Genomic DNA, 72089 nt, shown 5'->3' with positions numbered 1-72089 from the left:
AGCAATAAATAAGTTTTTTGTAGCACATCCACAAAGTCATTATTTTCCAGTATACCAAACCTTATTAGTTATTTTTTGTCCTGGGACCACACACACCTTGGAATGAAAGGTGGCAGCTGTGGCGTTGCTCTCCCAGTATTCACGACTTCTTGCTTTCATTGAAAGTCCACTCTTGAAACATTCCTTATTTTAGAAATCAAATCCTAAATTTTTAGGGCGAAAAAGCGTCGCAGTTTGCTGGAAGCCTAGCAGTTGTTTGTCTGTTATTTTCTTCTTCTAATTCTTAAGGGTTAACAGCTGTTGGCAGGTCATGAGCTTTTGATGTATCGCCCCCTGCTGTGAGGCAGAGGTACTTGCTGCCTCATGGCCTGCCTTTTCCCCCTGGCAACAAGCATGTTATTTTAATCAGGAAACACAACATTTCCACGATTTTGACCATGAAAATGATCAAACTATACAGGAACCACACCGACATCACATAGCAAGCATAGACCAAAAGAAAAATATTAAAACGTAATTTATTTTATTACTTCATTTTTGACCTTCTCATGGTTAAGCCGAAGTCCACAGTTTCCAAAAACAATTTGAAATGTGGACTCCCCAGACCGCAGTACACTTTTCCACTTTGCATCAGTCCCTCTTAGATGAGCTCGGGCCTAGCGAAGCGTTTCTGGGTGTTGTTGATAAATGGTTTTGGCTTTGCATAGTATAGTTTTAACTTGCACTTACAGATGTAGCGACCAACTGTAGTTACTGACAGTGGTTTTCTGAAGTGTTCCTAAACTCATGTGGTGATATCCTTTACACACTGGTGTGGCTTTCTGACGCAGTAGCGCCTGAGGGATCCAAGGTGTGTAATATCATGGCTTACATGCAGTGATTTCTCCACATTCTCTGAACCTTCTGATGATATTACGGAGCGTAGATGGTGAAATCCCTAAATTCCTTTTTGAGAAATGTTGTTCTTAAACAATTTGCTCAGGCATTTGCTGACAAAGTGGTGACCCTCGCCCCGTCCTTGTTTGTGAATGACTGAGCATTTCATGGAAGCTGCTTTTTTACCCAATCATGGCACCCACCTGTTCCCAATTAGCCCGTTCACCTGTGGGATGTTCCAAATAAGTCTTTGATGAGCATTCCTCAACTTTCTCAGTCTTTTTTGCCACTTGTACCAGCTTTTTTGAAACATGTTGCAGGCATCAAATTCCAAATGAACTAATATTTGCAAAAAATAACAACGTTTTGCAGTTCGAACGTTAAATATCTTGTCTTTGCAGTCTATTCAATTGAATATAAGTTGAAAAGGATTTGTTGTATTCTCTTTTTATTTACCTTTTACACAACCTGACAACTTCACTGCTTTGGGATTTTGTACATCGGACATTAGCATCGACTGCTGCAATTCTATTGGGCCTTTTGTCTTTTTATTTCCAGATTTATGCAGCTCTCAACATCTTCTTTGGCATGGCTAGCATTGGCCTACTGACCGTGGTGGCCATAGACCGCTATCTCACCATTTGCCGACCTGACATAGGTATCTATTTACCCTGTTTTGTCATTAGAGCAGACCACAAAACATTGTGAGCAACAGACTGTACCTGGTAGTGCAACTGGTTATCGCTGACTGAGGTTATTTATTATACAATTATTTAATATTTGCATTTTGGTTTGTTTTCCTGCAACTGACTGTAAACAATGAACTAGATATAAACACACATTAAGGCTGTCAAAGTTAACGCAATTATAAGTTAACGAAAGTTTCCTTTGACTGCACGCGCACATGTGTGACCCTCGGTCTGTTCCGTAGTGGTCAAAAAGCAGCGGCGTTCCAGCTGCTGTTGAGTCATGGGAGCACATTTAGAGCAGAAATGGACAAAGAAATGGGAACATTGGATGGCAAACTCTTCAAAGACCAAAATTATTTCCATCCACTGGAATTTTGAGTTTTTAGCTGCTAGCTACTTAGCTACTCTTTACGCTTCTTTTTGAACAACAGAGCACAGTGTGCGTTTCTACATGTTTCCTGGTTATAGCGGCGCCCCCCGGTCAACAACTAAGCCAGAGCCCAGACTGACAGAGGAACAATGAACATAGTGGCAGATTTAGCACAGAAAACTCAATTAAAAATCTCATTTAAAATATGCGGTATACGTAAATGTCATGATGGGATCAAAAGTGTCAAAACGTGGACTGTGAGGTGTCTTGTTTTCCCGGAATGCAAAGGAAAGTTGGCGCGGGCAAGGCGTGAAGGTGAGGACATGTTTATTTTTACACTAACAAAAAGAACAAACGAAAAGCGCGCACAAGGCCCGAAGTACAAAAACGTGGCTAAAGAAACGAAAACTTGCACAAAGGCAAAAACTATAAACATGAAATATACAACACTTACTGTGGCATGAAAAACATGCATGGAACAATGGCTTGGAATGACAGGTAGCAGAGGTAGAAAGGATAATGTCACCAGGACGATCAACAGAAAACGACAGGCTTAATTAACAGTGACATGATTAGTGACAGGTGCGCGAGTGCAAAACGTGAGACAGGTGCGTGACATGAGGACAGGTGAAAAATAATGGGTTGCTACGGTGACAAAACAAACGAGAGTGCACAAAGAGTCCAAAAACCAAACCTGAACATAACCAAAACAAAACATGATCACACAGACATGACAAAAAGAGTGCACTGAAGGACTGGCCCTAGGTGGAAAATGTTGTGCGTCTGTGTGTGTGTGTGTCTGTTTGTGACCATTTTTGTGTTGAGCTGTTAAAAAGCATAGTATTTAAGAAAAAAAAACATTTGCATTATACAAATTGTCCAGTCCAATGTTGGGTGTACATTTTAATAATGTACACTTACTAAAGATTTAAACAAACAAAAAATTCTGTTTGCGATTATTTCGATCAATTATGAATTAACTATGGACAACATGTAATTAACCGCGACTAAATATTTTTATTGTCTGACAGCCCCAATACTACTCTCATAGTATTTATTGTTATAAAACATTTAGTCATTAAAAAGTTAGTTTTTTTCTCTGATAGAAGGACAATATAAGATAGCTTATGCAGTGAAAAAAGACAGAAAAGTAAGAAGAAATGAAAGATTAAAGGTGCTCAAAAAATGGTCAAGTAAATTATAATACATACAAAATAATAAACTGCGAAAATAAGGACATTAAAGATGATTGATGAAATAAAAGTAAAAACAGACAGAATATGGCATATTCTATTCTATTTAGTGTAGCATACACTGAAAAAAACAACAATTCATGACTGTTAGAAAAGAATTGATAGATAAGTAGATAATTACAATAGGAATAAACAAACATGTATAAATTAAGAATTTATTTTGTAATGCATTATAAATATTCAAATCAATAAAGAAGTAAACATAGTACGGGATATCAATTAAAAAGTAACTTGTCAATCATTTTTAATGAGTAAAATATACAGTGTTGCTTTTTTTTGTTGCAAGTGAGATACATACAACTTTTGTTGGTATTCATAATTCATTTATTGCCCATTTTCATGTCATAATACCCTTTGCATTTTGGTGAAACAATACACAAATTGATATGAACTCAAGTACAGTTATTTCATGAATATGTTTTATAATGGTTGAAAACAGTCTTATCAAATTCCAATCAATCAATCAATGTTTACTTGTATAGCCCTAAATCACCAGTTGAATGGAATGAAAAGTGAAGCTGATGAAGAAGCTGTAATCAAGCTCAGTAGAATTAAGATTCAAATCGGATTCAAGGTAATAATTATCATGTTACATTATGTTCCCGTTGATCTGGTATCAATGCATTACTATTAAAACTTTATGTCTACTTGAATTGTAAAAGTGTGTGTCCCTTTCCTCTTTCAGGGCAGAAAATGACTGCGCGGTCATACAATCTCCTTACTCTGGCAGCGTGGCTGAATGCCTTGTTCTGGTCCACCATGCCGGTGGTAGGCTGGGCCAGCTATGCCCCAGACCCCACTGGAGCTACATGCACCATTAACTGGCGGCAGAATGATATGTGAGTTGTCAAATTGTTATTATCGCCTCCACTCTTGACTTTGGCAAATAGTGTTATGCGTCGCTGAGGGTCTTGTGCAGGGAACTTTTGGACTTTAACACTTAGCTTGGTGTGATGGCGGTAAGCAAGTAAAGGAACACACACATCAGTGAGTAAGTAAAGAAATGAAAAACAAGGTAATATTCCAAAATACATTGATTGATATCAGCAGGATTCATTTATTAGAGATACAGCCTGATCGAGTAAGATCCAAAAACCACGCGCTAAATAGCATGTGCAAACTATTAGTGGGCCATCTACTCACCCCTCATTGCCACTGCATGCGCAACGGCTGCTGAACGGCGCCCCCACGGAACGTCTTTACCATCCATAATCCACACCGCCGTTGTGATGCGCACGGTGCAGTGACATTTCACAGACTTTTACGAGATCTCACAAAGGGGACTTGTAGTAAAGCGAACCACAAACAGTTTACTCTGGTACATGTGTGGTATATTTCTAGACATGTCACTCTGCCAAGACAGAGGGACCGTGCGATGAGTGGTGAGCCAAGAAGACGCCAACAAGGAATCGTCGAACAAAAAGCTTTATTTGTTTCAGCGAGCCTCAGACTGGAACTGCAGCTTCCAGGAGAAAGAGTATGAGCGTGATTACTGTTATGTTTACTGCAGAGGGAGTTGACGGCTCAGACAGCAGGCAGCAGTATGTTCAATGATTTATTATATATATATATATATATATATATATATATATATATATATATATATATATATATATATATATATATATATATATATATAATAAACAATACTAACGAAACTATAGGATGGAGTGTGTGACCAAAATCCAAGAGTAAGTGGTGTTAGACTATGTGTGTAGTTAGCTGAAGTGTGTGTTACCAAGTGTTGTTGAGAGTGAAGGAACAAGGCAGTCCGTGGGGCAGGCAGATGATCCACGGCAGGAGAGAAGTGACAAGGTCCGTGTCCAGGCGAGGGTCGAGGATAGGAGCGAGGCAGCGTAGTCCATGTCCGAGCAGGGGTCGAGGATCGAGGAAGGCAGGGGAAACAACGGGAGATCACAAAGGGGGAGACCCGGGAAGGCACTGCGGGAGAACAACAAGGACGTCAGACACGAAAAGAAAACGCAGAGAGAAACAGAGAGAGAGAGAGAGAACATAAGGCTTGTCTTCTTACGGTACGCAAAGGTATAATTAAGTTGGGTCCACTGGTCCTTCAAGCAGCTCACCCTCATCAGTCCCAGGTGTGCAGATTGCAGATCATCTGCAGGCTTGTCGCTGCATGGGCATGCTGCGCTCAGCGTGAACAGGGGCGTGTCTGAGCGTGCTGCCAGCAGAGGTGCCGAGGAAAAACCGCGGGTTCGAGTCCGCGCCGTGACAATTACTCTTCTGATGTCCTCTTGAACCACTGTCCTTAAATATCTTTTACACAAAGACCCCTACTCTTTGTAATTCTAGCCTTGGACAAAGCCCAGTTTGTTGTTTGGCCAGTCAATCTATTTCCTGACCTTATATCTCTGCCCAGTTTGAGACGGGTGACCTCCGACCCCTAACCTCTACTCCTACCTGTGGGGGCTCCTACCAGATGTCGCTAATGTGTTTATAATCACTCCTAAAATCCAAGTCTGCATTCCTTTCGGATTCCAATTGTCCTTTGGGCAAGGGCCACCACTCTCTGGATGAGCTGCGATGGACATCTGCTCCCGAAGCTATCTAAGGGCATATTTCCTTAATAGAATAATCCCCTAAAAAATTATGTGACCAAATACAAATCATGCTAGTTCACAGTCATATAAGAAAACGGTACACTGCCTGTTTGCCTCTGCCTTCTCCTTTGCTTTCTTTCTCTCGCTCTCTCACCCGAGATGTTTTCAAGCCGGTTTGGGGCGTGGCATCGGCGGGTACTTGAGGCTGATTGCCTCATCAGCCTCTTAAGCAGAGGGCTTGCAGCTAGGAGACGCCAGTTCTTTCATGCGTGTCTTCTACGCCACTGGCCGTTGCTGTCTTTGGAGATCAGCTTTTCTGGCACTCATTTGGACATCTTAGTTTCTCTCCAGCGTCTCTCCTGAGTAAGGTGCCTTTCAGGCTCGCCTGCAGCTGGACGACTCTCTTAGTTTACTTAGTCCTTTTTCTGTACCATCGCTCTTAGTTGTTTTGCTGCCTTAGTTGTATCACATTGTTGCTTGGAGACTGTTAGAAGACTGTAAAAAACGCTCTTTGCCCTCCGCCTCTTCATTTGGGTTTGGTGATCCTACCAAAACCTAACAGAGAGAACAGGCCAACGAAATGGACCCCACAATTCAGACACCATCAGGCTGGCCCTCCGCAACAAGGCCTCACGTCTCGGTGAATAGGAGGACTGGTTTGGAGCTCTAGGTAGTGGTATTAAGGAGCTGGCAGAGTGACAGAAAGCTGGCTTACTTGAGTTCCACCTTTTATTCACTGGTCTCCGCTCTGCAGCAGAAATCTCTGGTCGCCCCCAGCAAGACCCCTGCCGACACAACACCCCCTACGGAGCAAGCTGCTCAGCAACCGCCTGAGGCCAACTCACCTGCCCTCAGCCCTGAGCTGTCAAGGCTTGAGAGGTCCTCCGGCGACGCTGGTAGGTGCGCTCTTTTCTCGAGCACGGGTGACTTATCTTGCATCTGTCCGGCAAGGCAGCCACACGGTCCACAAGAGAGGGGAGCTGCTGCACAGCCATATGATCCTCCTTCCCCGCCTTTGCGTTTGTAAGAAATAAGCCTGTCCACCTCATTGTGCAGTTAGCTCAGCAAGCTGAACCAGGTCCGTTTCTGAGCTGGATTTGAACCAAAAAAAACCTCCTAAGTGGGCGGCAACTTCTAGTCCAATGGCAATGGAAAACAAAAGCTCAGAAATCCTACACCTCAGTGGCTCTGAAACCGGTGCAGTGGAAAATGGGTATTTGTGAGTGGTTCTCTCTCTATATGGGTCCAGGATGTACTGTAGTCCACCAAAGTCAGCTGAGATAGGCTCTAGGTCTCTATGACCCTGAACAGGACAATTACTAGAACCTGGATGGGTAGTATTGTGTTACAGCAGTACATAGTTTCATTGTGTTTATCATCCCAATAACGTATACAGCCATGTGTTTGATTTTGACAAAGATTACACGAGCACTCACCCGTTCTGTTTTTCCTTTCCAGATCCTTCATTTCATACACCATGACAGTGATTGCTGTAAACTTTGCCATCCCGTTGTCTGTCATGTTTTACTGCTACTACAATGTGTCCGTCACCGTAAACAGACACAAAGCAAGCAACTCCCTGGATCACGTTAACGTTGACTGGTCCGATCAGATGGATGTGACAAAGGTGAAAAGTCATGCATTTGGCACGTGAACAGGCATCAAACCTTATTATGGGACACTTTTTTGTTCAATTGTCACTTACATAATTTACAGACATTCTCAATTAATGGGGTAGATCTACATAACAATGGTGGTAGAGTACACACCCTCAAAAGCAGTGAAGTTGTCACGTTGTGTAAATGGTAAATAAAAAGAGAATACCATGATTTGCAAATCCTTTTCAACTTATATTCAATTGAATAGACTGCAAAGACAAGATATTTATCATTGGAACTGGAAAACTTTGTTATTTATGCAAATATTAGCTCATTTGGAATTTGAGGTCTGCAAAATGTTTCAAAAAAGCTGGCACAAGAGGCAAAAAAAGAATGAGAAAGCTGAGGAATGCTCATCAAAGACTTATTTGGAACATCCCACAGGTGAACAGGCTAATTGGGAACAGGTGGGTGCCATGATTGGGTATAAAAGCAGCTTCCATGAAATGCTCAGTCATTCACAAACAAGGACGGGGCGAGGGTCACCACTTTGTCAACAAATGCCTGAGCAAATTGTTTAAGAACAACATTTCTCAACAAGGAATTTAGGGATTTCACCATCTACGCTCCGTAATATCATCAAAAGGTTCAGACAATCTGGAGAAATCACTGCACGTAAGCCATGATATTACGGACCTTGGATCCTGCATCAAAAACCGACATCAGAGTGTGAAGGATATCACCACATGGGATTTCACCATCTAAGATCTGTATTTTCATCAAACGGTTCAGATAATTTGGAGAAATCACTGCACGTAACATTGGATGCCCGAGACCTTGGATCCCTCAGGCGGTACTGCATCAAAAAGTGACATCAGTGTGTAAAGGATATCACCACATGGGCTCAGGAACACTTCAGAAAACCACTGTCAGTAACTACAGTTGGTCGCTACATCTGTAAGTGCAAGTTAAAACTCTACTATACAAAGCGAAATACATTTATCAACAACACCCAGAAACGCTTCACTGGGCTTAAGCTCATCTAAGATGGACTGATGCAAAGTGGAAAAGTGTTCTGTGGTCTGACGAGTCCACGTTTCAAATTGTTTTTGGAAACTGTGGACGTCGTGTCCTCCGGACCAAAGAGGAAAGGAACCATCCGGACTGTTCTAGGGTGAAAGTGTAAAAGGCAGCATGTGTGATGGTATGGGGGTGTATTAGTGGCCAAGACATAGGTAACTTACACATCTGTGAATGTGTGGTGCAATATGAAGGCTAAAATAGGAGAAGGGAGACAACTTAAGCTGTACATCAAGCAAGAATGGGGAAGAATTCCACTTCAAAAATGTGTCTCCTCAGTTCCCAAACCTTTACTGAGTGTTGTTAAAAGGAAAGGCCATGTAACACACTGGTAAAAATTTATTTTTTGCAGTGTGTGAACATGAAATATCTTGTCTTTGCAGTCTATTCAATTGAATATAAGTTGAAAAGGATTTGTTGTATTCTCTTTTTATTTACCATTTACACAAGGTGACAATTTCACTGCTTTTGTACTTTTGTACATCACAATGGTGGTAAAGTAGATGTAGATGTTCAGGTCAGGATATAGGCGTAGAATAAAAGGCTTTTTGACTGAATATTATTATGAATTGTTCCGTTTGTTTCTGCTTGACAGATGTCTATTGTGATGATTGTGATGTTCCTTGTGGCTTGGTCTCCATACTCTCTGGTGTGTCTCTGGGCATCTTTTGGGGACCCGCGGTCCATTCCTGCAGCGATGGCCATCATCGCCCCTCTCTTTGCCAAGTCCTCCACCTTCTACAACCCCTGCATTTATGTCATCGCCAATAAAAAGTCAGTGTTTGTAGTACCAGGTTACATTCTAGCTTCACTTGTAGTGTGAACGCTGAAGAAACATTTTCTTTGGACGCTCAACTACTTTCTGTTTCTTCTTGCCATTTCTCAATCAATTCAAGCAATTCTAACATCAAACTACTCACCTCAATGGCTATTCATTGGCACACTCCAACATATTCACATTTTCTGTGATGAAATTCTCATTGAAACTGAATTGACCAGATTTGCAAATATTCCTCATCCCCAATTTTTTCTTCTCACGGTATTCCCTATTTTCCGAAACTGGAACCCACTTTAAATTAGGGCTGCAACAACTAATCGATTAAATCGATTAAAATCGAATATAAAAATATTTGGCGATTCATTTAGTTATCGATTCGTTGGATCTATGCTATGTGCATGCGCTGAGGCTACGTTTTTATATGTTTTTTAAATTATTTTTTAAAAACTTTTATTTATAAACTGCAACATTTACAAACAGCTGAGAAACAATAATGAAAATAATAAGGGTGTAACGGTACGTGTATTTGTATTGAAACGTTTCGGTACGGGGGTTTGGGTTCGGTTCGGAGGTGTACCGAACGAGTTTCCACACGGACATATTAAGTAGCGTAACGCACCTTGTGTAAACAATACTCAAAATGCCGGACATTTGAGGCATTTAAGAAACTCCGCCCTGACAGCTCCGCAAAAGAGGACATGTCCGGTGAAAAGAGGACGTATGGTCAGTCTATCCTAGCCCGTTAGCTGCTAGCATGCTAGCAAAAGAGGACATGTCCGGTGAAAAGAGGACGTATGGTCAGTCTATCCTAGCCCGCTAGCTGCTAGCATGCTAGCAAAAGAAGACATGTCCGGTGAAACCGATCGCTGCTAGCATGCTAGCAGCTAACGGGCTAGGATAGACTGACCATACGTCCTCTTTCCACCGGACATGTCCTCTTTTGCGGAGCTGTCAGGGCGGAGTTTCTTAAATGCCTCAAATGTCCGGCATTTTGAGTTAGGGTTGCGAGTATTTTCAACAGGCCTGGCCCTAACCAATCTGGCGCCCTAGGCAAGATTTTAGGTGGCGCCCCCCCACATCGGCAGTGAAGTGTATATACTCACAAGAAACCGAATAGCTTTGTCTTTGACCTTTTTTTTTACTTAAAGAAAGCAAATTAACATATTATATGAGAATGTTATGTTATGATTATCTTTAACCGAATCACAGCAGTGCTCAAATTAAAAAACAGCATTCCCTCTCATGTGATATTGCTTAATTAACATTAATGATGTGCACTTTAACAACTAGGCTTACAACTATACCTAATATATAAAGGGGTGGAAAAGTGACTATTACCTGCAGGGCAAACATTAGCTAACCAGAAGGCAATAGCAATGTCAACAGAAAACACCTGCTTAAAAGATCTAATACAAATGTCCCTGAGGAATGTAAGGTGGGAGTACTGTAATTACCTAAAGTTACATTATTATTTTCCATAACAATTTAGCCCCCTCCACAATATTAACCTGACGTTAAAACAGAACTAGCTATTTATTGATTAGCAATTGCCGAATCATGTAACTATAGCTTAATGCTAAAAAGCCAGGTTACTATCACATTCTGTAACAGACAAATAATTTCATGTAGGCTAACGTTACCTCCCTGCTACCTCTGTCTTTTTCTCGTTTCTCCTCTTCTTTTCTCTTTTTTCTTCCCTGGGCACCTGACAGTTTTGGCCGTTTTGACATCTTGTGTTGATTTTTTGATGTGGTAAGAGTCATGATACGGGAAGGGAGGGGGCGCACCGTGCGGGGGGACGGGGGGCGTGATGTTGTAACAAATAATATTTCTATTAAATAGGCTTTACTTTGCATTTTAATTAACGTGGGATTATTTTTTGTATTTAGAAATAATAGTAGCAACTTTTTTTTCTCTTTTTTTTTTTCTCCAACATTTGTGGCACTGGCGTGGCGCCCCCTGATGGACGGCGCCCTTAGCATTTGCCTATACGGCCTATGCCACGGGCCGGCCCTGATTTTCAATGTACGTTCAGGGTTAAGAAGGGGTTGAAAACAAAACAAATTGTGCCTTGGTGAGGGAGGGGCAGAGACAGAGAGAGAGAGAGAGTTATGATAAACGCGCATGCGTCGCCAGGCTCTGCTTTTTATCCATAGATTTATCACATTTAATTTATTATTATCTATAGCAGGGGTGTCAAAAGTGTGCATTTTTGTAACATTTTCCTTGTTTTATTTGGCAAGTTGAAAGAACATGGCACCAGTATGCTGTTTTTTTTTTCAATAATAATACTGGAAAGGATAGAAATGTAGTTGGTCTCTTTTATCCGATTATTAATTGATTAATCGAAGTAATAATCGACAGATTAATCGATTATCAAATTCATCGTTAGTTGCAGCCCTACTTTAAACTAAAGAATACCTACCTTATACGCATCTTTTATGCGACTGCAACCATTCTATCATCTAAAAGTAAGCGTATTTAAAATATCCAGGCATTTTTTACGCATTCCATAAATCCCGGATTTTCTCAGTATGACACATTTTCTGGCTGAGAAATCTTATTGAAAAGAATGCAATTTTCCCACGTTTCTCCACCCATCAAACCATTCCAGCATCATAACAGAAATCCATCCATTCTAACAAGAGATGGAGCCTTTCAGTTGACTTCGGGCGAGAGGCGAGGTACGCCCAGAACGGTCCGCCAGCCAATCACAGCACACATATCAAGGTTCAAGGTTTTTATTGGCCATTTATGCATAAACTGACCGTTCAGACACATTGGAATTATCTTCGGGTCAACTTGAAATACACCACATGGGCTCAGGAACACTTCAGAAACCCACTGTGAGTAACTACAGTTGGTCGCTACATCTGTAAGTGCAAGTTAAAACTCTCCTATGCAAGGCGAAAACCGTTTATCAACAACACCCAGAAACGCCGTCGGCTTCGCTGGGCCTGAGCTCATCTAAGATGGACTGATACAAAGTGGAAAAGTGTTCTGTGGTCTGACGAGTCCACATTTCTAATTGTTTTTGGAAACTGCGGACGTCGTGTCCTCCGGACCAAAGAGGAAAAGAACCATCCGGATTGTTCTAGGGTGAAAGTGTAAAAGGCAGCATGTGTGATGGTATGGGGGTGTATTAGTGGCCAAAACATGGGTAACTTACACATCTGTGAAGGCGCCATTAATGCTGAAAGGTACATACAGCTTTTGGCATCCAACCAATGTTATCATGGACGCCCCTGCTTATTTCAGCAAGACAATGCCAATCAACGTGGCTTCATAGTAAAAGAGTGCAGGTACTAGACTGGCCTGCCTGTAGTCCAGACATTGAAAATGTGTGGCACCTGCAATAGCAGAAGGGAGACCCCCGGACTGTTGAACAACTTAAGCTGTACATCAAGCAAGAATGGGAAAGAATTCCACCTGAGAAGCTTCAAAAATGTGTCTCCTTGTCATGATCCTGGCTCCGGATCATGTTTGTTTTGTGTTTTGTGTTAGTTTTGGACTCCTTTTGTTATTGCCTGTGCACTTATGAGTTTGTTTCATCACCATGGTTACTTATGATTTTCACGTGCCTCTCTTGTTTGGGACACACCTGTGTCTAATCATCAGAGACTCTATTTTAGCCTGCTTTTCCCGGTCACTCATTGTAGCTCCGTTGTTTGCTGTATGCAACAGTCACGTTTGTTTATCCCTGTTCTTGACTCCTTATTCTTGATTCCGGTGCTAAGTAAGTTTTTGTTTTAGCTTCTCGTGCGAACGGCCCGCTTTCCTTTTGTTTTTGTCTGTTTGTATCCATTTACTATTTATGTTAAATAAACCACATCTTACCTGCACGCTGTCGTCCGGAGTAGTCCATGTAGCATTGGAGGAAGGATCCCGCAGCCAGCTGCAATCCCAACCGTGACACTCCTCAGTTCCCAAACCTTTACTGAGTGTTGTTAAAAGGAAAGGCCATGTAACACAGTGGTGAACATGCCCTTTCCCAACTACTTTGGCACGTGTTGCAGCCATGACATTCTAAGTTCATTATTATTTGCAAAAAAAAAATAGTGTTTATGAGTTTGAACATGAAATATGTTGTCTTTGTAGCATATTCAACTGAATATGGCTTGAAAAGGATTTGCAAATCATTGTATTCCGTTTATATTTACATCTAACACCATTTCCCAACTCAAATGGAAACGGGGTTTGTACATCAATAAAACACTGACTTTTATATGTCAAATCAACTTTTACCTTGAAAATCAACTTTTAAGCTAGCTGAATTCTGATTGGATAAAAACTCTTCAAACTAAAAACAACAGCACTGAATTGAGCATAATATGACATGAAGAGAATATGAATACTTTTAGATATTTACGGAAAGTCAATGAAAAATTACTTTTATCTTTAATTATGATGATGATTTCTGGTTCTGTTAGGCCAGCAGAGAAGTTCTTGCTGGCCCTGATGGCACACCACTGGTAAATCTATTATACGTATATGAGCCCTCTGAACCCTCAACCTCCTGACTGTGAGGCCAACATGCTAACCACAGCATTCGTTTTACACGCTCTAAAATTCCTACTTTTCTAGTATTCTAAATTTACCGTACAGCATTTTATTTCAACTTCAGCTCTTCAGCCTTCACACGTGTTTGCTACAGAAATGGTGTTCTTTAGCTCATTAACGTTGTTCTTTTTGTCCTTTGCAGATTCCGCAGAGCCATCACAGGGATGATCCGCTGTCAAACCAGGCAACAAATCACTATCAACACCCAGGTTGCCATGACAACTTCTCAACAACCTCTGACCCAGTAAAATGCCCAACTCAGAGACGTCTCATCAGATTGAGATTGAAATGGCGTGCCACTGACTACTTGTACAGCATGTAACAAAGTAAATAGTCAATATTTGATGCGTTCGACTCGTCCTTTATTTCACATTTCTCTTCAAACTGCTCGCCTCCCTTCTTTCGAAGTCTGCCTGAATACTTTATATTCCTCTGTAAAATACATTTCAAAGAGCCCGTCCATTTCGCATACTGTAATGGTGAATGAAATTGAGAATACAAAAAACGCCCCCGACTGTGTTCAACCAATCAGAACAGTCCGCCCTCTCAAGGATTCCACGCTACTAAGAACTGTGTGAAAAATCCTCGGCCAATAAATCTGATTCGGATATTTTTGCTGGAGAACTAAATCTATTTTTGGTAGTTTTCGGTGGAAACACAGGTGGAAAAAGCCTCATCTCTCCTAGCTGGGTTGGGAACGCCTTTGGGTTAACTGGGACGAGCTGCACAAAGTAGAGGGAAGTCCCAACCCCGGATAAGCAAAATAAGCTGAATGGAGGATGAACTTCTAAGAAAAACAGACTTTTACACAAACAATGCAGGAGCATTTTTTAATTTGTGTTGTGAGTCAGTGGTATGTGCTATGCCGGTCCTGTGGTCTGTTTTTTCGGGCTCCCGGCCAGTGGCAGCTTCTTGAGAGGCCTTTGCTCTGTGCCCGCGAGAAAGTATTTCTTTAAAGGCCTACTGAAAGCCACTACTAGCGACCACGCAGTCTGATAGTTTATATATCAATGATGAAATCTTAACATTGCAACACATGCCAATACGGCCGGGTTAACTTATAAAGTGACATTTTACATTTCCCACTAAACTTCCGGTTGAAAACGTCTACCGTAATTTCCGGACTATAAGCCGCTACTTTTTCCCCTCGTTCTGGTCCCTGCGGCTTATACAAGGGTGCGGCTTATATACGGCCTGTTCTTCTCCGACACCGACGAAGAGGATTTCAATCAATCAATCAATCAATGTTTATTTATATAGCCCTAAATCACGAGTGTCTCAAAGGGCTGTACAAGCCACAACGACATCCTCGGTACAGAGCCCACATACGGGCAAGGAAAAACTCACCCCAGTGGGACGTCGATGTGAATGACTATGAGAAACCTTGGAGAGGACCGCATATGTGGGTAACCCCCCCCCCTCTAGGGAAGACCGAAAGCAATGGATGTCGAGTGGGTCTGACATAACATTGTGAAAGTCCAGTCCACAGTGGATCCAACACATCAGCGGGAGTCCAGTCCACAGCGGGGCCAACAGGAAACCATCCCGAGCGGAGACGGGTCAGCAGCGCAGAGATGTCCCCAACCGATGCACAGGCTAGTGGTCCACCCGGGGTCCCGACTCTGGACAGCCAGCACTTCATCCATGGCCACCAGACCTATGCAACTCCCCCTCGCAAGGGACAGGGGAGAAGAGGAGAGAAGAAAACAAACGGCAGATCAACTGGTCTAAAAAAAGGGGGGTCTATTTAAAGGCTAGATTATACAAATGAGTTTTAAGATGGGACTTAAATGCTTCTACTGAGGTAGAATCTCTAACTGTTACCGGGAGGGCATTCCAGAGTACTGGAGCCCCAATAGAAAACGCTCTATAGCCCGCAGACTTTTTTTTGGCTCTGGGAATCACTAATAAGCCGGAGTTCTTTGAACGCAGATTTCTTGTCGGGACATATGCTACAATACAATCTGCGAGATAGGCTGGAGCTAAACCGTGTAGTATTTTATACGTAAGTAGTAAAACCTTAAAGTCGCATCTTAAGTGCACAGGAAGCCAGTGCAGGTGAGCCAGTATAGGTATGTATATATCAGTGGAGGCTCCTCCATAGAGGTGGAGGAGGCCTGGCCTCCCCAATAATTTGAGAGAAGAGAGAGATTTAAAAAAAACAATAAATATATTTATTTTATTTATTTATTTTAACAAAAAACATATTTTTTATTTTTTATATTCATATTATTTTAGTTTTGTTCATAAATCTAAATGTTCCCATGGCTAAAACCCAATATTGCAATTGTAAAGCAACAGGCCAGATTTCCCTATCAGTTTGTATTAAGGGAGGCCAGGCCTCCCCTAGGAAATTAGCTTCTCATAGAAGTCAATGTAATGCATGCTTTTTCATGCCAATATGTGATTGGCCAGATCACTGAAAATGGGTGGGCAACGGAGGCCTGGCCTCACCATGCATTGTGTCCAGGGCTGAAAGATTGACATTTTGTTCGTCCAATCACATGCTACTGGTTCATTTGGAATCAATCCTTTCCTTTCCTAATCAACACAGAAGCCATTTTGAGAATTCGCCAGCCACTTCAGTCAAACAAACACTCGCCATAGTGGCTACGAGTGTCCTATCAACTTGTGCTTTTCAGGAAATTTAGAGAACACCCCTGGCTATCATCCGTGAAGTTTATAGCTCATATAGCCAAATACTTTTGCTTAAAACGACCTCGGAAATCGGCGAGATTCTGGCGCAATTTGAGATCTTGGGCTGGAGATAGATATGCGTTAACGTTAAACCCTTCACTCTAGGCATTTCTCCTTGAGTTGACAACATCTCTGAGACAGATTTCGAAAGCAAAAGCTGCTGCTGCTAATCGCTCATTGACATTTATCTCTGTAGTTTGGACATTTTTACAGTTGAAGTTTAGCTCATTGTTTTCCATCCAGTTAGCTGTGTGTGTTCGAGCAAGCCTAGATTAGCCAGGCAAAATGGATGTGAGAGAGGAAAATGTACATGGAACAGGTGCTTGTGGTGGTGGCTTGGGTCCGAATCCAGTGGAAGAGGAGGATGGAGTTCAACCGATGTGAGTATGTTGATTATTATATAAGACTAATTTAGTTTATTCATAGACATCACTGTGTTTGTGTAACATTTAGGGGTGTTTTAATAATATTATTGATGCTGTGTTGTCAGAATGCTACGAGCTAACATCTCCCTGTTAGGGATAACATTGCTGCTGCTAATGTGGCTAGCTCATATGCCATTGTTGAAATGCAATATATTATGTCTCTAGTATTTTACTTTGAGCATATATATAGGCATATATATATTGTTGTTTAGTTAAATGACATACATGTTTATGGGTGTTTGCTTGTGGTTTACACTCCAAATAGTATGCCTTTGGCCAGCACAAAGACAGATAAGAGAACAGGGAACATTCCATCGCGAGTGAAGTGAGCAAGCGGAAAAAAATGGCCTCCTCAATTCTGGAAGTCACCAGCCTCCACTGGTATATATATATATGTATATATGTATATAAAGGTATATACAGTATAGGCGTAATATGATCAAACTTTCTTGTTTTTGTCAAAAGCCTTGCAGCCGCATTTTGTACCAACTGTAATCTTTTAATGCTAGACATAGGGAGACCCGAAAATAATACGTTACAGTAATCGAGACGAGACGTAACGAACGCATGAATAATGATCTCAGCGTCGCTAGTGGACAAGATGGAACAAATTTTAGCGATATTACGGTGGTTTTAGTACGCAGGAGGAAGACGATGACACAATGATTAAAGACTGACTTTTCATATACCGGTAGGCTGGTTATTTTGATAACGTACAGGCGAGCACTTTGTATTACTTTGCAGCGTTGTATTATTTGTACTCTGCACGAATGCTGTTCGCCATGTCAAAGATGTGAAAGTTTGATTGAAAGATTGAAAGATTTATAGTTAATAAATGGGACGCTTTGCGTTCCCAAACAGTCATCTCTGTCCCGACAATCCCCTCCGTGGTAGCAGGAACCCCGATATACTACGCTAATTACACATCAAAACCCTGCGGCTTATAGTCGGGTGCAACTTATATATGGAGCAATCTGTATTTTCCCCTAAATTTAGCTGGTGCGGCTTATAGTCAGGTGCGGCTTATAGTCCGGAAATTACGGAATGTATGATGACGTATGGCGTGACGTCAATAGTTAAACGGAAGTATGAATCCAATACAAAAAGCTCTGTTTTCATCTCATAATTCCACAGTATTCTGGACATCTGTGTTGGTGAATCTTTTGCAATTTGTTTAATGAACAATGAAGACTGCAAAGAAGAAAGTCGTAGGTGGGATCGGTGTATTAGCGGCTGCAACACAAACAAGAGGACTTTGAGGTGGATAGCAGACGCGCTATCCGACGCTAGCCGCCGACCGCATCTGTGATCGGGTGAAGTCCTTCGTCGCTCCGTCGATCGCTGGAACGCAGGTGAGCACGGGTGTTGATGAGCAGATGAGGGCTGGCTGGCGTAGGTGGATAGCTAATGTTTTTAGCATAGCTCTGTGCGGTCCCGTTGCTAAGTTAGCTTCAATGGTGTCGTTAGCAACAGCGTTGTTAACCTTCGCCAGGCTGGAAAGCATTAACCGTGTAGTTACATGTCCATGGTTTAATAGTATTGTTGATCTTCTGTCTATCCTTCCAGTCAGGGACTTATTTCTTTTGTTTCTATCTGCAGTTAAGCCCGATGCTATCACGTCAGCTCCGTAGCTAAAGTGTAACTGTGAATGTCCATTTCGCGTTCTCGACTCTCATTTTCAAGAGGATATAGTATCCGAGGTGGTTTAAAATACAAATCCGTGATCCACAATAGAAAAAGGAGAGAGTGTGGAATCCAATGAGCCAGCTTGTACCTAAGTTACGGTCAGAGTGAAAAACGATGCGTCCTGCACTGCACTCTAGTCCTTCACTCTAACGTTCCTCATCCACGAATCTTTCATCCTTGCTGAAATTAATGGGGTAATCGTCACTTTCTCGGTCCGAATCGCTCTCGCTGCTGGTGTAAACAATGGGGAAATGTGAGGAGCCTTTCAACCTGTGACGTCACGCTACTTCCGGTACAGGCGAGGCTTTTTTTTATCAGCGACCAAAAGTTGCGAACTTTATCGTCAATGTTCTCTACTAAATCCTTTCAGAAAAAATATGGCAATATCGCGAAATTAACAAGTATGACACATAGAATGGATCTGCTATCCCCGTTTAAATAAAAAAAATCATTTCAGTAGGCCTTTAAAGCGAGCGATATTGTCACTTTTTAATCACATCCCTTTCACCTAGTCGTTGGTGGCCACTCCTCCTGTGGAACGAGCCAAATTTTTGTGGGAGACGGACAGGATAGGATAGACTGTATTCATCCCACAACAGGACAATGTGGGTGCAGCATAGACACAAAAAGTAAAGTAAAAACACGTGAAAACAAAAGGGAAACATGAGAAAACACTAATAATGTAAAAAAACAAAACATGAAATGAGCACATGATGCAACCAGCTGCCACTTCATGCCATCGTCTGCTGGGGTGAGGACAGGAACAGACCCAGCACAACAACCAAGAGAGCTTACTCCGTTCTAGGCTGCCCACAAGCCCCTGGTCAATAGCTGCGTTTCCATTACCCTTACAAATGCACAAAACCTAAATAAAGCGGTAAAAAAATGGTAATGGAAAAACCTTGTGTCAGATTCAAACACTGATGACATCTATTAAACAAGACAAGAAGCAAAGAATTAAACAGAGACAGAATTACATTTGGCTCAGTTTGAGGGGAGACGCACGGACACTGTACCCTTGCACGGTGTCTCAGCACGCCTCCTTTTTTATTTGAGCTTGCCCTGACCACATGGCAACAGCTGCTTCCAAAGGGACGTGGGTCGTAAACAGAGTTGCCTTTGGTTACAGAACAGTTCAAAAGAAAAGGTCGTAAACACTTCACAGAAAATGTAAAACAGTTGAAAGAAAGGTTCGTAAAAGAGTTCAAAAAAGCGATGTCTGGAACTTGGGCAGACACTTAGGAATTTTGTTTCCATCCTATTTTTATCGATATTTCAATGAAAAAAACCCGGAAGTGATATTTCTATGCTAATATAAGTGTTTCAAAACGTCGCTTTTCTTGCGGGATTTTTGTCGCAGGCCTGTAAGAGGGCAGTTTCAGTGTTGTGAGAGCGGGGCAACCAGACTGGGACGCTTCACGGAGGCCGTTCCGGTTCAAACGGAAATGTAGTCAGAAACAATGTTTGGGTCATATTGGCGCCCCCGAGGTATGTTATTACCAAGCTAGGCGGCGTTTCTCTGCAGCCACGCGCTAATCTCATTCTCGTTCCTGCGAATCCATCGAATGTTGTTCTTGACGGTCTCCAGGGCCTGCTGCCTGGACATCTCCCCGGCACCAGCGTCGGGAGTCAGAGTGAAGAAATGCTCCATCTGCAAGATCGGAACACACAATAATATCTTCTAACTCCTGCAGTATCAAATCAAATCAAATCAACTTTATTTATAAAGCACATTTAAAATTGACCACAGGGGTAGCCAAATGATCTCATGTACAATGGGCAGGTTAAAAATAATACATGAACCGAGCAAACACAACACAACACAAACAGAACACGATAAAAAATAAATAAATAAAATAAATAAAACATAAAAACAGGTTCACAGCAGGTGTATTATGGAGCGCCATTGCAGGATGGATATCACTCAGTGTTAAAAGCCATGGAAGAGGTAGGTCGTTCCAGAGCTTGGGAGCAGCAGCAGCGAAAGCTCTGTCACCTCTAAGCTTCAGCCTTGTGTCTACACGCCATCCAACTACCAACACACACACACACCATCTCATTACTTTTTGATAAAGAAGACGTTTTGCTGTGTCAGTAACAAATGCTAAGGATGTTTGGTGTAGGATCTCACCTGGTGCCAGTGTGATGGTGGGGGTCTGGTTTTGGATATTTAAAAACAACACAGAGTGCTTGATTGTGTTCTCATGACGTGGAATACAACAAGTGTCAATCAAGCATCTCCCGCCCACTTATTTCCTATAGCTGAATATTATATAATATATTACAGCTGTCCAATTAATTTTGGAATTTGGATTCATCTAAGACAGGTAATTACTCGCTTGCGTAATAAAACAAATTGCTTAAGAAAAAGACCCAAATATTTGTGCAAAAATGCAATTTTATCGTCAGAATGTCACCCAGTGACGTTTTACTAGAATGTCATTTATTTGCACCGAACTTGGTGACGCTTGCATCTAAAGTTTTTTCATGCGATATTTTGACGTAAAACTTGCCAGCGAGAACACGCTGGGACGGCGTGGCGCGGGTTGGGAGAGTGGCCGTGCCAGCAACCTGAGGGTTCCTGGTTCGATCCCCAGCTTCTACCAACCTAGTCACGTCCGTTGTGTCCTTGAGCAAGACACGTCACCCTTGCTCACCCTTGTGTGAATGGGTGAATGTGGAAATAGTGTCAAAGCGCTTTGAGTACCTTGAAGCGATGTTCCCTCTAAGGTGCGCGCCTGTGCAATTGTGCACTGCTCAAGCGTCCTCTGCGCACGGCAAATCTATGCCACGCACAAAATCAAATAACAAAATAAGCGCATAACAATTTTCGACACGACACGGACACGACAGAGGAAACAGTTTTCGTCATCCTTGTTCAAATATTGTAACGTCTGTCGAGACACTTTGAGGACATGAGTTCCATCCATCACTTTACTGAGCAAACCTCTTTATTGTCGGCCATAAACACATCACCAAAACATTAGTAAAAAAAATGATATCTAGCAAAAGTGGTCATTTTCTGCAGTACAAACCAGACCAAAAGTTGTTATATCAACAGCACCCACTCGCTCTTTCTCACTTGCGCCAACACATGCACATATGGCACTTAGCCGGTGATGCGTTTACAGACACACAAAAAGTGGGACAACTCCAACACCACACATAAAGTGTCATTCCAGGTCGTTACACTATGATTTATGTGTGCTTATTCTAGTGTCATTTATTAGGAATCTTCATTTGTAAATATTAATCATGAAATGCTGTTAGTATATTAAATAAATACTAATAAAAGTATATATTTTACAGACAGGAAGTTGCAGGAATGTACAAATGATCCCCTGCTTACATCTCATTGTGCAACATGTGAATGTTTTAATGGGAACTAAATGCAATGTCTGAAAGGGGTACACATTTTACCATTTACCACCAGTCAGAATCTCCTTACTCATCTTACAACTGACGTATGCATTGATCTGATGGATCGTATAGCAAAGGGGTGTCCAAACTTTTGACTCGGGGGCCGCATTGGGCTAAAAAAAATAGTAAAGTAACTATACGTATATATATATATATATACAGTGGTGGTCAAAAGTGTACATACACTTGTAAAGAACATCATGTCATGGCTGTCTTGACTTTACAATCATTTCTACAACTCTTATTTTTTTGTGATGTAGTGATTGGAGCACATACTTGTTGCTCACAAATAACATTCATGAAGTTTGCTTCTTTTATGAATTTATTATGTGTCTACTGAAAATGTGCTGGGTCAAAAGTATACATACAGCAATGTTAATATTTGCTTACATGTCCCTTGGCAAGTTGACCTGCAATAAGGCGCTTTTGGTAGCCATCCACAAGCTTCTGCTTGACCACTAAATTGCTGCAGTTCAGCTAAATGTTTGTGACGACCGGGTGCGGGTGTTCGTTCTCCCAGGGATGCAGATCGGGCTTCGGACACAGCTTGCAGGTAAGCAATGATTTATTAAAGCATAAATCAGACAGTAACAAATAAACACGTGCTCGTAGCACTAAAAGTACAAAACAAAAGAGCTAGCGTGGGAGCTAGAGTAAAACACTAAACAGAGCCTTTAGCGTGGAAGCTAGCAGGTTACCAGAGCCTTTAGCGTGGAAGCTAGCAGGTTACCAGAGCCTTTAGCGTGGAAGCTAGCAGGTTACAGAACAGGAACAGAAGTCGTCAACTGTCGTGCGAACACAAACTACGATGCAACACAGACTGAGTGAAAAGGCAGGCTTATATAATGAAGACAATAATGAAAAACAGGTGCGCGTCGGGAACACCCGCGGCAGGTGAAAGTAATCAGTTGCTATGGTAACAAACTCAGGTGCATAAACAGATACTAAAAAGGAGTCCAAGACTAGCAGAAAAAGACAAATGACTAGAAAACGTAAACCAAAATATGATCCGGGCAGCGGATCATAACAGCTTTTCTGACATGGACTTGTTTCTTCAGCATTGTCCACACCTTTAAGTCAGCACTTTGGGAAGGCCATTCTAAAACCTTCATTCTAGCCTGATTTAGCCATTCCTTTACCACTTTTGAGGTGTGTTTGGGCTCATTGTCCTGTTGGAACACCCAACAAGACCCAACTGTGATGTTTTTAGCTTGTCCTGAACAATTTGGAGCTAATCCTCCTTCTTCATTGTCCCATTTAAAGCAGCAGTTCCATTGGCAGCAAAACAGGCCCAGAGCATAATACTACCACCACCATGCTTGACGGCACAAAATAACACGGTTCAACGTCTTATTGACTGCCTGCACGACATCAAAGCCTGGCTTTCAGCTAACTTCCTGAGCCTAAATGAAGACAAAACAGAAGTTATGTTGTTCGGTCCAAGTCGCTCCCCCTCCCCCAACGTGGATCTCGGCACTCTGACCCCGTATCTCAGCGACTGTGTCACAAACCTGGGGGTAAAGTTCCACTCAGATTTTAAATCCGAAAAACAAATCAGCAGCGTCGTTCAAAAAGGCTTTTATCAATTACGCCAAATAGCGAAAGTGAAACCGCTTCTATCAGGACATGATCTCGAGAAATGAATCCACACCTTTACCTGGACTGGTCTAGACTACTGTAATGCCCTGTATGTAGGCATTAGCCAGGCCTGCAGCTCGTGCACAACTCTGCTGCTCGTCTGCTAACACAGACCCACAGACGTGAGCACATCACCCCTATATTAGCGTCCCTTCACTGGCTCCCTGTGCGTTACCCAATCAACTTTAAACTCCTTTTATTTGTTTTTAAATGTCTAAACAACCTCGCGCCAACATATCTCTCCGACCTCCTTCAGCCTTACTGCCCCACCCGATCCCTAAGATCAGCCGATCAGCTGCTACTGACGGTCCCGGACACAAGGCTGAAGCTTAGAGGTGACAGAGCTTTCGCCGCTGCTGCTCCCAAGCTCTGGATCGACCTACCTCTTCCATGGCTTTTAACACTGAGTGATATCCATCCTGCAATGGCGCCCCATAATACACCTGCTGTCAACCTGTTTTTATGTTTTATTTATTTTATTTATTTATTTTTTATCGTGTTCTGTTTGTGTTGTGTTGTGTTTGCTCGGTTCTTGTATTATCTTTTAACCTGCCCATTGTACAGCACTTTGGCTACCCCTGTGGTCAATTTTAAATGTGCTTTATAAATAAAGTTGATTTTATTTTATCTATGCTTGACGGTAGGAATGGTGTTCCCGGGGTTAAAGGCCTCACCTTTTCTCCTCCAAACATATTGCTGGGTATTGTGGCCAAACAGCTCCATTTTGGTTTCATCCGACCACAAAACTTTCCTCCAGAAGGTCTTATCTTTGTCCATGTGATGTCAGATGGAACAACAATGTAGCCGTTTGGCCACAATACCCAGGCTAGAATGAAGGTTTTCGAATGGCCTTCCCAAAGTCCTGACTTAAAGGTGTGGACAATGCTGAAGAAACAAGTCCATGTCAGAAAACCAACACATTTAGCTGAACTGCACCAATTTTGTCAAGAGGAGTGGTCAAGTGGTCAAGCAGAAGCTTGTGGATGGCTACCAAAGCCCGCAACTGTATACAGTTTGAAATGTTTCCAGAGTGTAGTAACCCCGGCCGGGTATGTACGTAGTTGAACTTAGTCTTACCTTCCACAGCTGCAAGTCTGTGCTGTAGCTGCCTGAGATTCTAGTCAGAAGGCGTCCGAGGTTCCTATCATTGATGGTGTATCTGCGTGAGGAAAAAACCAACACATTACAGGAAAAGCACACCCATGTGACGTACCAGGGTGTGTCTCGCAGTAATTGATAATAGTATCCAATATGCTAAGACACTTTTACTAAAGACAGAAATGGTTGCATGTCAGTTTTGTGTTGGCATCAACTATTCACTAGTCTGAGTATGTGATGCTTTCTTTGTTGTTATAAAACTAAATAATTAGAGTTGTTTTGTTTAATGACATTACTTTCAGAATGAGAAGCAGAGCACTAGGAATGGATGTCAAGTCTCTGATCTGTGCCTCGTAATCATCGTAAAGTTGTTCCATTTCTGTATTCCCTGAAAGCTTTTCAACCATCGTGTTGACGAGGAGGTCCTCCATGGGACATAAAAACACAAGAAACATTATTTTCTAAACGTCAACTGCCGAGCACTGACCTGTTGACCAGGTAGTCCCAGTTGAGTGTGGTCCAGTCCCAGGCCATGGTCTGACCCAGAGGGTTGTAGGACACGTATGTGACTAGGGTGAACAGATCCTGGCTCCTCACAACTTGCTCATCTTTCGAGGCTTCAAGGAGTCTGTTAGTCAAAGGATTGCTTCTTTATTAGCATATTGTCTTTTCAATCTTCATATTGCACACAGTTCCCCATGAAGTACTTGTTTCTACTTGTTTCTAACTTGTTTCTAACTTGTTTCTACTTGTTGCTAACTTGTTTCTACTTGTTTCTAACTTGTTTCTACTTGTTTCTAACTTGTTTCTACTTGTTTCTAACTTGTTTCTCCTTGTTTGTACTTGTTTCTACTTGTTTCTACTTGTTTCTAACTTGTTTCTCCTTGTTTCTACTTGTTTCTAACTTGTTTCTACTTGTTTCTAACTTGTTTCTACTTGTTTCTCCTTGTTTCTACTTGTTTCTAACTTGTTTCTACTTGTTTCTAACTTGTTTCTCCTTGTTTATACTTGTTTCTAACTTGTTTCTACTTGTTTGTAACTTGTTTCTAACTTGTTTCTCCTTGTTTCTACTTGTTTCTACTTGTTTCTAACTTGTTTCTACTTGTTTCTAACTTGTTTCTAACTTGTTTCTACTTGTTTCTAACTTGTTTCTACTTGTTTCTACTTGTTTCTAACATGTTTCTAACTTGTTTCTAACTTGTTTCTACTTGTTTCTAACTTGTTTCTACATGTTTCTAACTTGTTTCTAACTTGTTTCTTACTTGTTTCTAACTTGTTTCTAACTTGTTTCTACTTGTTTCTAACTTGTTTCTAACTTGTTTCTACTTGTTTCTAACTTGTTTCTTACTTGTTTCTAACTTGTTTCTAACTTGTTTCTAACTTGTTTCTACTTGTTTCTAACTTGTTTCTACTTGTTTCTAACTTGTTTCTACTTGTTTCTAACTTGTCTTTCCTTGTTTCTACTTGTTTCTACTTGTTTCTAACTTGTTTCTCCTTGTTTCTACTTGTTTCTAACTTGTTTCTACTTGTTTCTAACTTGTTTCTACTTGTTTCTCCTTGTTTCTACTTGTTTCTAACTTGTTTCTACTTGTTTCTAACTTGTTTCTCCTTGTTTATACTTGTTTCTAACTTGTTTCTACTTGTTTGTAACTTGTTTCTAACTTGTTTCTCCTTGTTTCTACTTGTTTCTACTTGTTTCTAACTTGTTTCTACTTGTTTCTAACTTGTTTCTAACTTGTTTCTACTTGTTTCTAACTTGTTTCTACTTGTTTCTACTTGTTTCTAACATGTTTCTAACTTGTTTCTAACTTGTTTCTACTTGTTTCTAAGTTGTTTCTACATGTTTCTAACTTGTTTCTAACTTGTTTCTTACTTGTTTCTAACTTGTTTCTAACTTGTTTCTACTTGTTTCTAACTTGTTTCTAACTTGTTTCTACTTGTTTCTAACTTGTTTCTTACTTGTTTCTAACTTGTTTCTAACTTGTTTCTAACTTGTTTCTACTTGTTTCTAACTTGTTTCTACTTGTTTCTAACTTGTTTCTACTTGTTTCTAACTTGTCTTTCCTTATTTCTACTTGTTTCTACTTGTTTCTACTTGTTTCTAACTTGTTTCTTCCTTGTTTCTACTTGTTTCTAACTTGTTTCTACTTGTTTCTAACTTGTTTCTACTTGTTTCTAAATTGTTTCTCACTTGTTTCTCCTTGTTTCTACTTGTTTCTAACTTGTTTCTACTTGTTTCTAACTTGTTTCTCCTTGTTTCTACTTGTTTCTAACTTGTTTCTACTTGTTTCTAACTTGTTTCTAACTTGTTTCTCCTTGTTTCTACTTGTTTCTAACTTGTTTCTACTTGTTTCTAACTTGTTTCTAACTTGTTTCTACTTGTTTCTAACTTGTTTCTACGTGTTTCTACTTGTTTCTAACATGTTTCTAACTTGTTTCTACTTGTTTCTAACTTGTTTCTACATGTTTCTAACTTGTTTCTAACTTGTTTCTTACTTGTTTCTAACTTGTTTCTAACTTGTTTCTACGTGTTTCTAACTTGTTCCTAACTTGTTCCTACTTGTTTCTAAATTATTTCTACTTGTTTCTAACTTGTTTCTACTTGTTTCTAACTTGTTTCTACATGTTTCTAACTTGTTTCTAACGTGTTTCTTACTTGTTTCTAACTTGTTTCTACGTGTTTCTAACTTGTTTCTAACTTGTTCCTACTTGTTTCTAAATTATTTCTACTTGTTTCTAACTTGTTTCTACTTGTTTTTTTAACTTGTTTCTAAATTGTTTCTAACTTGTTTCTACTTGTTTCTACTTGTTTCTACTTGTTTCTAACTTGTTTCTACTTGTTTCTACTTGTTTCTACTTGTTTCTAACTTGTTTCTACTTGTTTCTACTTGTTTCTAACTTGTTTCTAACTTGTTTCTACTTGTTTCTAACTTGTTTCTACATGTTTCTAACTTGTTTCTAACGTGTTTCTTACTTGTTTCTAACTTGTTTCTAACTTGTTTCTACGTGTTTCTAACTTGTTTCTAACTTGTTCCTACTTGTTTCTAAATTATTTCTACTTGTTTCTAACTTGTTTCTACTTGTTTTTTTTAACTTGTTTCTAACTTGTTTCTAACTTGTTTCTACTTGTTTCTACTTGTTTCTAACTTGTTTTTACATGTTTCTAACTTGTTTCTAACTTGTTTCTAACTTTTTTCTTACTTGTTTCTAACTTGTTTCTAACTTGTTTCTATGTGTTTCTAACTTGTTTCTAACTTGTTCCTACTTGTTTCTACTTGTTTCTAACTTGTTTCTACTTGTTTTTTAAACTTGTTTCTAACTTGTTTCTACTTGTTTCTAATTGTTTCTAACTTGTTTCTACATGTTTCTACGTGTTTCGAACTTGTTTCTACTTGTTTCTAATTGTTTCTAACTTGTTTCTACTTGTTTCTACTTGTTTCTACTTGTTTCTAACATGTTTCTACTTGTTTATAATTGTTTATAACTTGTTTCTACTTGTTTCTAACTTGTTTCTACTTGTTTTTTAACTTGTTTCTAATTGTTTCTAACTTGTTTCTACATGTTTCTACTTGTTTCTAACTTGTTTCTAATTGTTTCTAACTTGTTTCTAACTTGTTTCTACTTGTTTCTACTTGTTTCTAACATGTTTCTACTTGTTTATAATTGTTTAAAACTTGTTTGTACTTGTTTATAACGTGTTTCTAACGTGTTTCTACTTGTTTCTAATTGTTTCTAACTCGTTACTACTTGTTTCTACTTGTTTCTAACGTGTTCCTACTTGTTTGTAATTGTTTCTAACTTGTTTCTAATTGTTTCTAACGTGTTTCTACTTGTTTCTAATGTGTTTCTACTTGTTTCTAATTGTTTCTAACTTGTTTCTACTTGTTTCTAACTTGTTTCTACTTGTTTATTTATTTCTAACTAGTTTCTACTTGTTTCTCACTTGTTTCTACTTGTTTGTAACTTATTTCTAACTTATTTCTAACTTGTTTCTACTTGTTTCTAATTTATTTCTAACTTATTTCTAACTTGTTTCTCCTTGTTTCTAACTCGTTTCTAACTCGTTTCTAACCATCTGGCAGGCATATCTTTCTTTCAGCTCAAATGTCTAACTATTAAACAGGCCTTTAAGCCCACCTGGGCTCCTCATAAACCTCCGCCCCCACCTGGGCTCCTCAGACCATCTATCTGTGATGCTAAGTCCTGCAAACAAGCTCTGCCAGCAGTTTAGAATGCAATATTTCAGTTACCTCCAGAGGAGCTGGACATTCTGCACAGATGTCAGTCCGTACAGCAGCTTGTCCTTCTCCTGAGCCAAGGTGCTACTTTTGTACCTCTCCAACAAGATGTTCCATTTTGGCTCCGCATCCTCGGAGTTCTTCATGCCGTAACGATACACCAGCAACCTCAAGTTCACTGCCACATCGCTGTGGACAACAATGACATCATGTTGCGTTATTCATGACGACTGCTCTTGTGATATATTGTGACTCAGACAAAGCTTACTTTGATACATCATTGTAGAAACCCCAAAAGCAGTGAAGTTGTCAGGTTGTGTAAAAGGTAAATAAAAAGAGAATACAACAAATCCTTTTCAACTTATATTCAATTGAATAGACTGCAAAGACAAGATATTTAAACTTTTGCAAATAATCATGAAGTTAGAATTTAATGGCAGCAACACATTGCAAAAAAAGTTGTCACTACAGGCAGGCCAGTGTAGTACCCGCACTCTTTTATTACAAATCCACGCTACTGTAACACATGCAGAATGGGGCTTGGCATTGTCTTGCTGAAATAAGCAGGGGCGTCCATGATAACAACATATGTTGCTCCAAAAGCTGTATGTACCTTTCAGCATGAATGGCGCCTTCACAGATGTGTAAGTTACCCATGTCTTGGCCACTAATACACCCCCATACCATCACACATGCTGCCTTTTACACTTTCACCCTAGAACAGTCCGGATGGTTCTTTTCCTCTTTGGTCCGGAGGACACGACGTCCACAGTTTCCAAAAACAATTTGAAAAGTGGACACGTCAGACCACAGAACACGTTTCCACTTTGTATCAGTCCATCTTAGATGAGCTCGGGCCCAGCGAAGTGTTTCTGGGTGTTGTTGATAAATGGCTTTGGCTTTGCATTGTAAAGTTTTAACTCGCACTTACAGATGTAGCGACCAACTGTAGTTACTGACAGTGGTTTCCTGAAGTGTTCCTGAGCCCATGTGGTGATATCCTTCACACTCTGATGTCGGTTTTTGATGCGGGATCCAAGGTGTGTAATATCATGGCTTACGTGCAGTGATTTCTCCAGATTCTCTGAACCTTTTGATGATATTACGGAGCGTAGATGGTGAAATCCCTCAATTCCTTGTTGAGAAATGTTGTTCTTCAACAATTTGCTCAGGCATTTGTTGACAAAGTGGTGACCCTCGCCCCGTCCTTGTTTGTGAATGACTGAGCATTTCATGGAAGCTGCTTTTATACCCAATCATGGCACCCACCTGTTCCCAATTAGCCTGTTCACCTGTGGGATGTTCCAAATAAGCCTTTGATGAGCATTCCTCCACTTTCTCACTCTTTTTTGCCACTTGTGCCAGCTTTTTTTAAACATGTTGCAGGCATCAAATTCCAAATGAGCTAATATTTGCAAAAAATAACAACATTTCTCAGTGTGAACATGAAATATCTTGTCTTTGCAGTCTATTCAATTGAATATAAGTTGAAAAGGATTCTCTTTTTATTTACCATTTACACAACGTGACAACTTCACTGCTTTTGGGGTGTGTACAACATACAATACCTCAGACTTCCACTAATCCACTGGTCAAAAATGTTGGATGCTTCTTTCAGTGTATCAGGATCTCCCATTTTACAAGCAATGCTGAGCACAGTCTCCCGCAGTAACCTAAAAGATATCAAACCATAACTTGACAAGCACTAGTCGGGTGATGTTGGTGTAGTAACCATAGCTGGGTTGCATATGACGTCACAGTTGTTTTTCTTCTCAATTGACACGATGGTCAAGCACTAAAATAAGTGCGAGTCAGTCTAGAGTTTGATCAGAAAATGTCGTATTGCTGTTCTGTACTTGGCTGTTCCAGTCGTTCCAATAGAGAGATAGGACATATCTTTCATAGAGTCCCCAAAGAAGTGCTTCAGAAAGGTCATAAAGTGCAACGAAGGAAACATTTCTCAAAAATATCACTTTCATTATCTTGTAGAATACAATCGGACCATACTTGTGTCTGCAGTGATCACTTTGTAAAATGTTTGTTTGAACATTTGATTTGTTTGACAATCTTTCTGTGTTCCTCAACTATGTTTGTTTTGACTGCTCGAAGAAAACTACATCTTAATCTACATTTTGACTCCCTCGAATGGCCTTGATGCTATCAGGAACAGGCTGTTCTGAAGAACTCCCCCGAGGACTCCTCAACGATGGACGCTTTTGACCTTCCTTTTTTTCAATAACACCTGGTGTCAAACTTTGAGATCGGCCCCAGTCCACAAAAAACATTTCAACATCTCACCCAAGTTAATTGGGCATACATGCACGCACCCGCCCCTCCCCCAATCAACGCCTTCACCCCTGCTTAATTCCTCCGGGGTTGTGGATGGCTGAGTAGCGCTTTATAGCGGCAGCCGGCCTCCAGGGCCCCAAATCCCCCCCCCCTCCCCCCTGTTGCGAGTTGTTGTGATTACATGTATCATGTTTATGTGTGCCATGCCATGTGAGGTTTTTTCCTCAGACTCAGTCTGGACCCCTCCTGAGGGTCCAGCCTTAGACTGATATTTTTTTTTTACTCTTCCCTCTTTCCCAATGTCACCTTTTTCCCACCTTTTTTAAGGAGCGCCGTAAGTGGCTGATCCGTTGGCGGTCCCGTCTTGTCCCCTTGTAATGTATGTCTGCTCTTAGTGGGACTGTGCCCAAAATGACATTTCAGTTCTTATGTGTCTTGTACATGTTAAAGAATGGACAATAATAAAGCATCTTGAATCTATCATTAGCGACACGATCGCTCGTTTTGGTAGTTAGCGATGCACCAATAAGTCCAATTGTGGAGGGGGGGCGTGGTCGGCGCGCTTTCTGCAGGAGCGGGGTGTGCCAGGGCCGGCTTTGGAACACAGCTGACAGGTGATTAGATTGCCCAGCTGGGGCTAGTTGTCTAATCACCTGTCATTCTTATCAGTAGCGGCCGGGAGCAGGAGGAGGAGGAGGGCTTGGAGAGACGGAAGCATGCGGAACACGGAGGAGTTGGACTGAAAAGTCGAGTGTCGTGCTAGAACTTTGACGCAAAATAAAACTTTGTTAAACCCGGAACGCTGGTCTCCAGCTCACGAGTGTGATCAGCAAGAACCATACTTGCCAACCTTGAGACCTCTGAATTCGGGAGTTGGGGGCGGGGTTTGGTGGTAGCGAGGGTTTATATTGTAGCCCGGAAAAGTTAGGGCTGCAAGGGGTTCTGGGTATTTGTTCTGTTGTGTTTATTGTTGTGTTACGGTGCGGATGTTCTCCCGAAATGTGTTTGTCATTCTTGTTTGGTGTGGGTTCACAGTGTGGCGCATATTTGTAACAGTGTTAAAGTTGTTTATACGGTCACACTCAGTGTGACCTGTATGGCTGTTGACCAAATATGTTTTGCAGCCACTTACGTGTGTCTGCAGAAGCCGCATACAACATGTGACTGGGCCGGCACGCTGTTTGTACGGAAAAAAAGCGGACGCGACGACAGGTTGTAGAGGACGCTAAAGGCAGTGCCATCACGGCACGCCCTCAATATTGTTGTCCGGGTGAAAATCGGGAGGAATTCGGGAGAATGGTTGCCCCGGGAGATTTTCGGGAAGGGCAACTGAAATTCGGGAGTCTCCCGTAAATTGGCAAGTATGGCAAGAACCCACTGGGAGGCAACCTCCACACCAATATTGTCTTTAATGTTTCATTTGTGGACCCCTCAGATGTCAAGACCAATCTTTTCCTCTCTAAATCCTTGTCAGTGTCAAAGGAAGTGAAGTCGAGGCGAGTAGTGAAGTCTTGGTGATTCTTCTAAAAATTGATTTTCTTAAGAGAGTATAAATCCACTCCATCCCTTTTGAATATTTTTTTGTGGATCACTTAATATTTGCCTCTAAACCTTTCAAAGTACACCCAAATCTGCACTGACGCACGTAAACAAACATTAGCCTAGTGGGACTTAGACCATTGGCTGAAACCCAGAAGTGGCTCCAAGTCACGTGACTGCAACCCAGCTATTGTGCTACCCAGGCCCGGCCCTAACCAATCTGGCGCCCTAGGCAAGATTTTAGGTGGCGCCCCCTTACATCGGCAGTGAAGTGTATATACTCAGAAGAAACCGAATAGCTTTGTCTTTGACCTTTTTTTTCACTTAAAGAAAGCAAATTAACATTATATGAGAATGTTATTTTATGATTATCTTTAACCGAATCACAGCAGTGCTCAAATTAAAAAACAGCATTCCCTCTCATGTGATATTGCTTAATTAACATTAATGATGTGCACTTTAACAACTAGGCTTACAACTATACCTAATATATAAAGGGGTGGAAAAGTGACTATTACCTGCAGAGCAAACATTAGCTAACCAGAAGGCAATAACAATGTCAACAAAAAACACCTGCTTAAAAGATCTAATACAAATGTCCCTGAGGAATGTAAGGTGGGAGTACTGTAATTACCTAACGTTACATTATTATTTTCCATAACAATTAGCCCCCTCCACAATATTAACCCGACGTTAAAACAGAACTAGCTATTTATTGATTAGCAATTGCCGAATCATGTAACATTAGCTTAATGCTAAAAAGCCAGGTTACTATCACAGACAAATCATTTCATGTAGGCTAACGTTACCTACCTGCTACCTCTGTCTTTTTCTCGTTTCTCCTCTTCTTTTCTCTTTTTTCTTCCCTGGGCACCTGACAGTTTTGGCCGTTTTGACATCTTGTGTTGATTTTTTTGATGTGGTGACGTCCAAAAAGAGTCATGATACGGGAAGGGAGGGGGCGCACCGTGCGGGGGGAGGGGGGGGGGGGCGGGCGCAATGCTGTGTTAACGCGGGATTATTTTTTGTATTTAGAAATAATAGTCTTGCAAATCTTGCAAATAGTTAATAATTCTATTAAATCGGGCAATTTCCCGAAGGCTTTCAAAACTGCAGTCATTAAACCTCTTCTAAAAAAGCAGAGCCTAGATGCCTCTGTTATCAACAACTACAGACCAATTTCAAATCTACCATTCATAAGTAAAATAATTGAGAAAGTTGTCCTCCAACAACTAAATCACTTCTTGGCTTCTACTGGCTGCCACAACAACTTCCAGTCAGGATTTCGACCTCTTCATAGCACAGAGACGGCCCTTCTTAAAGTTATAAATGACATCCGTCTAAACACAGACTCTGGCAAAACTTCAGTATTAATGCTTTTGGACCTCAGTGCTGCATTTGACGCTGTCGACCACTCAATACTTTTGGACAGGTTGGAAAACTGGGTGGGGATCTCAGGCACAGTTTTAAGCTGGTTCAAGTCATATCTACAAGATAGGAACTATTTTGTTTCCATTGGTGACTTTGTATCAGAACCAACCAACGTAACGTGTGGATTCCCCCAAGGTTCAATCTTGGGGCCGACTTTATTTAACATCTATATGCTCCCACTAGGACAAATCATGCAAAATAATAACATTGACCATCATTGCTATGCCGATGACACCCAAATCTATGTAGCGCTATCACCAAATGACTATCGCCCCATAGATCTTCTGTGCCAGTGCATTGAGCAAGTCAAACACTGGATGTGCCAACATTTCCTACAACTAAATGAAGATAAAACTGAGATAATTGTTTTTGGTGCTAAAAAAGAAAGGTTTAAAGTCGTCCAACACCTTCAATCACTGTCCCTGAAAACCTCAAATAAAGCCAGAAATCTTGGGGTTATTTTAGATTCTGATTTACATTTCGACAGTCACATCAAATCAGTAACAAAATCGGCCTACTATCACCTCAAAAATGTAAAAAGACTTAGAGGGCTCATGTCAGCTCAAGACTTAGAAAAACTTGTACATGCCTTTATTACCAGTAGGCTAGACTATTGTAATGGTCTCCTTGCAGGTCTTCCCAAAAAAAGTGTCAGGCAGCTACAGCTTGTTCAGAACGCTGCTGCTAGAGTTCTAACAAAGACCAAAAAATGTGAGCACATTACACCAATTCTTAAATCCTTACATTGGCTCCCTGTACATCAGAGAATAGATTTCAAAATCCTCCTGCTCACATATAAATCACTACATGGTCTAGGGCCCAAGTATATCACTGATATGCTCCCACTATATACGCCCTCTAGATCACTAAGATCTTCTGAGAGCAATCTGTTAGCGGTTCCAAGAGTAAACTCAAATCAAGGGAGATCATCATTCAGTCACTATGCAACAAATAGCTGGAATAAACTTCCTGAAGATGTCAGACTCTCCCCAACTCTCACTACTTTTAAAACTAGACTGAAGACTTTTATGTTCACCTTAGCTTTCAGCTAAATCTTTTAATCTTTTAACTTTTAACGTCTGCACTGTTTTTATTTTTATTGTCTGCATTTTAATTTTGCTTTTATTTTCTTTCATTTCACTTTGTTGTCTGTGAAGCACTTTGAGTCTGCCTTGTGTATGAAAAGCGCTATACAAATAAAGTTGCCTTGCCTGCCTTGCCTAGTACCAACTTTTTTTTTTCTTTTTTTTTTTTCTCCAACATTTGTGGCACTGGCGTGGCGCCCCTTGATGGACGGCGCCCTTAGCATTTGCCTATATGGCCTATGCCACGGGCCGGCCCTGGTGCTACCTCTACTACTGAATGTCAACAAACGTGTTGTGTCGTACCTCTCCGTCTGCGTTCCTTCATCAGTCCAACCAAGCCGAGATGAAATGTTTTTGACATGATTGCGAAAAACTTCCTGGTAAAAAAGTAAAAAAAAGAATGATTAAAAAGTCACAATTACACTTAAAATGATACGACTTTCATCGTCAATTCTGCATTTGAACTCGGGTTTTTTTTCTGCGTTCAAAGTTGATTGATATCAATCAACACAGCGTCAAGCTCTGGCTGTACTGATTGCGCGATTGATGTCCCTTTGTGGCAGCTACCTATTTTAACTGCAGTTGCAGTGTTGCGCCACTACGGAGGCGCTATATCGATAGCAGTGCACCGGATAGACCTGAAGCAGCTACCGAAGAAGAAACAGATCGAATCGTGTTTTTTTCCGCCGTAACATGTGGATTTCTGCCATACGGGGCACGATACCGAAGGATCACTGGACTCCTATAGAACACTCCAGACTGTGCTGTGAACATTTTGTCTCTGGTAAGTCAACACAGCTCGTAGTGTTAGCTTCAACTGGTTTGCAAAAAAACAACAAAGCAAAAAAAAAACATTTAAATTGTTAAAACATTTCCGCAAAGACTGGCACCCACCACCTGGCGGTCGGTCACTTCCACAATGGAGGCACGGAGTACAGCCCGTTTGGACTCAATATCCTCCAAGCTCTGCCAGAGGTGTGAGTTGAAGACTTCATGACATTTTCCAGCACACCATCTCACTAATCCAACTCATCACCAAGGGAGGTGGTCAGTTCGTACGTCCCAGTTTTAGTATTATTTCGGTACGGTCGAACAATTTGACCCAGTATATGTCCGCATTGCCGGCAGTAAGTCGGACCCGTTTCCAGTGAGTGTTGGACTCCGCCAAGGCTGCCCTTTGTCACCCATTCTGTTCAGAACTTTTATGGACAGAATTTCTAAGCGCAGTCAAGACGTTGAGGGGATCTGGTTTGGTGGCTGCAGGATTAGGTCTCTGCTTTTTGCAGATGATGTGGTCCTGATGGTTTCATCTGGCCAGGATCTTCAGCTCTCACTGGATCGGTTCGTAGCCGAGTGTGAAGCGACTGGGATGAGAATCAGCACCTCCAAGTCCGAGTCCATGGTTCTCACCCGGAAAAGGGTGGAGTGCCATCTCCGGGTTGGGGAGGAGATCTTGCCCCAAGTGGAGGAGTTCAAGTACCTCGGAGTCTTGTTCACGAGTGAGAGAAGAGTGGATGGTGAGATCGACAGGCGGATCGGTGCGGCGTCTTCAGTAATGCGGACGCTGTATCGATCTGTTGTGGTGAAGAAGGAGCTGAGCCGGAAGGCAAAGCTATCAATTTACCGGTCCATCTACGTTCCCATCCTCACCTATGGTCATGAGCTTTGGGTTATGACCGAAAGGACAAGATCACGGGTACAAGCGGCCCAAATGAGTTTCCTCCGCCGGGTGGCGGGTCTCTCCCTTAGAGATAGGGTGAGAAGCTCTGTCATCCGGGAAGAGTTCAAAGTAAAGCCACTGCTCCTCCACATGGAGAGGAGCCAGATGAGGTGGTTCGGGCGTCTGGTCAGGATGCCACCCGAACAGGCACGTCCGACCGGTAAGAGGCCACGGGGAAGACCCAGGACACGTTGGGAAGACTATGTCTCCCGGCTGGCCTGGGAACGCCTCGGGATCCCCCGGGAGGAGCTGGACGAAGTGGCTGGGGAGAGGGAAGTCTGGGCTTCTCTGCTTAGGCTGCTGCCCCTGCGACCCGACCTCGGATAAGCGGAAGAAGATGGATGGATGGATGTATGGATGTATGGATGGATGGATGGATGGATGGATGGATGGATGGATGGATGGTTGGATGGATGGATGGATGGATGGATGGATGGATGGTTGGATGGATGGATGGATGGATGGATATATGTCCCTAATAAACAGTGGTGTGCCGTCAGAGAAGGCGAGCAAGGAACAAGGGAGGGGTGCCAGACGTGATGCTTACTGTGAAGATTATCTACGTTCTGGCAAATGTTCCTTGGGTCCGCTGGTCTTTATGCCGCTCCCTCTTGTTAGACCCAGGTGCGCTGATTCCCGATTGCCTGCAGCCTTGTCGCTGCGTGGGCGTGCTACGCCCCGCGTGAGCAGGGGCGTGCCTGGACGCGCTGCCAGCGGAGGTGCGGGCAGACCCAGCTGCCGGGGAAAAGCGGGTTCGAGCCCGCGCCGTGACAGATGCGGTTTTATTGATTTTTAAACCCGTTTTGTACGCTGTTGATGTGGGTCAATGCCCAGTAAAGGTGTTTCTGTATAGTATCTCTCCAGCAATGGTCATGTGGTGACATCATTGATGGTATTTTGAGAGGTCATCATTGAATTCGGACATCACCGAAGGCCTAAGTGGGAAACGCACGGCCCGCCACTGCTAATACAGTACACATGCCGTCACAATGACGTATCTGCTTACCCACCTGAAACTTTGGATAGATGATGGCATTTCCTGACAGCATATCTCCAACATATTCAATAGAAGAGGCCAGGCGACTCCATACAGTGTAGTGAGTCTCATGCTGGAGATACCTTGTCAGGTTGAAGGCGTGGCCATAGTCTATGACGTCTGCCCTGAACCGTTACATACACGGGGACATTTTATGTTAGTCAACACAACACAAATTGCACCGTAGTTCTCATCTAGACTTTACCTTGCAAGAGCAAACACATCATCAATGTAGCTTGTGCGGTCTGCTGAACCAAACTCCTGTTGGAACAAGACAATAAAGACACATTTACAATAATACAGTCATATATTGGACAAATATTTCATTGCAATCTAGTCCTGAATCTTACAAAAGCCAAAAGCAGTGAAGTTGTCAGGTTGTGTAAATGGTAAATAAAAAGAGAATACAACAAATCCTTTTCAACTTATATTCAATTGAATAGACTGCAAAGACAAGATATTTCATGTTCACACTGAGAAACTTTGTTATTTTTTGCAAATATTAGCTCGTTTGGAATTTGATGCCTGCAACATGTTTCAAAAAAGCTGGCACAAGTGGCAAAGAAGAGTGAGAAAGTGGAGGAATGCTCATCAAAGACTTATTTGGAACATCCCACAGGTGAACAGGCTAATTGGGAACAGGTGGGTGCCACGATTGGGTAAAAAAGCAGCTTCCATGAAATGCTCAGTCGTTCACAAACAAGGACGGGGCGAGGGTCACCACTTTGTCAACAAATGCCTGAGCAAATTGTTGAACAACAACATTTCTCAACAAGGAATTTAGGGATTTCACCATCTACGCTCCGTAATATCATCAAAAGTTTCAGAGAATCTGGAGAAATCACTGCACGTAAGCAGCTAAGCCCGTGACTTTCGATCCCTTGGGCGGTACTGCATCAAAAAGTGACATCAGTGTGTAAAGGATATCACCACATGGGCTCAGGAACACTTCAGAAAACCACTGTCAGTAACTACAGTTGGTCGCTACGTCTGTAAGTGCGAGTTAAAACTCTACTATGCAAAGACATTTATCAACAACACCCAGAAACGCTTCCCTGGGCCCGAGCTCATCTAAGATGGACTGATGCAAAGTGGAAAAGTGTTCTGTGGTCTGACGAGTCCACATTTCAAATTGTTTTTGGAAACTGTGGACGTCGTGTCCGCCAAAGAGGAAAAGAACCATCCGGATTGTTCTAGGGTGAAAGTGTAAAAGGCAGCATGTGTGATGGTATGGGGGTGTATTAGTGGCCAAGACATGGGTAACTTACACATCTGTGAAGGCACCATTAATGCTGAAAGGTACATACAGCTTTTGGAGCAACATACTGTATGTTGTTATCATGGACGCCCCTGCTTATTTCAGCAGGACGATGCCAAGCCATGTGTTACAACAGCGTGGCTTCATAGTAAAAGAGTGTGGGTACTAGACTGGCCTGCCTGTAGTCCAGACATTGAAAATGTGTGAAGGCTAAAATATGAGAAGGGAGACTGTTGAACAACTTAAGCTGTACATCAAGCAAGAATGGGAAAGAATTCCACTTCAAAAATGTGTCTCCTCACTTCCCAAACCTTGACTGAGTGTTGTTAAAAGGAAAGGCCATGTAACACACTGGTAAAAATGCCTTTTTTGCAATGTGTTGCTGCCATTAAATTCTAAGTTCATGATTAATTGCACAAAAATAAGTTTCTCAGTGTGAACATGAAATATCTTGTCTTTGCAGTCTATTCAATTGAATATAAGTTGAAAAGGATTTGTTGTATTCTCTTTTTATTTACCATTTACACAACCTGACAACTTCACCGCTTTTGGCTTTTGTACAAAGTGACAAAACGCACTTTACCCCATTCACGCCACAACCAATAAACACTTATCATCCTGATAAATAAGCGATGACAAGATCCTAGTTTTTAGTTTGGTACATGAAGCAAACAATTTCCACAATTCACTGACTTCATTTTAAACAAGCATGTGCATATGCAGATTTTGCAAAGAAAGAAGTACCAGGTGGTTGTTTTGAAGCTGCTGGCTAATAGCGTCCCACATGTGGTCTTCGTGGTTGACTCGGTAGAACCCGATGTGGTCTTTGTTGATCTTCAGCAGGCCGTCCACTGAAGGTGAGTAGCCACTTAAAACATGATCTGCAAAACAAGATTATGCCTTTAAAAAAAGATGTGAGTGAAAGATAAAAGTCAAAATACGGTGAAACATGTTTCTATACATTAGTGTCTAGTAATTGTTGTATATTTTTGATGGTCGTGTGATGGGTGATGAGCCAAGAAGACGCCAACGAGGAATCGTCAAACAAAAAGCTTTATTTGTTTTAGACTGGAACTGCAGTTTCCAGGAGAAAAAGTATGGGCCTGATTACTCTTCTCCTGTCTTCTTGGACAACTGTCCTTAAATATAACAACTTTGTTGTTCTAGCCGGGGGGCCGGTCAGTCAACTTATTTCCTGTGATCGGTTTGATCGGTCCTCTACTCCTACTTGTGAGGGCTTAGTATTGTCTTTCTTCATACTTTCTTCATACATTGTCATTTAGTCCTTAAATAAAATAGTGAACATACTAGACAACTTGTCTTTTAGTAGTAAGTAAACAAACAAAGACTCCTAATTAGTCTGCTGACGTATGCAGTAACATATTGTGTCATTTATACACCTATTATTTTGTACACATTATGAGGGACAAACTGTAAAAATGGATTATTCATCTACAGGATCACACATTGGTCATATTCAAAGTCCTCATGTGTCCAGGGACGTATTTCATGAATTTATATACATAATATACATTTTTTAAAAACGAAAAATGATTTTTTGATGCTTAAAAACATCGATGTAATCATAGTAGTATCGACTAGATACGCTCTTGTACTTGGTATCATTACAGTGGATGTCAAGGTATAGATCCATCCATGGCATTTGTTTACATTGTGACGCCGGTGAGCTATTGTATCCTCCTATTGTATTGTAGTGAGGCATGTTTAGCTATTCCTCGTCCTCCAGTGATAATGCTACTGTGGAGAGAGAGTGTGATCAGCGCGCCTACAGGAGCAAAGGTCACCGCCTCTGTCCATGGTGCTGAAGACAGAGCACCATCAGACGGGGGCGTGGCATGTGCTGACGGCGAGACACAGCTGGCAGGTGATTAGATTTCACAGGTGGTACGTGTTAATCGAATCATCTGTTGTCTTTAACAGTAAGCGGCCGGAAGCAGAGGGGGAGGAAGATACGGACGTGGCTGAAAAGTCACGTTCTAGTAGAGAAAACTGTTGTTGGAAAGAAAACATTCATTAAAACCTTGTTGAACCTGCACGCTGGGCTCTTGTGCCGTGGGAGGAGACTTCCACAGGTACTTTTCAAACAGAGTATAGTACAATTTTTGAGCTCTCGTACTTGGTATCATTACAGTGGATGTCAGGTGTAGATCCACCCATGGCATTTGTTTACATTGTGACGCCGGTGAGTTATTGTATCCTCCTACGGTGTGTAGTGAAGCATGTTTAGCTATTCCTTGTCCTCCAGTGATAGTGCTTCTTTTCAAACAGAGTATAGTACAACTTTTGATTCATTAGTACCGCGATACTATACGAGTACAACCCTAACACACCCATAAACGACACCTGGAGTCGAACTTTTGCTTGCATGCAGAACGGCCCCAGTCTATGAACATTACATCATCACACCCAAGACAATGGGCACATACACACACACACACACACACACACCCCTCCCCCACCCCACACTTTCACCACCGCTTGTTTCCCCTCGGGGTGATGGACGGCTGGCAGCGCTTCATAGCAGCAGTCGACCTCCAGGGCAGCAGTCGACCTCCAGGGCCCCAACCCCCTCCACCCTCTGTGCGAGTTGTCATGATTAAATGTAACGTGTTTATGTGTGCATTGCATGGAGGTTTTTTCCCACTCCAGACTAGCCCCCCTTAGAAGCCCAGTCTAGATTGTATTTTTTTACTCATCTTCTTCCCCGGCGTTTTACCTTTTTCTTATCTTTTACAGGGCGCCTTTGGTGACCCATCAGCGTTCCTGTTCGGTAACCCTGTACACTGTTTGTTTGTCTCATCTTGAACGGGTTTGTGCTGAAAACATAGTTTCGTTGTACTCGTGCAATGACAATAAAGTCCTATCCCTATCCCTATTAACTCACAAAGTAAGTACAGATAACTAGAATGAGGAATGAAGTGGGGGACATCCTACCTGGGCTGCTCTTGTCAAACATGAGTGACATGTTCTTGTCACTCGTCACCGAGTGCCATTTGACGGGAATAGTCCACCTGTAACTGTGGTGGGGAAAAACAACAATTCAATGCACAAATTGATTTGTATTGTTTGGCTGGTTCCTGGAAATAATTGTGTGTAATACTCAAAGGATACCTAATATTAGGTGCATGAAAGTACTCGGGATGGTCCGACTAGATGGTCTGTATTAGTGTACTAATATTTTACTTTAATAAGAAAGTAGAAAAAAGACATCAGAATAGTATTGTGTAAATTATTCAACTTCATTTGACCCACCGAACATCAACCAACAAGACTTGATGAAAGCATTCAAACTAGGGTTGATCATGTATGCAGTACTCCCGCCACCCCACACGGGGCAACAGTGAGGAATGTGTCACAATGAAGCAGCAGTAGGGTGAGTAGAAGAAGACTACACATTCAAGCCTAGTAAAAAAAAAAGTAAATAAATTGCAAAAATCTTGTTTTTTAACAACGAGTGGACAAAAAGTATGAATGTTCTACCCTGACCAAGTACTTGAGTCATTGTTTCCTGGCAGACCTTTTAAGTGACGGACACATTGATCCATACAAGAAAAATCCCAGTGTGTAACTTCGTCACAAATCTTGGTCAAACATTTGTAAGGGGATTTAATTTGTGCATGAAGTTGATGTCTTTTGTATTTGTGGTCGTGTTGTTTTTCTTGTCCGAGAGTAACGATCCAACCTTGTTGAATACGTGTAGTGCTACATTTGACCAGTAGAGGGCGACAACGCTAATAGTGACAAGTCACATACGATGTTTAATGTGAGAATGTTGTGTCATTTTTATATGTGTAAATATTTGCAGTTTATTGTGTGAATATATATATATATATATATATATATATATATATATATATATATATATATATATATATATATATATATATATATATATATATATATATATATATATATATATATATATATATATATATATATATATGTATATATATATATACACTTGACCTTCTATTTTATTTATGTAGCATACTCAATGGACATTATTTATTTAAAATACACAATGGACGTTATACTTTTGTTATGTGTATTCTATGTTGATATTTTCAGTTTTACAAAGCTAAATGAAGGGAGAAGTGTAAAGAAATACAACTGAGTAAGGAAAATAATTCAAAAGAAGGAACATCAATCCTCAACAAAAACTGGATCTTCTGTTTCTTCATACTGCTAACTATCTGCACACGCTGGTAACGAGCAGTGAGGGCAGATTAATGCATTTATTGACAGCGCAGTGTGGAAGCTGATGTGTTTACTGTCACGACGTGGTTTTCGCAGCTTACTGCGGGGTCGTTCTCCCAGGAAGGCAGACAGACTACTCCGGACAAGGCGTGCAGGTAAAAACATGATTTAATCATCAAAACTCAAAGAGGTACAAAAACGGAAAACAAGGCGAAGGCACAACGCGCTGATCGCACTTGGAGCTAAACTAACACTTAGCATAAACTATGGGCAAGGAAAACTTACGTTGACCGTGGCATGAACCAAACAAATCTTACGTGGACCAGGCATGAAGCGAACAATGACGCCAGGCCGGCTGACCGGCAAAGGCAGGCTTGAATAATGCCTCTGATTAGTGCTCGGGCAGCAGGTGAATGTGCCGAACACTAATCAGAGGCAGGTGGAAATAATAAGTAACCATGGTAACTAACAAGGGTGCACAAAAACAGGAACTAAGGGAGTCCAAAACTAACAGAACATAACAAAAACATGATCCGGACCACGGATCATGACATTTACTTTGTAATTAAGTAAACAGTCTCAAAGGAATATAACCTGACCAAACATCCACATTTCCGTGTCCGGCCCCTGAGACCTTGGGCTCTTGAAACTGCGGCCCTTGTCATTATGTAGTTGAATAGTCCTGGTATACAACGTTGTAGTATTGGTATCAGTTGTACAATATTAAACCATCTCCAGTTGATACTAGTATGTTTTGGAGGTATTGAATTCAACCAATTAAAGCAAGTGTTATTTTGGTATTTCTTACCCAAGGGGCGAAGGAGGCTGGTCGGCATCAGCTTTTGGGTCCAGGAGGAAGCGCCTTTGGCTCAGTTTGGCATTTGTTTCAGTGACAGTCAGATCCACCACTGGATAACCCATCTGCCTGGTCCACGTGTCCATGACTTCTGCGATCGGCAGCCCGCTCACCTATGCAGATGGGAATGTCTGTCGTGTGAGGATCATAGTACAGTTGCTGGGTTCTACGGGACATCATCCATCCATCCATCTTCAACCGCTTATCCGGAATGGGGTCGCGGGGACAACAGCTCCAGCAGAGACCCCCAGACTTCCCTCTCCAGAGCAACATTAGCAACTTCCTCCTGGGGAATCCCGAAGCGTTCCCAGGCCAGAGAGGAGCTGGGGGTTGAACCAGGAACCCTCAGGTTGCTGGCACGGCCACTCTCCCAACTGCGCCACGCCGTCCCTATCCGTGATGGTATGGGGGTGTATTAGTGCCCAAGGCATGGCAAAAATACGGTTAGGTGCATGTGCCTCACAATACGAAGGTCCTGAGTAGTCCTGAGTTCAATCCCGGGTTTGGGATCTTTCTATGTGGAGTTTGCATGTTCTCCCCGTGGCTGCGTGGGTTCCCTCCGGGTACTCCGGCTTCCTCCCACCTCCAAAGACATGCACCTGGGTATAGGTTGATTGGCAACACTAAATGGTCCCTAGTGTGTGAATGTTGTCTGTCTATCTGTGTTGGCCCTGCGATCAGGTGGCAACTTGTCCAAGGTGTACGCCGCCTTCCGCCCGAATGCAGCTGAGATAGGCTCCAGCACCCCCCGCGACCCCGAAAGTGACAAGCGGTAGAAAATGGATGGATGGATGGATCTGATTCATGCGCCCACCATTTGTGGTGTAGCATAAATAGATAGATAGATAGTACTCCTGAAGGAATCAATAAAGTACTATCTATCTATCTATGCTACACCACAAACTGCTGTAGTTGCAATAGAAAGTGGTCACCAGACATAAGTTTAAACACACATTTGCAAGAGAAGCCCAGAAGTTGGCCGTCTTGGCGTTCTTGAAGTAGTAGTCTTTTAAATATTTCTGTTGGAACAAGAGAAAAGGCTACATCAGGTCAAATCTGAGAAGAATGCATTTGTAGTTATTTTGAGAGAACTTACTCGGCAGCCATCTCTGAACATGTCTCTACCCATCCAGTCCTCCAGCATCCTGAGGATTGATGCGCCCTACACAAAGTTCAAATGTAATCAAAATGTTTTCTTTCCCCAGACAGACACTATATTGACAAAAGTATTCGGCCACCCATCCAAATGATGAGAATCAGGTGTCCTAATCACTTGGCCCGGTGTATCAAATCAAGCACTTAGGCATGGAGACTGTTTCTACAAACATTTGTGAAAGAATGGGCCACTTTCAATGATTTCCAGCGTGGAACTGTCACAGGATGCCACCTGTGCAACAAATCCAGTCGTGAAATGTCCTCGCTCCTAAACATTCCAAAGTCAACTTTATTCTAAGAAAAGTGAAGAGTTTGGGAACAACAGCAACTCAGCCACCAAGTGGTAGGCCAGGTGAACTGACAGAGAGGTCAGCATAGTGCAAAGACGTTCTGCACAGTCACTTGCTACAGAGCTCCAAACTTCATGTCACCTTTCCAATTAGCCCACGTACAGTACGCAGAGAGCTTCATGGAATGGGTTTCCATGGCCGGGCAGCCGCATCTAAGCCATACATCACCAAGTCCAATGCAAAGCGTGGGATGCAGTGGTGTAAAGGACATCACCACTGGACTCTAGAGCAGTGGAGACGCCTTCTCTGGACTGATGAATCACACTTTTCCATCTGGCAATCTGATGGACCAGTCTGGGTTTGGAGGTTGCCAGGAGAACGCTACATTTCAGACTGCATTGTGCCGAGTGTGACATTTGGTGGAATTATGGTGTGGGGTTGTTTTTCATGACTTGGGCTTGGCCCCTTAGTTCCAGTGAAAGGAACTTTGAATGCTCCAGGATACCAAAACATTTTGGACAATTCCATGCTCCCAACCTTGTGGGAAGAGTTTGGAGCGGGCCCCTTCCTCTTCCAACATGAAAAGCAAGGTCCATAAAGACATGGATGACAGAGTCTGGTGTGGATTAACTTGACTGGCCTGCACAGAGTCCTGACCTGAACCCGATAGAACACCTTTGGGATGAATTAGAAGGGAGACTGAGAGCCAGGCCTTCTCCACCAACATCAGTGTGTGACCTCACCAATGCGCTTTTGGAAGAATGGTGGAAAATTCCTATAAACACACTCCGCAACCTTGTGGACAGCCTTCCATTAAGAGTTGAATCCATAATAGCTGCAAAAGGTGGACCCACATCATGTTGAACCCTATGGGTTAGGAATGGGATGGCACTTCAAGTTCATATGTGAGTCAAGGCAGGTGGCCAAATACTTTTGGCAATATCGTGTAAGTCATTCTTTGGTCTGCCTTTAGTAAGTTCAACTAGAACTAGGTTTATTTCCCATGTTGCAGTGTGCTTTTGCAAAGACCAACCTTGCTGTATGAAATGGCATCGAACACGGAGGTGATTTCTGCTGGCGTGGACACATCCACGATTATTGGGTGGGACGAGAGGAGGGCATCGTTCACCATAACAGGAAGTACGTCAGCGATGATCATGATGTCCCGCTGCATACCGCATGGAGGAGACAGGAGCGTCCTAATTAGTCTCTAGTGTGGCCCTTCTAGTTTTTATTTTGGGTGGAACTCACCATACCCCAGCTGGGCTCCGCTTTCTCCACCCCGATGTACTCGAAGAAGCTTGCAAAGCCTTCATTAAGCCAGAGGTCATCCCACCAATCCATAGTCACGATGTTACCAAACCACTGCAAAGAAAAAAACACATCTCAAAACTTTGGGGCTGCCAGTCTGTTGTGTCTGTCACTAGCACTTTTTCAAAGTCTATGACCTTCATCTAAAATGTAATTCTCCACAAAGAGGTGATACCAAGACAAAAAGACGGACAGTAATGAAAATGGACAGTTTTTCAGTCAATGCATTCTTTTGTATCCCCAGACCCTGTAGCCTGAGCTCAGATAAACCAGATGTCCACCTTGTTCAAATCATTGTGGATGATCACCATCACCATCCATCTATCCATCCATCTTCTTCCGCTTATCCGAGGTCGGGTCGCGGGGGCAGCAGCTTAAGCAGGGAAGCCCAGACTTTCCTCTCCCCAGCCACCTCGTCCAGCTCCTCCCGGGGGATCCCGAGGCGTTCCCAGGCCAGCCGGGAGACATAGTCTTCCCAACGTGTCCTGGGTCTACCGGTCAGACGTGCCCTAAACACCTCCCTAGGGAGGCGTTCGGGTGGCATACTGACCAGATGCCCGAACCACCTCATCTGGCTCCTCTCCATGTGGAGAAGCAGCTACTTTTCTTTGAGCTCCTCCCGGATGACAGAGCTTCTCACCCTATCTCTAAGGGAGAGACCCACCACCCGGCGGAGAAAACTCATTTGGGCCGCTTGTACCCGTGATCTTGTCCTTTCGGTCATAACCCAAAGCTCATGACCATAGGTGAGGATGGGAACGTAGATCGACCGGTAAATTGAGAGCTTTGCCTTCCGGCTCAGCTCCTTCTTCACCACAACGGATCGATTCAGCGTCCGCATTACTGAAGACGCCGCACCGATCCGCCTGTCGATCTCACCATCCACTCTTCCCTCACTCGTGAACAAGACTCCCAGGTACTTGAACTCCTCCACTTGGGGCAAGATCTCCTCCCCAACCCGGAGATGGCACTCCACCCTTTCCCGGGCGAGAACCATGGACTCGGACTTGGAGGTGCTGATTCTCATCCCAGTCGCTTCACACTCGGCTGCGAACCGATCCAGTGAGAGCTGAAGATCCTGGCCAGTTGAAGCCATCAGGACCACATCATCTGCAAAAAGCAGAGACCTAATCCTGCAGCCACCAAACCGGATCCCCTCAACGCCTTGACTGCGTCTAGCAATTCTGTCCATAAAAGTTCTGAACAGAATGGGTGACAAAGGGCAGCCTTGGCGGAGTCCAACCCTCACTGGAAACGGGTCCGACTTACTGCCGGCAATGCGGACCAAGCTCTGACACTGATCGTACAGGGAGCGGACCGCCACAATCAGACAGTCCGATACCCCATACTCTCTGAGCACTCCCCACAGGACTTCCCGAGGGACACGGTCGAATGCCTTCTCCAAGTCCACAAAGCACATGTAGACTGGTTGGGCAAACTCCCATGCACCCTCAAGGACCCTGCCCAGAGTATAGAGCTGGTCCACAGTTCCACGACCAGGACGAAAACCACACTGTTCCTCCTGAATTTGAGGTTCGACTATTGGGCGTAGCCTCCTCTCCAGTACACCTGAATAGACCTTACCGGGAAGGCCGAGGATCACCATCACATCTGCATATTTGTATTTACTGAACCACAGAAGCGTACACACCCTATATTGTACCCTCATACATGTCAAGCCACATGTTACAGCACCTACTTTTGTATCATACCACCAGCCTAAAATATGAGAAGGGAGACTGTTGAACAACTTAAGCTGTACATCAAGCAAGAATGGGAAAGAATTGCACTTCAAAAATGTGTCTCCTCACTTCCCAAACCTTTACTGAGTGTTGTTAAAAGGAAAGGCCATGTAACACAGTGGTAAAAATGCCCCTCTGACAACTTTTTTGCAATGTGTTTCAAAATAACAAAGTTTCTTTGCGGTCTACTCAATTGAATATAAGTTGGAAAGGATTTGTTGTATTCTCTTTTTATTTACCATTTACACAACGTGACACTAAACAGTTCATTTTAGTTCATTGACTTCTTTACGACTTCTGACCTTCACTTTTATCGCGGCTGCTATCTTATTCCGCAGACAATAAACAGTGCAAATTACAAAGAGAGGACGGACAAAGTGTGAACTCTTGCTGTGAACATGTGACCATAATAAATAAGATGTGTCCGCGCCCGTGTGACAATAAGTCCCAACTAGTCAGATCAAGGTTTTAGATAACAATTAGATAACAACATAACCATAAAGATAAGACTTCCTATGTAACAGAACCCAGAGGGAATCAGCGGTAGAAAATGGATGGATGGATGGATGGATGCTTGCTCGTCAGGGGTGTCCCGATTTGATATTAATACCAAATATCGATACGATATCAACCTTTCTGTCGGAATTTCCTGTACGGACGCTCTTGTTCTGTTCGGCGTAGCGATGTTTCATTAGCCTATTTCGCTACAAATGACGTCAGCAACCTCCACCCTTGCTTGACTTTTGTAGTTTTCATAATCGAAAATCGAGTTTTCAGAAGAAAAGGAATTTTAATATTCATTATTAAATGAGAGGCGTTCGGCGGGAACTTAGAAATTTCCTTCGGATAAAAGTGCAAGACGGTCTGGATAAAAAATGTTGGAGGCCCGCTACCCAAACCAGGGGTGACCAAAATGCGGCCCGTGAGCCAATTTTGGCCCATGGTTTTGATTGATTGATTGAGACTTTTATTAGTAGGTTGCACAGTGAAGTACATATTCCGTACAATTGACCACTAAATGGTAACACCCGAATAAGTTTTTCAACTTGTTTAAGTCGGGGTCCACTTAAATTGATTCATGATACAGATATATACTATCATATATACTATCATCATAATACAGTCATCACACAAGATAATCACATTGAATTATTTACATTATTTACAATCAGGGGTGTGGAGGGGGGTGGGGGGTAGGATATGGACAGCAAGTAGTGGACATAGAGAGAGAGAGAGAGAGAGAGAGAGAGAGAGAGAGAGAGAGAGAGAGAGAGAGAGAGAGAGAGAGAGAGAGAGAGAGAGAGAGAGAGAGAGAGAGATCAGAAGGCATGAGAAAAAGTATCTGCATTTGATTGTTTACATTTGATTATTAACAATCCGGGGAGGGTGTTAGTTTAGGGTTGTAGCTGCCTGGAGGTGAACTTTTATTGTGGTTTTGAAGGAGGATAGAGATGCCCTTTCTTTTATACCTGTTGGGAGCGCATTCCACATTGATGTGGCATAGAAAGAGAATGAGTTAAGACCTTTGTTAGTTCGGAATCTGGGTTTAACGTGGTTAGTGGAGCTCCCCCTGGTGTTGTGGTTATGGCGGTCATTTACGTTAAGGAAGTAGTTTGACATGTACTTCGGTATCAGGGAGGTGTAGTGGATTTTATAGACTAGGCTCAGTGCAAGTTGTTTAACTCTGTCCTCCACCTTGAGCCAGCCCACTTTGGGGAAGTGGGTAGGAGTGAGGTGGGATCTGGGGTGGAGGTCTAGAAGTGGTTGATTGATTGATTGAATTGATTGAAATTTGTATTAGTAGGTTGCACAGTGAAGTACATATTCCGTACAATTGACCACTAAATGGTAACACCCCAAAAAGTTTTTCAACTTGTTTAAGTCGGGGTCCATGTTAATCAATTCATGGTATTCATGGCTTATTGTAAAAATAGAATTGTTTATTAATGATATGTAGTATTAGTTATTACGTTGTCATCCACAATACGAAGCTTCTAGAGCTAACAATACAATATACCCGACTGGTTTTAGAAGCTTTATAAATTCACGGAAATCTTTATCGTTCATGTTTTTGTGCTTCTTTGTGCCATTATGTATGTGAAATGGGTCTTAAATTGTCTTGAAAAAATGTCTATTCTTAAAAAAATCTTTGACAATTTTCAAGACCCTGACTACAAAATAGGTCGTACACGTATGAATGATTTGTGCTGATATCGTATGGCTGCAATAACAGTGTCGTATCGGAGTTCGGGACGCGGGGACAAGCGAGAGCCAGCATGGACTTGTAAATAAAGCAAGACTGTTGAGTAACTCAAGGGTTGGAATTGGGGGTTAAATCACCAAAAAAGATTTTCGGGCGCGGCCACCGCTGCTGCTCACTGCTCTCCTCACCTCCCAGGGGGTGATCAAGGGTGATGGGTCAAATACAGAGAATATTTCGCCACACCTAGTGTGTGTGTGACAATCATTGGTACTTTAACTTGAACTTTACCTAAACGACCTGCTGGTGTTAATGTGTATGGTCATGTGTTGCTGACGTTTGGCAATAAAAGTTAAACATGGTGTCGTACTTTGTGACTTCTTACGACAACACAACAAGCTGAAAAACAACACTTTCAGTTATTATTTCTTAAGAGGGCACAGAGATATAAATCACACAATATCCGTTTTCATGCAAATGTTCAATCACTAAAGTCTGCTGTCCTGTGCCTGTTCCGGAAGCTTCTTGCACTGCGCAGTAGAGTGATGAATGGGCCCGGTTGTGTTCTGCAAAACTAACAATAAAGCAACCAGATTGTCACAAATCGGCGGTCTCGTCATTCTGACGTGAAAGTGGAGCTTAGCAGACCCATTGACGGGTAATGTGAAGTATGTTAACCCCCGAAGAAAACATGGACCCTGAAAGGAACGTCTGCCATGTGCTCCTCTTCTTCGGTCTGCATCGGAGCCGAACAGCAGGACAGGTGTAACAACATCATTGCCTGTCACTCTTTACACTCCTTGTGCAGATCTGAATGCTTATTATTTAAATGTTTACCTAAGTTTGAAGCAAAGGTGCTAATACTAATCACCACATTTGGTGAGGCGTGCTTTAAAGCAACTTTGAAGCGCGTCTCTCACCTTTACCGTTAGTTTTGAACCCACATACCTCCATATTGTACTACACCACCCTCTTTATTAACCAGTAGAATTGTCCTTTTTTTGCCATTCCTCCTCTCCAAGATGGTATTGCTTGTATGCACTTTGTGTGTACGTTTTGACACACCCGACATCATGCGCCTCGGCTCTGTAGTCACCGCCACACAGTGGAGATTATGATGAAAGGACGGTACCGGTACTTTTCAAAGGCAGTATAGTACCGATTTCAATCAATTAGTATCGTGGTACTTTATTGGTACCAGTATACCGAACAACCCTAGTTCAAACAAAGTGTTACTCTTCAAACTGTGTGTAATGTTACAGTGAATATTAAATATAACTGTTAATAAAAACATCTGCCTTGTTTTTAAAGAATACTGTATTTTAATGTTGGTAGTTTTTTCTGAGGTGGTAATTGGTTTAAAACGTTTGAGAAACACCACCTCAGTCAATGATAATCTGGCAATTACCTGGTGAACCAGCTCATGGGCGATGACACTGGCAACTCGTTGCTTGTTGTAGGACGACGACTGGTTTGGATCATACAACAAGTTGGTCTCCCGGTAGGTGATGAGGCCCCAGTTCTCCATTGCACCAGTCCCGAAGTCAGGGATGGCTATCTTGTCTTGACAAAACACACACAGAGACTGACTTACTGTGGACTCCATTGAAGTCATTGCTTACAAAGTATTCCCGTACATTTTCAGGAAGTTCATACCTTGAACGGACTGTGGGAAAACGATCACATGGTCACATGACTAAGAAAAGCAGTGTTCCCTTTTTTAAATGTGGAGGAACTTTGATGTTTTTTAACATACCAAGTTTTGAGATGGAGTATGTCATATTGAAGTAGTCCTCAAAGTAATCAAAAATGACCTTGGTCGTTTTGGCCGCGAATGTGGCGGTTGATAACTGACTTGGCTGGGCGTAGATTCTCAACTAAAAGATAGAAAAGTTCATCAATTATTGCACTTGATTGTAAAATCCAGGACTTATTTACCAATATAGAAATTATTGCTGTTGTTTGTCTTAAACTTACAGGAATTCCTCTGGCGGATATTTCTTCCACATGACCAAACTGGTGCACAGCAAAACATACCAAATAGGTACTCATTGGAATGGACTTCTGGAAAGAGGTCCTCTTCTTGTTGCCAGGTAGTAGTTCCGGGGCACTCTGAGGGGACAGTGGAAAGGACTAATGTTGGCTAATGTGCATGTCACTCAGCCTGAGGAGCTGGGAACATTCCCCGGACCCCCGAAACAGAGGCAAGGGATTCATTCAGCTGTTAGCAGGCAAAAGTGTTCCTCCTTGCATTGCACCGTGTTGTCCTGTCCAGAATCCCATCACTGCAGAGACGTGGGCCCCCGGTCTGGAGGGAAGCCCGCTGACACGTCTCCACGTAGCTAGCTACCAACTGTTACCAGAAACGCAGAGCCGCAATGCATCCACCCTTTTACCCAGCAGCCACAAGACATTGAAACAACACTGAGAGCTTGTTGACTTAGGTCCTGTCATTGGGCAACTCAAACATAAATGTTGAAACAACATACTACATGACGACGTTTAATCAATGTCAGGTTGTGACCTTGATTTGACATTGAAATTTGGTCATTTCCCAACCAATATTCTACAACACAAATACAACGTTGAAACAACATGCTTTTTGACGTTTATTCAATGTCAAGTTGTGACGTTGATTTGACATTGAAACTTGGTCATTTTTCAACCAATAAAATATTGTAGCGTGTAAGGAGAGGGGTCGTAAGAGAAGTGTACTGGGGGAGTAGACGGCACAGACCACAAGGGGGCATAGTTAAACTATGATTTATTATATAAATATATACACTTATATATATAATAACAAACAAAAATAATATTAATCAACAAAACATGCACCTGGGGATAGGTTGATTGGCAACACTAAATGGTCCCTAGTGTGTGAATGTGAGTGTGAATGTTGTCTGTCTATCTGTGTGGGCCCTGTGATGAGGTGGCGACTTGTCCACGGTGTACCCCGCCTTTCGCCCGAATACAGCTGAGATAGGCTCCAGCGACCCCCCGCGACCCCGAAAGGGACAAGCGGTAGAAAATGGATGGATGGATATTCTACAACACAAATACAACGTTGAACCAAGATACTTTTTGACAATGTTTATTCAATGTCGGGTTGTGACGTTGATTTGACCATTGAAATTTGGTGGATCCAACATTAGACATCAATTTACAAATACAACTACTTTACAAGGTTGTTTCAAAGTCAGTTTTAAAGGACATGTACGTGTAATCAACGTTGTATCAATGTCTTGTGCCTGCTGGTTTCCTCTCTTGTGTTGTTTGTTTGTAATAATGCAGTTACAGGTAACAGGTGTTTCTAATTAACGTCCGCATACACTTAGTCATCACATAAAACGCTCTAACCTAATGAATCATACCTCTACCACACGTGCCAGACCTATGAAGTTTTATCACAAAAGTCTTGCAAAATCTACTTCTGAAGGAATTAATTGTAATAAGTAATTGTGTCAATAATAATAATTATGTGTACAAAAAATAATGATAATAATCGACTTAATTTACACGACATTAACATGTCATTTGAAGGTTGTGTGGTGTAGTAGAAAGTAATGATTTAAATAGTGCTGATTGGGGGGGGGGGGGTCACCCACATCTGCGGTCCTCTCCAAGGTTTCTCATAGTGATTCCCATTGACATCCCACTGGGTTGTGAGTTTTTCCTTGCCCTTATGTAGAATCTGAGCCGAGGGTGTCGTTGTGGCTTGTGCAGCCCTTTGAGACACTCGTGATTTAGGGCTATATAAATAAACATTAATTGATTGATTGATGATATTGGCAGCCATGACTGCGGTGTGGCCCTCAATGAAAACAAGTTGGACACCCCTGGTCTTGTGGGACAGGTCAAAGTTAAGTCGGAGAAAACTTTTCAGTGTTTCTGTCCGGCATGGTAGCAAATGCGTCACGGACCGGTACCGGTCCCCGGACCGGTGGTTGGGGACCACTGCCATAATGGGTCTGATAAAGAGTACATGATCGGATCAGTTTGGTTTGGATCAATACAAAAAGTTGCATAATCGCCCAGCTCTAATTGAATGTACTCATCAGCATACTTGCCAACCTTGAGACCTCCGATTCCGGGAGGTGGGGGGTGGGGGGTGGGGCGGGGGCGGTGCAGGGGTGTGGTTGGGGCGGGGGGCGTGGTTGGGGGCGTGGTTAAGAGGGGAGGAGTATATTTACAGCTAGAATTCACCAACTCGAGTATTTCATATATATTTCATATATATACAGTATATATATGTATGAAATACTTGACTTTCAGTGAATTCTAACTATATATATATATATATATATATATATATATATATATATATATATATATATATATATATATATTTATTTTATTACACATATAAATAAAATAAAAACTTGAATTTCAGTGTTCCGGAGGCTATCCAGTAGATGGCAGTATTGTCCTGTTTAAGAGTGTCACAACATTGCTGTTTACGGCAGACAAACTGCTTTACGGTAGACTAAACGTGACTGCTGTTGTTGTGTGTTGTTACCGCGCTGGGAGGACGTTAAAGAAACTGCCTAACAATAAACCCACATAAGAAACCAAGAACTCGCCCTCGATCATTCTACAGTTATAACGTGATTGGGCAGGCACGCTGTTTATATCGTGGGAAAGCGGACGTGAAAACAGACTGTCGCCGCTGTCCCCACTCAGGTCCGCATTGAGCTGGAGGGGGCGTGGCCTCCAGCTCCGGCTGAATTCCGGGAGTTTATCGGGAGAAAATTTCTTCCTGGAGGTTATCGGGAGTGGCGCTGAATTCTGGGAGTCTCCCGGTAAAACCGGGAGGGTTGGCAAGTACGCTCATCAGTGGTGTTTTTTTAATAAAACATACAGAGTATATCTGCTATTCAATGCAGCGTGACAGTGCTACATATTTCACGTTCAGTTCAAATTGGTTTTGAGCACATTTATTTGCAGTTTCTTCCCTTTTGGAACTTAGCTCAATGTTGAAAATTGCACATTTGTGTCGGTCTCACCTACCTAAACTGGCATGTTGGACAGTGCACCGTGTCGGTCGCACCTACCTCGGCTGCCATGTTGGACAGTGCACCGTGTCGGTCGCACCTACCTCGGCTGCCATGTTGGACAGTGCACCGTGTCGGTCGCACCTACCTCGGCTGCCATGTTGGACAGTGCACCGTGTCGGTCGCACCTACCTCGGCTGCCATGTTGGACAGTGCACCGTGTCGGTCGCACCTACCTCGGCTGCCATGTTGGACAGTGCACCGTAGGCCGCGTCGTGAATGATGGCGATTTTAAAGGTGGCCTTCTGGTTGGGTTCATCCAAGCAGGGAAAGGATTTGCGGGCGTCCGTTGGCTCGTGATCAGTCGCGGCAACCTTCCTGAAAATTCGATGAAATTAAAACTACTCGGGGAAACTGCAAAGGGAAAAGGGAAACTGCGCATTTTTGGAAATTTGCCCATCGTTCACGATCAATATGGTAATGTATAGTACGCATTACATACTATACATTACCTTTTGCACTATATTCATTTATATTATGTGTTGTCAACTTTGTACTTTTTTATGTCATTGCCTGAAATAAATAATTAAATGAAATGAAATAAATGCAATATGAGAGACAAGAGGACTTTTAACTCCTAAATAATTTATTCCGCCCATAAAGCCCACTAAATCTGCAGTGACTGTGTCAGAGGTGGACATGCATTCTACTGAGGTGGCAAATTATGATGCGTTCAGTTTATCGCAGCACCAAGCAAACAATCTGAAAATTCCCGTCATATCAATTCCTAGATATGGTTGAAACTATTTAAAGTGCACTACGCATAATAAACGCAACATTATTAATATTGCTACTACAGATAATTTCAACAAAAACTCATCAAAACAGCCTACTACCTATAATATGGGCTTTTTAAACATAAGATCATTGTCTCCCAAAACATTATTAGTTAATGAGGTCATTAGAGACAACAATCTTAACGTCATTGGTCTTAGCGAGACCTGGCTCAAACCAGACGATTTTTTTGCGCTAAATGAGGCATCTCCTCCTAACTATACGAATGCACATATTGCCCGTCCCCTTAAAAGGGGTGGGGGGGTCGCACTAATATACAATGAAAACTTTAACCTTACCCCTAACCTAAATAATAAATATAAATCGTTTGAGGTGCTTACTATGAGGTCTGTCACACCGCTGCCTCTCGACCTGGCTGTTATCTACCGCCCCCCTGGGCCCTATTCGGACTTTATCAGTGAATTCTCAGAGTTCGTTGCTGATCTAGTGACGCACGCCGACAATATAATCATAATGGGGGACTTTAATATCCATATGAATACCCCATCGGACCCTCAGTGCGTGGCGCTCCAGACCATAATTGATAGCTGTGGTCTTACACAAATAATAAATGAACCCACGCATCGCAACGGTAATACGATAGATCTAGTGCTTGTCAGGGGTGTCACCACCTCCAAAGTTATGATACTAAAGTAATGTCCAATCATTACCTTATAAAATTCGAAGTTCTGACTCATTGTCAATAAGCTAATAATAATAATAACTGCTATAGCAGCCGCAACATTAATGCTGCCACAACGATGACTCTTGCTGACCAACTGCCTTCGGTAATAGCACCATTCCCAAATTATGTGGGCTCTATTAATAACCTCACTAACAACTTTAACGACGCCCTGCGTGAAACCATTGATAGTATAGCACCGCTAAAGCTAAAATAACTTATAAACGCATGCTTACCTTAGCTAAAGCTAAATATTACTCAAATCTCATCCGCCTCAACAAAAACGAGCCTAAATATTTGTTCAGTACAGTAGCATCGCTAACCCAACAAGGGACTCCTCCCAGTAGCTCCACCCACTCGGCAGATGACTTTATGAATTTCTTTAATAAGAACATTGAACTCAATAGAAAGGAGATTAAAGCTACAACTGGGTTCTATTAACACAGATAAGACTGTATATACGACGGATATTGCCCTCCAAAATAGTCTCTCTCTTTTTGATGAAATAACATTAGAGGAATTATTACGGCGTGTAAGTGGGATAAAACAAACAACATGTTTACTTGACCCACTTTCTGGGAAACTTATCAAGGAACTGTTTGTATTATTAGGTCCATCAGTGCTAAATATTATAAACTTATCACTTTCCTCCGGCACTGTTCCACTAGCATTCAAAAAAGCGGTTATTCATCCTCTACTCAAAAGACCTAACCTCGATCCTGACCTCATGGTAAACTACCGACCGTTGTGCCTCGTCAATTAATTCATCTGTAGAATTAGTGAGGAGCGATAGTGAAAAGGCAAGAAAAAGCCTTGTCCCAAACCAGTCCAAATTGTTTGTGCTAAGATTGTGCTGGTTTGTGCTGCACACATTTTTGGTTTAACTATTGTAGTTTTTAAAGATTATTGTTATTAACCTGTAATAATGTGTTATTAATAATAACTAGAGCACCCCCCATTTATGTCAAAATCTTCACAAACTTGTTCCGTTCATTTGTGCTGGTTTGTGCTGCAAAAAATGTTTGGTCTAACTATTGTAGTTTTTAAAGATTCTTGTTAATTACCTGTAATAATGTGTTATTAGTCATAAGTAGAGCACCTCCCCTTTATGTCAAAATCTTCACAAACGTGTTCCGTTCATTTTTGCTGCAAAAACTATTGGTCTAACTATTGAGTTTTTAATGACTTGTGTTATTAACCTGTAATAATGTGTTATTAATCATAACCAGAGCACCCCCCAACTATGTCGAAATATCCACAAACTTGTTCCATTCGTTTGTACTGCAAAAATGTTTGGTGTAACTATTGTAGTTTTTAACTATTTTTGTTATCAACCTGTAATAATGTGTTATTAATCATAACTACAGCACCCCCCCTTTATGTCAAAATCTTCACAAACTTGTTCCATTCATTTGTGCTGATTTGTGCTGCAAAAATGTTTGGTGTAACTATTGTCGTTTTGATAGATTATTGTTATTAACCTGTAATAATGTGTTATTAATCATAACTAGAGCACCCCCCAACTATATTGAAATCTTCACAAACTTGTTCCATTCATTTGTGCTGGTTTGTGCTGCAAAAACTATTGGTCTAATTATTGTAGTTTTTGAGTTTTTAATGATTTTTGTTATTAACATGCAATAATGTGTTATTAATCATAACTAGAGCACCCCCCCTTTATGTCAAAATCTCCACAAACTTGTTCCATTCATTTGTGCTAGTTTGTGCTGCAAAAACTATTGGTCTAACTCTAACTATTGTAGTTTTTGAGTTTTTAACGATTGTTGTTATCAACCTGTAATAATATGTTATTGATCATAACTAGAGCACCCCCCTTTATGTCAAAATCTCCACAAACTTGTTCCATTCATCTGTGCTGGTTTGTGAAACACCCTCAGGAAGAGGTACTTTAAGACATGGCTAACATCCATCCACGGTGTTTTAGCTACTTCTAAATCACTAATCCTTGTCTCCATGGCGACAAATAAAGTATGTTTCTTACAGGTACTATTATCACTGGAGGATAAGGAATAGCTAAACATGCTTCACTACACACCGAAGGACGATACAATAGCTCACCGGCGACACAATGTTAACAAACGCCATGAATGGATCTACACCTGACATCCACTGTAATGATACCAAGTACAAGAGTGTATCTAGTTGATACTACTATGATTACATCGATATTTTTTATCGTCACAAAATCTTAAAATTTATATTATGTTTATAAAATCAGGAAATATGTCCCTGGACACATGAGGACTTTGAATATGACCAATGTATGATCCTGTAACTACTTGGTATCAGATCCATACCTAAATGTGTGGTATCATCCAAAACTAATGTCAAGTATCAAAGAAGAGAAGAATAAGTGATTATTACATTTGAACAGAAGTGTAGATAGAACATGTTGAAACAGAAAATAAGCAGATATTAACAGTAAATGAACAAGTAGATTCATAATCCATTTTTACAGTTTGTCCCTCATAATGTAGACAACATAATAGAATGATAAATGACACGCACAAAGCAAAAACAAATGGGACACGTTTTAGGGAGACTTGGACAAGGTGTTGGGGCGACCTCCCACAGGTATTAGTTCAATATAATAATTCTACAAATTTAAATATAACTTCTAATAGGAGGGAATTCAAAAACTTACTTGAGGACTCCTTCTTCCGTGTAGACCACTCTGTAAAATCCCACCACAGAGCCGTTCAGCCAGCCTTGGAAGTCCAAAGTCAAGACGTAGGTCTCCCCAGGCCCGGTGGCAGGCAGCTCCTGCGTGGCCTCCACCACCACGTACTCCTGAGGTCGGTACTCAAAGCAGCTCCTGACGGACACCTGTTCCTGACGCCCCTTCCCGTCTTGCAGTCGCAGCCTGGGCTTCTCACGGACGAATGTATCCCTGATGTGGAGCCACAGATGTCGGCTTGGCTTGCTGACTTCCAAGTAGATCTCCACGGTGCCCGTGTAGGTGTCATCATCCAGATCTGGTTCCAGCAGCAGGTCGTAGTGAACGGGTCTTACATAGTCAGGTAGCCGGAAATTCTTCCAGTCCCCGCTGGCATCATTAGAAAGCTTGCAGGGCCCCCTGCCGGGTTGGGGCGCCTGTGTGGGCTCTGGCGTGGGAGCTGGTGTGGAATTCACAGGGGTGGCAGTGGTCTCAGACCTGGTGAGGCCCACCCCGAGACCCACTGCTAACGAACAGACCACAACTGTCATGCAGATGATGACAACGTGCTTGCCACGGATGCAGTAGTTCTTCTTCTCCTGATCCAAGTCCATGCTGGCCAGCGCCATCGCAAGATCGGGTCTAGGAACTGGCTCGACTGCGCCAAGGTCAAAACCTTCAACTTCTAACTGAAGACTGAGTCTGCCGGAGTGTGTATTTTAGTGTGGGGGCTGGTCCAAGAATTAGAGGGTGGGAGGACTTCTGTGGCAAGACTGGCTATGAGCCCGCCCACTCTTGTAAATCCACAATCTGCCAGTCGGTCAACAGCTGAACTTCAAGTCCATGTGTGGAGCTTGTAAAAACCAAGTCCTACCTGCGTGTTACCACCTTCCTGTTGGGTAAGTGACAGTGCAAGTGAATGTACCATCTCTCAGTTAGCTTTGGATCATGGTTTGAATCCCAGTCTGGCCATAAATTTAAATTGTAGTCAACTGTGGGAGAAGTGCCTGATGACTCTTCTCACAACACTGAAATATTGACTAATCACAATAGAATAGCGGTATTAGTAGTACCGCCATACTAATGAATCATATTGGGTACTATACCGCTCGGTAAGTTTGCCTCCTGGAAGATAGGTATCAATCCCAAACAAACAAACAAAACAAAAGATGCAAGCGACAGGGAGAAGTCATTTCATCGGAAAGAATCGTTCTAAAAAAATGAGATTGCCCCTGGATGGTATCGATAACCACAAATATCGAATTGAATTGAATTGTAAATCGAATCATTACATCCCTATTGAATATAAATGTGAAATCTAAATGGTAAATCTAAATGTTGAATCTGAAAGGTAAATATAAATGTTAAATATTAGGGGTGCAATGATTGATTGATATTCCTAAATTTCAAGAGTATCGATCTGTGCTCGGCAATTTGCCTCCCGGAAGATAGGTATCGATCCAAGATCGTTTAAAAAAGGAGACTCGATAAATTTTATCGATACTGGAAAAAGGAAAACCAACAAAACAAAAGATGCAACCAACAAAGCGGAAGTGACAGCGGAGCACGTTAGAGCGACGCACCTTCTGGAGCACGAGGAGAAGTCATTTCATCGGAAAGAATCGTTCTAAAAAAATGTGATCGCCCCTGAAACGTATCGCTAACCACAAATATCGAATCGAATTGAATTGTAAATCGAATCATTACACCCCTATTGAATAGAGATGTGAAATCTAAATGGTAAATCTAAATGTTGAATCGAGATCTAGTCTAGAAACAGTGGTCAAATCTGGACTAGAGGTGACCAATGTAAGTCTAAGACTAGATGTAACAATCTAAGCCTAAGACTAGATGTGACCAATGTAAGTCTAAGACTAGATGTAACAATCTAAGTCTAAGACTAGATGTGACCAATCTAAGTCCAAGACTAGATGTGACCAATCAAAGTCTAAGACTAGATGTAACAATCTAAGTCTAAGACTAGATGTAACAATCTAAGCCTAAGACTAGATGTGACCAATGTAAGTCTAAGACTAGATGTAACAATCTAAGTCTAAGACTAGATGTGACCAATCTAAGTCCAAGACTAGATGTGACCAATCAAAGTCTAAGACTAGATGTAACAATCTAAGTCCAAGACTAGATGTGACCAATCAAAGTCTAAGACTAGATGTAACTATCAAAGTCTAAGACTAGATGTAACAATCTAAGTCTGAGACTAGATGTGACCAATCAAAGTCTAAGACTAGATGTGACCAATCTAAATATAAGAATAGATGTGACCAATGTAAGTCTAAGACTAGATGCAACAATCTAAGTCTAAGACTAGATGTGACCAATGTAAGTCTAAGACTAGATGCAACAATCTAAGTCTAAGACTAGATGTAACAATGTAAGTCTAAGACTAGATGCAACAATCTAAGTCTAAGACTAGATGTAACAATGTAAGTCCAAGACTAGATTTGACCAATCAAAGTCTAAGACTAGATGTAACAATCTAAGTCTAAGACTAGATGTAACAATCTAAGTCGAAGACTAGATGTGACCAATTAAAGTCTAAAACTAGATGTGAACAATCTAAGTCTAAAACAGATGTCACCAATCAAAGTCTAAGACTAGATGTGACCAATCTAAGTCTAAGACTAGATGTAACAATCTAAGTCCAAGACTACATGTGACCAGTGTAAGTCTAAGACTAGATGTAACAATCTAAGTCTAAGACTAGATGTGACCAATGTAAGTCTAAGACTAGATGTGAAAAATCAAAGTATAAGACCAGATGTAACAATCTAAATCTAAGACTAGATGTGCCCAATCTAAGTCTAAGAATAGATGTGAACAATCTAAGTCTAAGACTAGATGTGACCAATCTAAGTCTAAGACTAGATGTAACAATCTAAGTCTATGAACATGAACTTTTGAAGTCTGCTCGGCTGAGAGTCTTCTAAGACAAACCTAGTTTAGTTGTGATGATTGAATACCCTGAGAGGACACGGACCTGACGAATGAGAACCTTCATAGACTAACTTATACTGTACTTACCTGGTAGCTGATACTGACCCCAGTACATCATTGTTTATGTTTATGTGATGTTTCTCACTCAAGGCGAGAGGCTACCGACAGACTCGAGTACAGAACAGATTGTGATGAGGTTCATAAACAAACTGTACGATACAATGATACTATGCAAAGTTCTTTGACACTTGGACGACATCTCTTCATGCTGAACTGATACACCCCTTCAAACTGTACGATACAATGATACTATGCAAAGTTCTTTGACACTTGGACGACATCTCTTCATGCTGAAGTGATACACCCCTTCATGACCCCGAGTTTTAAAACAGCCCCTGAGTCTTATCTTCTTTCTGAACTTTGGACGGGATTTATTGCATTGCATCCACTTTTTATCTAAAGCGACACTCCAGGTCATGACTCTGAAGTTTATAGTGTGACTGTCACATGATCAGTGACTATTTCCAGTTGGGGATGAGTGAGCAAACTCAAAATGATGCTTGGGAGTGACCCCGCTGGAGGAAACTTCGCCTCTGCCGTTATTGTGGGAGTCCAGACCATCACGTCTCCAAATGCTCCATCAGACCTCTGAGGCGGACAGCGCTCACATCCTCGGGTCGTCCGGCTTCTTCTCACCTTGCTGGGGTTAGCAAGCAGCTAGCTACCCATTCCTCGTATGAGTACCCCTACGCTTCTGCACCTGAGAGGAGACTTCAGCTCGCTGGGAGATTGTCGGCGGGGAAACGGTATTAAAGTTGTGATTTTGATTGACTCTGGGGCTGACAATGGCTTCATTGATGCAAACTTTTCAAATAAATACAAGATGACTAAAGTCGAACTCAGCTCCCCTAAGGATGTCCACTTTTTAAACTGAATCGTTGTCCTTACAGTTATCTGGTAATTACCAATCTATCCATTTTTTGATTCCCCCGTGCCAGTAGACTGTCTGTCGTTTAGATTGTGGCTTAAATTCCACAATCCTTGTATTGATTGGGCAGAACCACCATTCCTAACTGAGGTACTCTCTGCCATGCTAACAACTGTCGTACCCACCACGGTTATGCTGAGCAGGGTTGAGGAGAGCATTCATCTCTCAGGCGTTCCCACCAAATACCACAACCTTAGACAGGAGTTTAGTAAAGACCGTGCTCAGTCTCTTCCTCCGCACGACTGCTCTGTCAAACTACTTTCTGACGCATCTTTATCTGTTGCTAGGCAAAACTCCTTTGTATACTCTAGCCTTGAAATAGACACCTTTTTAGACCAGTTGATCTGCTGTCTCTCTTTTCTGCTCTTTCCCCCTCTCCTGCGTGGAGAAGTTATCAGGTGACCACAGATGATGCGCTAGCTGTTCAAAGTCGAGACCGACTCATCTATGCATCAGTTGATGACATCTCTGCGCTGCTGACTTGTTTCCACTCAAGATGACCCCCTGCTGGCCCCACTATGGACTGGACTATCTCACTATTATGTTAGATCCACTATGGACTGGACTCACACTATTATGTTAGATCCACTATGGACTGGACTCTCACTATTATGTTAGATCCACTATGGACTGGACTCTCACTATTATGTTAGATCCACTATGGACTGGACTCACACTATTATGTTAGATCCACTATGGACTGGACTATCTCACTATTATGTTAGATCCACTATGGACTGGACTCACACTATTATGTTAGATCCACTATGGACTGGACTCTCACTATTATGTTAGATCCATTATGGACTGGACTCTCACTATTATGTTAGATCCACTATGAACTGGACTATCTCACTATTATGTTAGATCCACTATGGACTGGACTCACACTATTATGTTAGATCCACTATGGACTGGACTCTCACTATTATGTTAGATCCACTATGGACTGGACTATCTCACTATTATGTTAGATCCACTATGGACTGGACTCTCACTATTATGTTAGATCCACTATGGACTGGACTATCTCACTATTATGTTAGATCCACTATGGACTGGACTCACACTATTATGTTAGATCCACTATGGACTGGACTATCTCACTATTATGTTAGATCCACTATGGACTGGACTCACACTATTATGTTAGATCCACTATGGACTGGACTCTCACTATTATGTTAGATCCACTATGGACTGGACTCACACTATTATGTTAGATCCACTATGGACTGGACTATCTCACTATTATGTTAGATCCACTATGGACTGGACTCACACTATTATGTTAGATCCACTATGGACTGGACTCTCACTATTATGTTAGATCCACTATGGACTGGACTCTCACTATTATGTTAGATCCACTATGGACTGGACTCTCACACTATTATGTTAGATCCACTATGGACTGGACTCTCACACTATTATGTTAGATCCACTATGGACTGGACTCTCACTATTATGTTAGATCCACTATGGACTGGACTCTCACTATTATGTTAGATCCACTATGGACTGGACTTTCACTATTATGTTAGATCCACTATGGACTGGACTCTCACACTATTATGTTAGATCCACTATGGACTGGACTCTCACACTATTATGTTAGATCCACTATGGACTGGACTCTCACACTATTATGTTAGATCCACTATGGACTGCACTCTCACTATTATGTTAGATCCACTATGGACTGGACTCTCACACTATTATGTTAGATCCACTATGGACTGGACTCTCACTATTATGTTAGATCCACTATGGACTGGACTCTCACTATTATGTTACATCCACTATGGACTGGACTCTCACACTATTATGTTAGATCCACTATGGACTGGACTCTCACTATTATGTTAGATCCACTATGGACTGGACTCTCACTATTATGTTAGATCCACTATGGACTGGACTCTCACACTATTATGTTAGATCCACTATGGACTGGACTCTCACTATTATGTTAGATCCACTATGGACTGGACTCTCACTATTATGTTAGATCCACTATGGACTGGACTTTCACTATTATGTTAGATCCACTATGGACTGGACTCTCACACTAGTATGTTAGATCCACTATGGACTGGACTCTCACACTATTATGTTAGATCCACTATGGACTGCACTCTCACTATTATGTTAGATCCAATATGGACTGGACTCTCACTATTATGTTAGATCCACTATGGACTGGACTCTCACACTATTAACTAGATCCACTATGGACTGGACTCTCACACTATTATGTTAGATCCACTAAGGACTGGACTCCCACACTATTATGTTAGATCCACTATGGACTGGACTCTCACACTATTAACTAGATCCACTATGGACTGGACTCTCACACTATTATGTTAGATCCACTACGGACTGGACTCTCACACTATTAACTAGATCCACTATGGACTGGACTCTCACACTATTATGTTAGATCCACTAAGGACTGGACTCCCACACTATTATGTTAGATCCACTATGGACTGGACTCTCACACTATTAACTAGATCCACTATGGACTGGACTCTCACACTATTAATTAGATCCACTCCACATCCATTGCACCGGTCGCCCGGACTAGTGCTAGGCAGCTCGGGTGTGCTGATACATCGATTCTTTAAGCAAATGTTCCGAAATGTAATATTTTCCATGACAGTGAAACCACATGAACACAACCTCACCACCCAGAAGTTGAAAAAAGCTGTCTGGACCTGAAGGGACATTCCTATTTTCTATGTGGTTCATAATAAGGCCAGTTATAGGTCATCATGTAGATTGGTGTGTGCGTGTAGGGGTATTGCGGTGTCTAGTCTAAGGATGACAAGGTGTTTCCATCAACAATTGCTTTATTGCAAAACTGGCTACTATCGGCCATAACAATGGCAAAGCTGGATCAGACAGCAGAAAAAGAACATTCCATTCCTGGGACCAACAAGAAGGTTTTATTCAATATAATATAATATAACAGTATTTGTGAGAAAACCACTATATGAGACGGCTAACAAAGTAGCTAATGGGATTCATCTACTTCGCCGGTAGAGCCCTCTAAAAACCTGCATGTTAACCGAGTATTAGCGACGTTATTCTAAAAGTTAACACCGGGGAATTATTTTTAGTGACTCGCCTCGGAGTTAGTCAAAAAGTTGGTGCTCCGTTATAAATCATGCACTTGTATCGTAGAAAGTTGTGGTCGTACGCCAGGGAGTTGGTCGACTTTTTGAGTGGGGGATTATGATTAATTCTTCATCTAAACAGGGAACACAAGTCTTGTGCCGAAAGATATAAACATCCCGACAGTGGCGATCTCAGTGTGAGCTGACATTGTACAGTAAGTGATTATCTTATTATGTTCGTAAGTTGTATTTCTTGTTTAGCGCTTATCACCGGTGTTAAATGATGCTTAGTGCTTCACCAGAGCTGGATCTGCTTCGCCCCATCTTATAAAATGTTGCGTACGTTCAGGATCAAAAACTAAAGGTTCTGGGTCATCATTTGTCCCAAATTAGTCTCTCATGACGTCTGCTGTGATTAGTCGCAGTTGTTATTGTTAAAGGAAATAGCAAACGTTGCGATGTGCTCAGTGAAATAATCAAAAACACTGTTAAAAATAAAAAATATACCCGTTACTACATGGTATATAGTGTGTATATATATATATATATATATATATATATATATATATGTATATATATATATATATACATACCTTCAATCTTCTCCTTAAGTCTCTTTGATAATGCAATATGATGAATTACACACATTGTACACAAATCCGATTTAAATTGGTTTTCCCTTCAGTGATTATAATCAGGAAAGGTAAATCAAGACAAACTTCTCCTTGTAAGTGAAAACATTTTACTAATATTCTGAAAGGCTTCCTGAGGTCTGAATGCTCTGACTTCCCATTATTTTTTCCCTCTGGTGGATTGTTCACACACTTTGCTACCAGGTGTGACTGCCGACTCACCACTTTGCATTCCAATTGGTCCTTCCCCTCCACGTTGACAAAACACTCGTTAGTGACGACTTCATAAAGGGTGAGACATTACATCAGGGGAGGAGGTAACTAGGGGGGTAACGGTGGAGGTAACGGGGGGTGACGGTGGAGTTAACTAGGGGGGTGACGATGGAGGTAACTAAGGGGTTAATGGTGGAGTTAACTAGGGGGTAACGGTGGAGGTAATTAGGAGGGTAACGGTGGAGGTAACTAGGGGGGTAACGGTGGAGGTAACGGGGGGATAACGGTGGAGTTAACTACTCAGTAGCCTAGTGGTTAGAGTGTCCGCCCTGAGATCGGTAGGTTGTGAGTTCAAACCCCAGCCGAGTCATACCAAAGACTATAAAAATGGGACCCATTACCTCCCTGCTTGGCACTGACCATCAAGGGTTGGAATTGGGGGTTAAATCACCAAAAATGATTCCCGGGTGCGGCACCGCTGCTGCCCACTGCTCCCCTCACCTCCCAGGGGGTGATCAAGGGGATGGGTCAAATGCAGAGGACAAATTTCACCACACCTACAAAAAAAACAAAACTAGGGGAGTAACGTGGAGGTAACTAGGGGGTTAATGGTGGAGTTAACTAGGAGGGTAATGGTGGAGGTAACTAAGGGGTTAATGGTGGAGTTAACTAGGGGGTAACGGTGGAGGTAATTAGGAGGGTAACGGTGGAGGTAACTAGGGGGGTGACGGTGGAGGTAACGGGGGGATAATGGTGGAGTTAACTAGGGGGTAATGGTGGAGATAATGGGGGTAACGGTGGAGGTAACTAGGGGGGTAACGGTGGAGGTAACAGGGGGAGTAACGGTGGAGTTAACTGGGGGGTAACGGTGGAGGTAACTAGGGGGGTAACGATGGAGGTAACGGGGGGAGTAACGGTGGAGTTAACTGGGTGGTAACGTTGGAGGTAACTAGTGGGTTAATGGTGGAGTTAACTAGGGGGGTAACGGTGGAGGTAACTAGGGGGTTAATGGTGGAGGTAATAATACCTGGGATTTATATAGCGCTTTTCTAAGTACCCAAAGTCGCTTTACATGTTAAAACCCATCATTCATTCACACCTGGTGGTGGTAAGCTACTTTCGTGGCCACAGCTGCCCTGGGGTAGACTGACGGAAGCGTGGCTGCCAATTTGCGCCTACGGCCCCTCCGACCACCACCTATCATTCATTCAACATTCATTCACCGGTGTGAGTGGCACCGGGGGAAAGGGTGAAGTGTCCTGCCCAAGGACACAACGGCATGGTAAGAGGCGGGGAGCGAACCTGCAACCCTCAGGTTTCTGACACGGGCGCTCTACCCACTACGCTATGCCGCCCCCAAGGTAACTAGGGGGGGTAACGGTGGAGATAACTAGGGGGTTAAAGGTAGAGGTAACTAGGAGGTTAATGGTGGCGGTAAAGGTAGAGTTAACTAGGGGGGTAACGGTGGAGGTAACTAGGGGGTTAATGGTGGCGTTAACTACGGGGTAACAGTGGAGGTAACTAGGGGGTTAATGGTGGAGGTAAAGGTAGAGTTAACAAGGGGGTAACGGTGGAGGTAACTAGGGGGTTAACGGTGGAAGTAACTAGGGGGTTAACGGTGGAGTTAACTAGGGGGTAACGGTGGAGGTAACTAGGGGGTTGATGGTGGAGTTAACTAGGGGGTTAATGGTGGAGGTAACTAGGGGGTTAATGGTGGAGTTAACTAGGGGGTAACGGTGGAGTTAACTGGGGGGTTAATGGTGGAGGTAACTAGGGGGTTAATGGTGGAGTTAACTAGGGGGTTAATGGTGGAGGTAACTAGGGGGTTAATGGTGGAGTTAACTAGGGGGTAACGGTGGAGTTAACTAGGGGGGGGGGAGTAACAGTACGGCATCCTCACCGCTACGTGCGTACCTCTGCATAAAGGTCAGAGTTTGCTTAATTTGCGGACAGACAGGGACTGATCTAAGATACAGATAACAAGTGCTCAACAAAAATTGCGTGTACTATTAGTGGGCCTTTTGCGGGCGACCTCCAAAGTATGCGTGTACAACTGATAACAAGTGCAAAAGTGACATGATACATGTTCAAATGGTGGTGTTTTGGGACGGCCAACCACAGATGAAATTAAGTTCATGTTAGTAGGCGGGGCTGATTTGAGATAGGAATGTTTTGAATTACGTGCTCAGGCTTTGCGCATTTTGCTCAGAAGCTGAGGTAGCGCCGTACACGTAGCAATCCTCGACTTTTGTTTGAAAACCACATTTCAAACTCGACATGGACGGATTCCTTCCGTTCAAGATTTGAAGTCTGGAAGTCCAGTCGCCCTGATTCAACCTTTGCGGATGACCATGACTTGGATGACTGAGGACCTACGCAGACGTGTCATACGTTCATGTTGGATGTAGGAATGGTGGTGTTGTCTGATAGCTCCAGTGTGGTGTTGTTCAGGACTTACTTTTCACCCTTGAAATTTACTTTGAGAAGTTTGTCAACAAAAATAGGTGTTGGCTTTGTGTTGTTTCTTTGAGAAGGTAACCTAACGATTTGTGGTACCTGGTTGTCCTTCAGTAAAAGAGTGGGAGAGGCATTCAGCGTCCTGTTAAGCTTTCTGTTACTGGACGATGACTTTGGTGGAGTCTTCTGGGACTTCTTCTTTGGTGGAGTCTTCTGGGACTTCTTCTTCGACAGTCGGGGGAGCCGCGTGACTCCCACCACCTTCAGCCGAATGGGAGCTTCAGCTATTCCTGCCATGTTCCGAGCTTGGCAACGATATTCACCCGCGTCCTGGTACGACAAGGCATCCAAGCTGATTATTGACCAGCGGACTCCAACTCGCGGAGATCCTTGCATGCCTAGAACAGGAGCACTGTCAGTAATCGTCTGCACACAATGTTGGTATGCCAAACATTTGAAGGGGCGTTTAACCCGTCCCACAGACTTCCACAGAGTATGAATACCGTATTTTCCGGACTATAAAGTGCACTTATAATCCTTTCATTTTCTCAAAACTCGACAGTGCGCCTAAAGTACGGAATAATTTTGGTTGTGCTTACCGACCTCGAAGCTATTTTATTTGGCACATGGTGTAATGATAAGTGTGACCAGTAGATGGCAGTCACACATAAGAGATACGTGTAGACTGCAATATGACTGAAGTAAACAACACCAACATGTTATATGTTCCATTGAAAATATAGAACATAACACACGGTTGTCAAAAATCAATCAAAATGTTTTAGTAGGACTTTGGTAAGCTATGAAGCCACACCGTTAGATGGATTGTACTGTGTTTCAACATAGGAGTATTATTATGGTGTGTGTATAATCTAACAACCAGGGGTGTAACTGTTGTGTAGCTACCACGATACCGATACCAAAGTATCGGTATCGGGACAACCCTAGTTGGTATTATTGCACAAGTAGTTAGCATTCGCAGATGTGTTTTCACATGGAAAACTGCATTAAACAAAGCATACATAAGTGCGTATCTATGTAGGAAATATTGCACAGAATATGAATAGATAGCTTTTAGAATAGAAATCCATAAGAACTAATAGCAAGTGTATTTCGTTGTATTATACGCACTTGACATTGATTATAACACATCACGCATAACGCATCAGATAAGACTGTACTTGTGTTTAGAGACTGGCTGCAAATGAGCTTCCCCTACTTGAAAGACCAGCAACTTCCTCTGTATCATTCAAAGAACTGGAAGACAAAATACTGCTTACAACTTTTCAGATTCCTGGGCAGCTCTTCGTTGTTCCCAACCATGTCCTGCTGACAGCAACCTGGAGAGAAAAAATACCAGACCGATATGACTTGATTCAAAAACTCCAAGGACACGGCACGCCTCACCGACGTAGGTTGAAGTTTTGACCCAGGTCAA

The 72089-nt window shown here is 42.2% G+C and overlaps 3 protein-coding genes across 3 annotated transcripts in view; 1 reads left to right on the top strand and 2 right to left on the bottom strand.

The window, feature by feature from the left end:
- rrh (retinal pigment epithelium-derived rhodopsin homolog) overlaps window positions 1-14029 on the top strand; it is an 18159-nt gene extending 4130 nt beyond the window's left edge. The window contains exons 3-7 of the mRNA XM_062033928.1: window positions 1435-1534; window positions 3874-4027; window positions 7208-7376; window positions 9023-9201; window positions 13908-14029. Coding sequence (XP_061889912.1) covers window positions 1435-1534; window positions 3874-4027; window positions 7208-7376; window positions 9023-9201; window positions 13908-14013 — 708 coding nt within the window. The 3' untranslated portion in view covers window positions 14014-14029. The remainder of the gene's footprint in view (window positions 1-1434; window positions 1535-3873; window positions 4028-7207; window positions 7377-9022; window positions 9202-13907) is intronic.
- Window positions 14030-19407: 5378 nt separating this feature from the next.
- Window positions 19408-60957, bottom strand: enpep (glutamyl aminopeptidase). Its single transcript, XM_062034876.1, has 20 exons — window positions 60270-60957; window positions 56325-56466; window positions 53075-53209; window positions 52854-52974; window positions 52506-52660; window positions 47096-47209; window positions 46878-47012; window positions 45496-45561; window positions 45353-45418; window positions 44352-44512; window positions 42281-42363; window positions 40070-40206; window positions 38273-38328; window positions 38042-38192; window positions 35615-35688; window positions 30536-30640; window positions 28980-29156; window positions 25217-25357; window positions 24709-24790; window positions 19408-20224 (listed from the first exon to the last, which is right to left on the bottom strand). The coding sequence occupies exons 1-20, from the start codon at window positions 60908-60910 to the stop codon at window positions 20078-20080; spliced, it is 2889 nt and encodes a 962-aa protein (XP_061890860.1). The 5' UTR covers window positions 60911-60957; the 3' UTR covers window positions 19408-20077.
- Window positions 60958-69843: 8886 nt separating this feature from the next.
- The window catches only part of lrit3b (leucine-rich repeat, immunoglobulin-like and transmembrane domains 3b), a 9117-nt gene continuing 6871 nt past the window's right edge, over window positions 69844-72089 (bottom strand). The window contains exons 4-6 of the mRNA XM_062033998.1: window positions 72059-72089; window positions 71932-71991; window positions 69844-71049 (exon numbers count right to left, since the gene is read on the bottom strand). The exon at window positions 72059-72089 is cut by the window's right edge and continues 263 nt beyond it. Coding sequence (XP_061889982.1) covers window positions 70649-71049; window positions 71932-71991; window positions 72059-72089 — 492 coding nt within the window. The 3' untranslated portion in view covers window positions 69844-70648. The remainder of the gene's footprint in view (window positions 71050-71931; window positions 71992-72058) is intronic.

The sequence above is a fragment of the Entelurus aequoreus genome, linkage group LG23, assembly GCF_033978785.1.
Source record: "Entelurus aequoreus isolate RoL-2023_Sb linkage group LG23, RoL_Eaeq_v1.1, whole genome shotgun sequence".
Taxonomy (NCBI): Eukaryota; Metazoa; Chordata; class Actinopteri; order Syngnathiformes; family Syngnathidae; genus Entelurus; species Entelurus aequoreus.
This window is presented reverse-complemented; position numbering and strand designations above follow the sequence as displayed.

Coding starts and splice junctions, on each gene's coding strand:
- enpep (XM_062034876.1), bottom strand. CDS start 60,910: ATGGCGCTGGCCAGCATGGACTTGGATCAGGAGAAGAAGAACTACTGC. Junction 56,467..60,269: donor ACGGAAGAAGGAGTCCTCAA/GTAAGTTTTTGA, acceptor TCGAATTTTCAG/GAAGGTTGCCGCGACTGATC. Junction 44,513..45,352: donor TCTGGGCTTCTCTTGCAAAT/GTGTGTTTAAAC, acceptor CCATCTGCATAG/GTGAGCGGGCTGCCGATCGC.